Below are 72089 nucleotides of genomic sequence, written 5' to 3'. Positions count from 1 at the left end.
AAGGTGTAATACTTACTATAAGCGTTGATGTAGCAAAAAATCTTAACGGGAATAATATTTCATCTCTCTTCTTCTCTTCATGGTTCAACAACTCTGTGTAAATGTCCATAGCACCAGACAAGATGTATATATATGGACAAAAGCATTCAAACACAAATTTGAAAGCAGTGACGTATTCTGACTTGTAAATCACTTCAAATTTATGTTTTTCAGAAAGATCACCAATAACAAATCTAGAAACAATCTGCTCATCTGTTGTTATTTTTTCATTCATTCCAATTTCCCGGTTCAGATATGGTGATTTCAAGGCCCGTGCTAGTCTTTTTTCTCTTTCTTCTAGCTGTAGTTTATCTATTTTATGATGACTTGCAGCTGGTGTAGGAGATGTAGCAACAAGGGGCAATTTTTTATTTAGATTCAGGAGTTTTAAATTCTGTTGATTGATTGAAAAACGGAGTTTGCATTATCACTGTATCCAAATCTTCACTGTCTTATTCATAATTTTCTTCAATATTAACATCAACTAGCCCTATAATACGACTAAGTTATAATATACTTTTTTTTGTTGTGTGTGTTTTTGTGATTATATATATAAAAGTTTTTAATACCTTGAGTAGAGTTGTTGACACTTTCTTTGTCACCAATTTCCGCATTCAATTCTTCCAATTCTGTAACTACAAACCATTTTTTTGTTAGTATATTTTTTAAATAATATTTTAAAAGAACATGTTTTTTAATTAATTACCTCGAATGGGTTCTTCCGTTTGTCTTTCAGCATTTTCTTGTGTCGTTGTACCTGTATTTTCAAAATCCTCACATCCTTTGTCAGCTACATCAGTCAATGGTTTATTTTCTACAATTGATTTTTTTTTAATTAGAACGTACTGGAAAGTTTGTTAGCATTTTTGAACGTATATTTTTTCTGCAAATGAATTTTTCTTAATAAATATTTTGTTAATATTTTTACAAAAAAATTAAACTGTAGAGTTTTAAACGTATAAGAACGTATAAAGGGGTAAGTATTTTTTACCTTGAATTCCCCCTTGCTCATTGGTTACTTCAACTTGATTATGAACATCTTTTCCTACCTCATTGGCCAACGTTTTTGGGTCCTCATTGTCTTGGATAACATTCTGAACATCTGTGTCATTTAAAACTTATAAGAACGTACATCATCAGAACGTATAAGAACGTATATAGGTATTTTTTACATGAATATAATCAGAACGTATATAGAAGATGGTATTTTTTACCTTGAATCACTCCTTGCCCCTTGGGTACCTCAACTTGATTCTCAACATCATTTTCTATAAAAAAAAATTAAATTGTAGAGGTGTAGTAGAACGTATAAGAACATATAAAGAAAATTTCTTACCATCATCGTTTTCTTTTGTTACATTGCCTTGATTCTGAACATCTTTCTCATCATCATCATCATCATCATCATCTTTGTCAAAACATATAAGGATCAGAACGTATAAGAAAGTATATGTTTAAAAAAGTATAAGAACGTATAAAGGGTATAGTATTTTTACCTTGAATTCCCCCTTGCTCATTGGTTACTTCAACTTCATTCTCAACATCTTTCTCACGGTTAAGACTCATATTTTTGGTGCTCAGATCTTGATTCTGAACATCATTTTCTACCTCATTGTCTTGGCTCACATCTTTTTGATATAATTACATAATAAATAAAAACAATTAAAATGTAAAGGTCTAAAACGTATTAGAATGTATTAGAACGTTGTAGGTTTACCTTCATTGTCTTCCTTGTTAGCATAACATGACTCCAAACCAGCTTTGTTTTGATTTATTGAAAGATCAACTGCTGCAACTAGAATTTTATACAAGGGTGTTGGTTAGGTGTTGTATTATACAATTAAATTAAAAAAAAGGTGTTTACCTAATCCATTTAGATTTCCTCCTTCAGATTGAGATCCAAATGGTGATTCTTTTGAACAACCTTTTTGATAGAATTTAGCTTCCCAAACACAACATCTATCAAATAACCATATGTTTGTTCCGTGTTTTTCTTTACCTCTCTTTACCAACTCATTGATTTCATAGACAATTTTATCAAATTCCTCTAACTTGTTGTCCATTTCTTTATTCCAATTCTGCAATAAATATTTTTGTTAATATTTTTACAAAAATATGTTTTTGTATGTTTAGAACTGTTACCTCTTCCTATTTGGTGAAACGTTCTTTTGGCATATATGCAGACAATCCAGACAACTCAGGTTGGGTGGTGTAGTAGTCTATTATTTCTTGAGTTGCTGTTCCTATAGGCATCTGCAAATAATCTTCATAACTTTTTTCATTTTGTTATTTTTCTTTGGCAGTTTCATTTTCTTCTTTTTCATTATCCTTGCCATCACTAGTGTTCAGCATACCATTATCCTCTTCAGTCACATTTTTCCCACCTTTTTGAACACTGCTTGTCGCACGTTCACTTACTTGATCATTTTTTATTTCTTTTTCATTGCAAGCTCCAGTGATCATCAGAACCTTACCTTTTTCAGTTGGTTCAATATTTGATGGACTATCGTTCACTGTTTTTTGTTTTTTCAATGATAAAATTAATATAGCATCAGTAGTAATATTTTTAACATTATAAAGTTATAGTTACTTACCATGATCAATTTCAACTATTTCATTCGCGTTTGCAGCAGCAGTGTTCATCATAGCATTATCCACTTCAGTCACATTTTTTTGCACTAATTGAGCATGGCTTGTTCTATGTTCACTCACTTTTTCATTGCAAGATCGTGCCCACGGTAAACGCTGGGTAGCCAAGTGCGAAGCGGATAACTGCTGAAAGCATCTAAGTAGTAAGCCCACCCCAAGATGAGTGCTCTCCTATTCCGACTTCCCCAGAGCCTCCGGTAGCACAACCGAGACAGCGACGGGTTGAGCATGGATAGCTACGTGTATAATAATGGTCCATTAACTGATACCGAGGAGGACAACGAAGACTCAAGTAAGTAACTATAGCTTTCTAATTTTAAAAATATGACTACTAATGCTATAATAATTTAATCTTTGAAAATACCTAAACAGTGAATCATTGTCCTTTAAATATTGAACCAACTGAAAAGGGTAAGGTTCTGATGATCAGGTGCGTCCTTCCCGGTCCTCTCGTACTAGGGAAAGGTCCTCTCAAGGCTCTAACGCCCACACCGGATATGGACCGAACTGTCTCACGACGATCTGAACCCAGCTCACGTACCGCTTTAATGGGCGAACAGCCCAACCCTTGGAACATACTACAGCCCCAGGTGGCGAAGAGCCGACATCGAGGTGCCAAACCTTCCCGTCGATGTGAGCTCTTGGGGAAGATCAGCCTGTTATCCCTAAAGTAACTTTTCTCCGTTGAGCGACGGCCCTTCCACTCGGCAGCGTCGAATCACTAAGGCCGACTTTCGTCCCTGCTCGACGGGTGGATCTTGCAGTCAAGCTGGTCTCAATATTGAATGATGAATGTCGTTTTGGGAATATAAAGTTGCGAAATGAATTTTTTTTTACCAAGTTCGTTACTTAATATCGTGTAACGAAATATCATGGTAAGTTAAAATGACTGGCATTGTAAATCGAGAAATCATAAGTAACGATTTTTGATTTTTAAAGTAAAAAAAATTCTATGAAATTTTGCATAGGGATTTCAAGAAACTTACAAGCTATAAGTTTGTAAATTTTTTTGAAAAGTCAAGGCAAAACTACTATATGAATTTCAAAACGAGAAAAATCGTAAGATGCAAATTTTATTCATGAAAATTTATAATAAGTCAAGGATTGCATGGTGATAGTTGTTATGAAAATAAATTTGGGTAGCGAATTTTTTTACCACGTGTATTATATAATGTAGTATAATTAAAAATGTCGAAAAAGGTTTAAATAATTAAAATTTTGAAGTGATCGTTCAAAATAAACGAAATAGTTATAAAAATAAAATTTTATAATTTTTTTTATACAAGGACCTTAAAGACAATTTAAAGTTTATACAATAGGAAATTTACTTGAAAAGTTGATGTGCAATTTATCATAAAAACCTTCTTAATATGATTATATATATATTTAACTTATATCGAAGAGATCATAATGAACGAAATTTGTAATAAAAATCATCGTGAAATCAAAATGAGAAATGGTATAAAACTTTAACATATAAAATCGATATATAAAAGAATTATTAACAATAAGAAAAATATAACATTTATAAATAAAGACTTGTGATAAGAATTTATAACAAAATGAAGGAAAAATGGTTTAAATTCTTGAAATGTAATAATAATGTTTTAAGATTTTAAGTCGGAAAAATCGTGCATGAACCACCATGACTTGATATTCCGACACTAAAAACCTTTATAACAAAAAAAATATCATATTGGGGTCTAAACATGTGCACGTACCACCGCGTTTTTTTTATGTCTTCGACTCAAATAATGATTGTAACAAAAAATAATAAATCAGAATACAACGTCATGTCAAAACACTTGTCCACGAAATCACCGTAGTTCTATTGTTTTAACACCGAAAATTAGGATGGCGGGCGGAACGCTCGCATTCGACTACTTAAAGTGGTCATCTCATATGAGACAATCTTTAAGGATATTTGAAACAACGGGATCCAAGTTAAGCTCGTGATCCATAAAACACCATAAAAAAACTAATGTTTTTGCGTTTTAAGATAAGGATACCTTGGAGTACTATGAAAGTGTGTGTATGTGTATATTTATGATTTGATAAATAAATAAGTATATAAATAAACAAGTGCATTGAACAATCAGTAGGGTAAACACGTATAGGAAACACGTATAAGGACCCTAAAGTAAAGACTATACTAGGTCGTTACGTCTAACCACCTATACTATAGTCTTGTGGCTCTGATACCAACCTGTCACACCCCGACCAAAGGCGGCGGAACATGCCGGGGTACAATGTGATTGGACAAATACACGAGACACTATTTAAAGTGACAATATTTAAATAACTCATTTATATCATAAATCAATAAACAAACACATCTCGTTCATATAAACAAATTTGGAAACAAGTAGTAATCATATTGTTCGTTTTACTAATACCCAAATAGTCTTGGTAACGTTTTTCATCAAGTCCTTGAGTCAACAAAAGTCAAACCTGTAACATGCATAAAATAATATTTTGTCAACACGTATGTTGGTGAGCAATTTCACAGTTTGAGTATATATATATAATATGAGCGAAATCCACAAATGTATATGAGACTATAAGTAAAAGCATCAATCGTGGCATATAAAACATATGTAAATGAGGATCCTTTCTGATCGGTAACAACCGACATACTTGGATAATGAGGCCCTATTCTACTAGCACAAGGCTAAGTAGTTAGGGGAGCGTATTATCATACTTAATGAGGCTCAACAACAACATAAAAATAAACACTCGCGCGCGTAAAGCATATGAGGCATATAACACACAAAAGAGCAAGTATTCCAAGTATCATATACCCTAAAGTTTGTGGTTTGAGAAATGTGTAAAATAAATCATTCTTGTTTTGAATAAGTATGCATGTTACCCTCAAAACATAAAAGGGAAAACGGGGGATGAAATGTACTCACCCCGATTGATGAACTGAGAAATAAATAGATAAATAAATGAAGCTCGAACGGTAAACAAACAGATCCGACTTGAAACGATAAACACCTTAGCTAAAATAAATAATGTAATATATATTAATGAACTTGAAACCATAATGAAACTATATTGGAAATATTGAATGAGAAGGTTCGGTTGTTAGTCGGGTTACCGGTTAATTTGTTAACGACTAGAGACTCGTACTTAATTGATAATTTAAAATAAAATAATATTATTTTATTTGGGCTTTTAAATAACTACACCAATATTAAATAGAAACAAGACGGGTTTTAAATCAAGGGTTCGGTTTTTATAAAAATGAATTGATAATAAAGTTTATGATAATATTATTAATAATAAAGATAGAAATGATAATAATAATTTTATAACATGTTATATATATATATATATATATATATATATATATTTATAAAAGATCAATATGATGATAATACATACTAATACTACAAATTGAGAATTGTAGTTAAAACTAATAGTAATAGTAGTAATAATAAATATAATAATTATTACTTTTGTTGTTGAATGCGTTATTAATAGATTTATAAGTTTTAATTATTATTATTATTATTATTATTAATACTAATATAGCATAATACTAATAATAATAGTTAAAGAATAAAGATCTTAGTATTAATTAAAATGTTGTTGATAAAAATGATAATAATAATAAATAATAATAAATAATATTGATAGTAAATAATGATACCATACATGATGTTGGTTCGATTTCTAACGAGTTCACAAAATAAATATAATAGTATTATTGCTAATAATTAATAATAACAATATGATTTTAATGGATAATAATAATGTGATCTTTAATGATAATAAAAACAACTTCAATATTTATAATAATAATGATAATAATAATAATAATAATTTTAATACTTATAATAATAATGATAATAATAATAATATTAATAATAAATAATTATAATAGTAAGTTATACGTAATAATACTAATAATAATCTTTATATATTGATATTAATACTAATAGTAACAATAAATTTGTTAAGTATAAAAATTATATCAAAACCGGTCTAGGAGGAGACGTGAACCCGATACCTCTAGTTTAATAACTAACGTACCAACAACCGAACAAAGATAACAATTGTTAATTAACCTATTAACTGTACCTATGGTCGTCGGAGATGAAGACCGCCGGGGACGTGGTGGGTCACCACCACCATGTTTCGTAATCTGTCGCCGGAGCCCATTCCAGCCGCCGGAGGCGCGCCGGAAAAACGAAAACAGAAAGAGAAGAGAGGGAGAGGGAGAGAGAGACGGGGAGAGAGAAGAGAGGCGGAAAGAGAGAAGAGAGACGGAGAGAGAAATAGCGACGGAGAGAGGTAGAGTGACGGAGCACCGGCGGCCGGTTTTCCGGTCGCCGGAAAAACGAGCAGGTGAGGGAACAGGGGGCGGCCGACTGGGTTGGGGTTGGTAGGAGTTGTAGATCGACGGCGGAGGTGTTTGGGGTCGTGTTGAGGGAGGTGAGGCGAGGGATGGCCGGAATCGCTTCGCCAGCTCCTCGCCGGAAAATCGAGGGATGAGGGTTTTGGGTGCGGGGGTTACCGGAGGACCGAGAGAGGGATAGGGTGTGGTGGTGGCGGAGAACAGGGGAGACGGCTGAGATGGTGGTGATGTAGTGGAAGGTGGTGGCCGGAGGTAGCGCCGGCATGGGTGGCGGCGGCAGCCGGAAATTTGAGAGAAGAAGATGGGGGTGATGGGTGTTAAGTGGGTTAGGGTTAGGGTTGGGTTGAATATGTATGTACTTTATATTTTCAAAACAAACCCTCATGTTTCAAACAAAGTTTAGAATGAGTTTAAAGGCTTTTACAAAATAAAAATTTATAAAAACTAATACAACTCGAGACCCACATTTGACAAATGTCACATTCAGAGAGCATTAATTACACATGCAAAAGTGATCCACGTGCCGTGTTTCATGAAACACAGGTTGTGCCTTGCGTCCCAGACAATCTATAAATTGAAAGGCTTGGTTCATTTCCTGAAAAGGGGGTGGAGGAGCTTATACGGGATTCTTACACTCAAACACACATTTTACTCTCATATTAAAGATCAATCAAGGTGTTAAAAGGCTTGAAAACAATTGTCTTCATAATAAAAGATAAGGTATATCATCGTTTGTGGTTTGATGGTTATAATTTGATCATGCATCTAGTATCTTCATATTCAATTATATTTGTTATCATGATCATCATGAGCTAACTTCTAATTACCATCTAATCCACGTTGAAACTTAATTTGATTTGATGATTATATTGGATATGTGGTTTTAGTTTTTGTGAAGAAATGGTTATTTTATAATTATCTTTTGATGAGATATGTTTTGTCAACTTAATCAATTAATTCAAGGTTGATGACTGATATCTTTATTAAAAAAAAATTAAACAATCATTCATGTATTATTCATGTTCTTGGAACTCGGAGATGGTAAAAAGAAAACCTTGATATTTTATCCAAAAGATATCTCTTAGTATGAATTTGACGTGGGCCCAAGTGTAGAAGAGTGGGCCATGGTGTTTCTGGAGGCCTAAGATCGCGCTTCAAAAGGGGCTGCACGAAAAATGGGCATAACTTGGGCTACGGGCCTCTGTTTCGGGCTTGCTACCAATCAAAACGACTGTTGGAACATGGGCCACGTTGTAGTCACCATTCGTAGGCAGGTTATCCTGTTTATTTTTCTTAAATAAGGCTTCTAGATACACATTTGGGCCACTTTTATGTTTTTCGTCTAGTTTTCGGGTTTTGTTTTGGGCTGTTGTTGGGCCTTTGGTTGTTTGTGTTGGCCCAAGCCAATTTTGAATGTACAATTAATATGTTATGAATCCTTGTGATTGATCATTGATCAGAATTGAATAAAAAAAACTTTTGCTTTTCAAAATCCTGACTTTTGGGTCGAATTTGGGAGTTTGGGGAAGGATCTTCACGGGTATTCGTTGAATCAATTTGAGTTGCCTTCATACTCTATTAGTAAATAAAAAGAATATTTAAGATACTTCCACCCAAATCTGATGTATTTACAAAACCAGCACCAACTATTGGTTATACGGCTAAGCGGGAAAGAACAATTTTAAAAGTTAACAATAAAAAAGCCCAAAAATTGTTTTGGTTAACTGGTTTGTAACCCGTTTCGGAGCTCAATACTAAAATTGGTTTCTAATATCCGGGTTAAATCGGGTATAAACAAATTTTCTTTGGATCGGGTGCTAACCGGTTAACTTTTCAGGTAGAAACCGGTTAGCCCGTGCACCTCTAATAGGTAGTGATCACATTTAAAACTCTTCTTACTTCTTACTTCTTGGTTAGCGATAACCCCTTCAAAACTTCTCACTAGCCGGTAGGCATGATCAACGGTTCAAAACTGACCCGACCCCCTCTCCTTGATCAGACACCCGTTTGGGTAAAAAGTACATAAATGAAACCCTATTACTCTTTAAGGAACAATTTGGTTCTATTTTGATGATGTTAGACGAGTCCAAGTGCTTATCAGTTCTACAAGACCCGTTTGAGCTGAACATGATAAATTCAATTTTATAGCTAAACAAACTTAGACTATATATCTTCAATGAGCCCTTAAGAGATAAATCCTTGTAGGCCCTTGGATGCCCTTTACATTGGAGGGTGTTGCCCTTAGGAGAAGTGCCCTTACAAGGGCATATGCTCTTATAAAAAGGTGGGCCCAAAGTAAAAAAATGTTTTATATAAATATGGTGTAATGGGTAGGCGATGAGGTGAAAATTAAAGAGTGTAAGGATATTTTAGAGTCAAAAATGAAATTGAGGTTTATAGCGATTTGTAAAGATATTATGTGATAGATGACATGACACTTAATAGCACCTAAATATTAGAATATCAAAATATTCTAGAAGATATTATAGAATTGTTTAAATATATGTTTGATTTATATCCATATATTTTACCCTTTTAGAATATGTATAGGATTATGTTTCTTCCCCTATTTAAAGGGTTTGTTGGTTTAATGCAAAGGCAATGATTACGGTCATATTTACTTTCATGGTATCAGAGCCTAAACCTATTTTTTCCGTCTCCTTCCTGCCTTCGTCTTACACCTAGAATCATTGTATTCTTTTTTTTCTTTATCCAATCATAATTTAGTTTTGTGTGTTACTTTATGATTGAGACTTGAAGCAAAAGAAAAACCTTATTTTAATTGTTTTGCTTTTTGATTTAATTGACACCACAAAATAATTTTTTGTTTTCCTTTTTGCTGCCGCTACACACACATCGCCACACCATGTCAGGCGACAAACCTTCATCGTCGGTTTCGACCGAATCAAAAGCCTCCATCTCGTTTACTCTGTTAGTAACATCCAGAACAAGGTTCGCATACTTGATGGCACCTCCTTCACCTACTCATCATGGGTGAAACTCTTTACTCTTCATGCAAAGGGCTACAAGGTTTTGCAACACATCGACGGGACTCCACCACCAGATAAGACTCACGACACTTACGAGAGTTGGGCCGAAATTGACGCTATCGTTCTCCAATGAATATATGGAACGATCTCCCAACCTTATCTTGCTCGCGTTCTCGACACTAATGCAACAGCTCAAACGGTTTGGAACAAGCTTAAACACATTTTTTATTCTAATAAAAAATCGCGTGCGGCAGCTCTCGAGAAACGATTCACAAACCTAACCTTATCCGCGTGCTCCTCGCTTGATGACTATTGTCAAAAGTTGCAAGATTTGGCCAAATAGTTGAATGACGTTGATCATATTGTTGACGAATCTCGATTGGTAGTTCAGCTAGTTAACGACCTTCCAAAGGAATATGATGCATGTGCTACAGTTATCAATCAAACCGACACAAATTGGGACGACGCGAGAACCGCTATTGATCTCGAGAGGCAAAGACAAGAAGCAAGAGCAGATTCGGCCCAAACCGCGCTCGTTGCACCCAATAATAACAACACTTGTCCTACTCAAGGTAATACTACGACCAACGGGTTTAATGGTTCAAATAATACACTTGGCTCCTCTAATGGTTCGAGTTCAAATGGTTCGGGGTATCATAATTCTGGTTATATGGGCAATAATTACCAACCGGGGTATCGAGGTCGTGGTCGTGGTCGTCGAGGAGGCCGAAGTAAAGGCAGGGGTGGTGGCCGATTTTATCAACAACACTATTTGCCTCAATATTACCCACCAATCCCCTGGACCAACCCACCTCCTTGTCCACATCCCGCCCAAGGTGGGTGGCCTAGTCAATGGCAAAATCCACAAACTAGTTATGGACCATATACTGCCGCGTACGGCCCACCGGTGAATGCTCAGCCCCCTTTTCAGCAAACGCCAGCACACCAAGCCCAAGCCCAGCTTGCATTTGCCCCACCTGGTTTCTCAGCCCAACAGACTTTTAATCCAATGAACCCCACAGAATTGGGTCAGGCTTTGCAAGCAGTGGATTTAAATAATGATCCATGGTTTATGGACTCGAGAGCCTCGTCTCATCTCACTGCCAACCCAGGTAAGATACAAAACCCAACTAATTTATCTTTTAATGGTAATATTTTCGTTGGTAATGGTCAACAATTACCAGTCACCGGTACGGGTCATTCCTCTTACCACCTTCCTAACCACACCTTTCAACTTAATAATATTCTGTTAGCCCCTCAAGTATTTAAAGATTTATTATCTGTACGTAAATTTTCTACTGATAATCAAGTATCCATTGATTTTGATCCCTATGGTTTTTCTTTGAAGGACCTCGCGACGGGAAGGCACATTTCTAGACATGACAGCATCGGGGATCTCTATCCTTTCACAAAGCCCACTTTTCCTTCCGCCGCTTGCCTTGTAGCATCTTCGACTTCTACATGGCATAACCGTCTTGGACATCCCGGAGTTCAAACTTTACATTTATTTTCCCGTCGTTTATTTATTTCATGTAATCAAAACTTTAATTCTGGTTTATGTCATGCATGCCAAGTTTCTAATAGCAAACGATTGCCGTTTTTTGATTCGCAATCTTTTACTCTTGCACCCTTTGATATTATACATTGTGATTTATGGACATCACCGATATTAAGTAACAATGGATACAAATATTACATGGTGTTAATTGATAACTTCACCCAATACGTGTGGGTTTATACCTTAAAATTTAAATCCGAAACTTTTCCTACATTTGTTAAGTTTCATCGACTAATCGAAACCCAATTTCAAACTAAAATTAAATCCTTCCAATGTGATCTTGGTGGTGAATTTGATAACAATGAATTCCATAAGTTTGCAAATGCTCAAGGACTTGTTTTTCGTTTCGCTTTCCCACAAACCTCACCCCAAAATGGTAAAGCCGAGCGTATGATTCGACGCCTTAACGATATCATCCGTCCGCTCCTTATGCAAGCTAATTTACCACCTACCTTTTGGGTGGAAGCCTTACACACCGCCGCTTATTTACACAATATTCTTCCAACCAAAAGTCTCGACCTCTTCACCCCCACCTTTGCCCTATTTCACCGACACCCCACTTATGATCACTTACGCGTTTTTGGATGCGCATGTTATCCTAATCTCTCGGCTACCCAACCTAATAAATTAATTCCTCGATCCACACGTTGTATCTTCTTGGGATACCCTCCTAATTTTCGAGGCTATCGTTGTCTTGATCTTGTCTCATGCCGCGTTCATATATCTCGTCATGTGATCTTTGACGAAAGCACGTTTCCGTTCACTGATCAAATTGACACTACTCAATATCAATTCCTTGACGACGCCCCAAACCCAATAAACTTTAACTTCCCACCAACCCAACCCATATCTACGACCCATGCTTATTCACCATCCACAACCCATCCCCCTCCTTCTATGGATCCACCTGCTCATTTCCCTTCTTCAACCCGAACTAACTCACCTACGGAACCCTTTTCCCAGCCCACTCATACTTCGGACCACCATGCCACTAGCCCAAATCAGCTCCCAAAAACTTCTACATCCTCTCCATCCACATCCCAACCCCAATCCGGTTCCAATTCACCCCTTGGTCCAACCTCTGTTGCACCTAACCGGTCTAACATTCACCCCATGACCACTCGTTCCAAAGTCGGTATACTTAAACCCAATCCCAAATACAACCTTAACACTTCCTCACACCTTCCTATTTCTCCAATTCCCACCTCATACAATCAAGCCTTATCTGACCCAAATTGGAAGCAGGCCATGACCAACGAATTTAAAGCTTTAAAAGATAATGATACTTGGGAGCTTGTACCTTATCTGGCTAATCACCCTGTTATTAGATGTTTATGGTTGTTTTGACACAAATTTCGTGCTGACGGCTCGCTGGAGAGGTATAAGGCCCGTTTAGTGGTGAATGGGAAATCACAAACTGTCGGGGTTGATTGCAATGAAACATTTAGCCCAGTTGTTAACCGGCTACCATACGGACGTTTTATCTATTGGTTTATCTAAAGGATGGCCTATGCATCAGTTGGACATTAAAAATGCTTTTTTGCATGGCGATCTTAATTAAACAGTCTTCATGTATCAGCCAACAGGCTTTGTAGATCCCTCGGCTCCTCATCATGTATGCCGCTTAAAACGGTCTCTTTACGGGCTTAAACATGCCCCTCGGGCATGGTACACACGTTTTTACACTTTTATTACTAATAAGGGATTCAAAAGCAGTGTTTGTGACAGTTCATTATTCATTTATAAAAACGGGAATGACAGTGCTTATCTCTTACTTTACGTGGATGACATTGTGCTTACTGCTTCGTCTACGCGTTTAGTCGATACTATTATCCGGGCATTATCGGTTGAGTTCTCTATGACCGATTTAGGCCCTCTTCATCATTTCTTGGGAATCACAGTGACCCGTGATTCACATGGTTTATTTTTATCACAATCGCAATATGCAACCGACATTCTAGAACGAGCAAATATGTCCAATTGTAAGCCATGTGGAACACCGGTAGAACCTGGGTCTAAACTAAATGCTGATGTTGGTCCATTGTTAGAGAATGGTACTGAATATAGAAGTTTAGTTGGTGCGCTTCAGTACCTTACGTTTACTCGTCCGGATATCACATATGCGGTTCAACAGCTCTGTTTGTTTATGCATGCCCCGCGTGAACCACACATGGCATTCTTGTGTCATCTCCTACGATATGTTAGTGGTACTATCCATCATGGTTTACGCTTAACTGTTTCTCTGGTAACTTCTCTCACCGTGTACTCCGACGCAGACCGGGGTGGGTGCCCAAACTCTCGTCGGTCCACTTCTGGGTACTGTGTGTTCTTGGGAAACAATTTAATATCATGGTCTTCAAAAAGACAAGCTACGATTTCTCGTTCTAGTGTCGAGGCTGAATATCGAGGCATCGCAAATGTTGTGGCAGAAATCTCATGGCTACGTCATTTGTTATTGGAGCTGCACGTACCACTACATCGGGCGTCAGTGGTGTATTGTGACAATGTTTCAGCCGTGTATCTCTCGGGTAATCCAGTTCAACATCAAAGAACTAAACATGTAGAGATTGATATTCATTTTGTTCACGAGCAGGTGCGCTTGGGTAAGATTCGGGTTTTGCATATTCCAGCACCTTATCAATATGCTAACATCTTTACGAAAGGGTTACCTCGTCCGTTGTTTGAAAGTTTCAGATCCAGTTTGAGCGTTTTACCGGCTCGAACTGTGGGGGCGTATTAGAATATCAAAATATTCTAGAAGATATTATAAAATTGTTTAAATATATGTTTGATTTATATCCATATCTTTTACCCTTTTAGAATATGTATAGGATGATGTTTCTTCCCTTATTTAAAGGGTTTCTTGGTTTAATGCAAAGGCAATAATTACGATCATATTTACTTTCACTAAAGACACACATAACATTAAGATATCTCAGCCCCAATATTACCAATTGTTTTGGTTTATTGAAAGTTGACATTGTTGCAACTCAAAACACAAACCAACATGTAAAATTGATTAGAATTCAAAATCACAAAATATTTAAACAAGAACAATAAACATTTCAAATTATAAAAACAAACCAACTTAAATCAACACAATAATAAAAATAAATAAATCTAGAATTCTTCTACTATAGGTTTATAATTCAAACACTTTACTTTTTGTGGTTTAATCAAATGGAGATGATCAAATAAATACCACATTCTAAAGAGGACTTACATAGAAGGCATGTTGATTACATTTTAAGCTCAGTTCTATTGACGGGCCGATAATACAACACGCAACGAACTTTTATTCAATATCAAAATTAAACAAAACGATATCATTGATTATGACCTTATTAGTACACAAACCAGTATGCGACCATCATGACTAGATGGATATGCTATTTGGAACACCTTTCCCAGTCACACCTCTACCAGAATACGGCTTCATAAGTTGGTATGGAACCAACCCTGCACCAGTTCGGTTCTTTAAACTGGGATCACTGTTTCTTAAGTCTATAATGCCTTCCAGCTGATTTAGCCTTCCTTGAAACTCCTCAAACGCTGCCTTTAAAGTAGGCTCTGCCGCCCATGCGGGCTCTATGTTCCCACCAATATACTCCTCATCCGGCGAATGACTTGATAAAACATCTAAAACAGTCATCACTTTTGTAGCTTGAATTTGGGATGGAAAACATTTCAATAACACATCTTCGGGTCGTTTTAGAAATGAGTCCCATTCTTCGTCTGTAGGGTCCTCGTTAGGCATTTTGATTCTTGCGATCGTTGGCCTGTTTGGGAAGTAACCACCAAAGTCATATTGACCAAAGTTGACCGCCGAATGGTGACCCGAAGTCACCCACATGATGGTTGATACAATACCAATTAAATCATCTTGGGTTCTGAGTTGTGGCCACCATGGTTCGTCTTTCTTGTCTCCATGACCAACAGTACGAATTTCATTCCACCATGCTTGAAGCTCTTCATCAGATTCTACAAGATTTGCTTCTGGGTAGTAGTGGTTAACATAAGAAGTAGCCCACCGTTTGATGGCATCATAAATAAGTAGGCCATCATTTGCAAACGGGTAATCCTCGATAGTTAGTTTTATACCGAGTGGCGAAGTTGGATCTTCAACCGCCATACCCCTTAAATACCACATACAAAACTATTAATTTCAACAAGATACTAATTTCCTTCATTATGATTACTGTTTTTATGCATAAATTGGGTACCTGCTAATAAGGTCGGCTGGAAGTGCCTCATGATCAAATCTCCATAACTTATCATATGCGTCTGAACAAAGTTGCATACAATATTTTCCAGGAGAAAATGTTGTCTCTATGATACCACCAGCATTAATGAGAAGCAATCTAGCTAGACCATTGATTTCCATAGTGTAACGGAAATGAGGGAGAAGTAGTCGGTTAATAGGATGCATTTGGCTAAGATGGCGGTTGGTGGCAATTATGTAAGGCTCTGTAACACAATGTGTTCTTAGCCTGAAATAAGATCATCAATTCATCATTCATCACAAAGTTACTAATAGGATAAAACACCATATAAGAAAACGGGAACCGACCAGTGGCTAACAAGTTGGTGATAGCCCGAATCATGGGACAGGACTTGAGCCTTGGCTAGCTTCCAGAGCCAGGCATTAGTTGCATCCCAAGAGGGAGTGTGCACATGCTTCCATTGTGGTTTCCCATCAGATGGTGGGCGAGTCAACTCAATGGCTAGGGGGCGTAATGTTCCCTCATGCGTAAGGAACATGATAGTTCTTGAACCATAAAGAGTTCTTCCTTTAAGATCTCGTGTTTTGTTTACATAAGGTAAGAGCAGATCATGGTAATCCAACATGAACAGTTTCTTTTGTGCTAAAGCCTGCAAGTGCATAATAACACTTCATAACCACAAGTCACAAAACTAAGAGACACGATGTTGCATTACCTCATCAAAGGTCATGAAACCTCCAATCTCTTCCTGTATAATCTCCTTGGTGATTGCTGATTCCGGTGGTCCATAAATTTGAGGGTCCAATTTACTCATCAATGGCCACTCCTAGTTATATAATCACACATCTTGTAAGTGTATACAGAATCAATTTCTTTAGTTATAACTCTATAAGTAAGAACTTTAACACGAGCGCACCGTAACCAACTGTATGCTACATGGATTGAGACCAGCAAGCATTTGTCTGCAAAATTCCTCATCCCGGAACCAAGAGAACGTGTCCCCTATGATTTGAACCATTCATTAATACACACACACACACAAAAAACCTTATACTGACAAACCATAGGATGCAAAAGGATACACTTACTGTCAATGGTTTCAGGTGTCTCAAACTGGATTACTGTTTTTGCAATATCAGCAGCATCTTTTAATTTTACAAGTCCTGGTAAAGCCTCTGCAATGCCACCGTTTTGTGGAGGAACATTAACCCCTTGATTATATAGCAAGTCTATGTGGGTGAATAATGCAAATCCCTTGTCTTTGTCTGTAAAAAACGAGTCCAAAGTCGGCAAAACTCCGTGCAAGGCAGAGTACAAAGTCTTTGCTCCAAACTGTACACTCTTTATCTCTGAAAAATCTTCATCGCTTGGTACATAGAAAGGGAGCAACGTTTTGGTCTCCGTCAACGGATCTGTAATTCAACTTAATTTAATTATTCTCACCATTTTCAGTTAATAAAACAATTTCAGATTATTTCAATGACATATTAACACTAAAATTATCATATAGACTTAAACTATGTATTGAAACTAGTGTGACCTTTGGTGGACATTGGGCGACCAGTACGGCATCGCCTAGGGTAAGGATATTCCTCGCCGCCAAGCACTGGCCGTGCTAAATCAAAGCTCTTATCAGGATCTGCGAGATCATTGTAAACATCATAATCGTAAATTCTGTCGTATGATTCACGCTCTCCTTCGCCATTGCCTCGAAGAGACTCCAGATCTTCCTCTCTTAACGACGTCAGCGCTTTTGGCGTCTGCGACGGAAGGTAAGACTACACAAACAAACTACAAATTAGAACTCAACGTTGGCGGGAATTAGTTTGAAAATAACCGTTTTTTTTCTTTTTATTTCCTTGAGTATTTATAAACTAAACTTTGGTCCTTTATCTATTTGAAATACCATTTAAAGTAAGAAAAATATTATTAAGCGTTAATAAGATTACCTTGTCAGTGAAAAAGATTCTTTTACCGGGTACATCATACTTGGATTGAACCCAAGATTCACATGTGAAAGTAACACCATTATTGAGTTCAATGGTCTTGAAGAACATCTTCTTAGTATAATCATTGTCTACCAAAATAGCGCCTATTTCCCCGAAATCATTAGGGACGTCGAATTTGCATTTATACTTGTACACGGTAATGTCAGTATTCAATGTGGCGTATCTTGCGGTCCCCTTCACCGTCTTTTGATTTCCATTTGCTGTATGAAGTAAATTATAATTATTAACATGATATGTTGTGAAAAATAAAAATGAGTGTACGTACAATCAAGGTCATTAGAAACGAGCTCCAATGAGAAAGTGCGTTTTAGAAGATCAGTGACAACATTAGCAACACCACCACCGCTAATTATAGAAGCAAGTGCGGAGCTGATAATTGGTTGGATGGTGATGACAGCCTGAACCTTGGTGCCCTTGTTAAGATCAGGCAATGTTGCGATGGCTTTAATGTTGCCAGCGGTTGAGGTGGATCGAGCACGTGTGGCATTGGACTTGTTGGTTGACGTTTGTTGGCGGAGGATGGCGGGGGAGTAGGCGGAGGAGGCGGAGTGATTGGTGGTGTGACCATTGATGAAGGGCTTGTGGAGTGGTAGTAGGTTGTGAAGAGAGTGAGATTGGTTGATTTGAGGCTTCAACATGATTTACTTCTTTTACTCACCACTCTAGCTCTTGTTGGTGTGATTTATAACTTGGAATGAGAATCTCTATTTATAGTGGCGGGTTGCAATAATTGAGTTTAGCGAAAGGTGAAGGGATATTATATCACAAATTAAAATCATGAAAGTTCAAAAATTAATTATTGTTGTTTCGATTTCTTTTGAACGGCTAATTTGAATCTAGTCGACTAGTCCGGCTCATCGGATAATCTCTATTCTTTGAGTATTGAGAATACTGAAAACCCCTGATCCATCACCCAACGTCGAACCCCACTTTTTTGTTGATAAACTTAAAAGTAATTTTGTTTTATTAAAAGAAATACAAAAATCTTTATGTTCATACTTCAATACTTTGCGATTTTTTCAGTTTGAATATCGTTAAGAAATATTACAATTTTTCACTTCTCTTTGTGTGTGTATTCAATCAATTAATTACATGTATATATCTAATGATCATACCTCATTCAATTGTGTATAGTTCAATGATATTATATGATTACAATTCTTAGACCAATGAAGTTTTATAGCGTTTGATTCTTTATTCAGATCATCTACATGAGAGAGGCCATTTCCTTTAATCCAGTTGTGGGCAAGGATGGATTTGAACCCCTACACCTTAGTTCGTAAGCACATGCTTTAATATTAGATATCTACAATTCTCGTTGCGTCTTTACTGAATCTGTATTCAGAAGTTCGCTGAAAAGGAGCATTTGCTCTCCGCAGTTATTTCGGGTTAAGAAGACGTTAAACAACTTTATCTTTAGTTTGTATTTTTAATGACACGTTCCAAGTTGTGAAATGAGAGAAAATGAATGGCATAATAAGTGTTTTGTATTAGACACGTACAAGTTGTGCATATACATATTTTTTACAGTAAAGGAACTTGTTAATAATATATTTTCTAGATAAATAGCTCTTTTGTCAAGCCTTGATCAGTGAATCCACATTATCTCTCAGCTTTTTTTCTTATAATATCCGGTTGTTGTGGTATTTCGTCTATCCCGTTTGAAAGCTCGTCAATCATCTTAGAAAAGACCTCTAGCTTTAAACGATTTTATAAGTAATATCAAAAGTGTGAATAAAGACTATAACATAACCTTAAAATTTATCAGAGTAAAGTGTCAAAATTGTCCTAAAGTTAATTATACGAATTTCGTTTAAAAAGTTTTTTTTTTGGCAACTGGAGCCATCGAGGTTTCACACTTATTGTCAGTTATGTCCAAATCGATAACTCCGTTAAATTTTTTAACGTTAAGTCAGGAGTAAAATAGTATTTTTAATTTATTTATTATTTTAATCATTTTAAAAAAGTGTATCTAATACAAATCTAAATAATAAAAGTCCTATAGAAAAGAACCTGAAATTGATTAACCTGTTTTTTTCCGGAGATGTCAAAGTATCAAACCTCTCAAACCCCAAATTTTCAATTCTCCCTTTCCGATCAAAATTTGCAATCCTAATTTGTGATGGGTGCAATCACAACTGGCACAAGGGTAGAGGCGGAGGTTAGGGTTTCTAGTCAGTTTCTGGATTTGAATTGGAATCGATGAAATAGGGTTGGGAATGGCTGTCACAGGTGTTGCTGGAGTTGGTGATCGAGAAAATCGTCGAAAAAACAACGTGGGGGTGGGTGAGTGAGAATGAAGATGAGTTGGGACCTATGTCTCATAATTGACTAAGCCTTAGGGGATGATTTTGACACTTTGCTAAATTTATCATTTACTTTTAACTTACTTTTACTGATGAGCATCATATTAAGTTGACGTTATATCTAACCTTTGTATGTTATGTCGATTTTCACACTAATCAAGGGTGACTTAGAGCATTCAGAATGTCTCTATCCATACCCCAATACCCATATAATTTAACCAAAATACACATTTATTCATAAGATTTGTTCACTTTTTATAAATCTTTCACATCCGATTTTCCATATATGTATATACTCATAATTAAATAATACATCTTCTTACTCACAACCACGTTGAATTATAGATACGAGATGAATAATGAATATCCAAATATAAGGTTTTATTGAAGTTTCCCAAATTATTTGTGGTATAGGTTATGGAGATAGAACACTTCAATGTAAAGATGAAAATTAACAAAATCATATATTTTTCTTGTAATTTAGGTATATAAAAAGAGATAGGGACTCTTCATTACGGGTGCTCTTAAATTGGGGGATCATTTCATACAATTCAATTATACATGAGAACCCACTTTCAATTATATTTTCAAAAACAATTTTGTATTTTTAGTTTAAAGCACTAAAAAGTTAATTTTGTGTCACCACAAGTGTAGTTATATGTCTGTTTTATACCCAATGCTTATCAATTTGTTTTGTTTGTATACTCAATTTTTTTTTTTGGTTTTCCTCTTTTAACTTTTAAAATTTAATGTTTTATACAATTCTAAATATATCGTTGCCGCGTTCTTATATTTATATACGTTTGGATGTATATTACATTCAAAACGAGTTGCGCATTAGAATGTACAAATCACCAAAGCAAGGCGTACAACTACTCTCAAAGATGATACATGGTTTCGATTCTTTCACATATTCCCTGTCTCTTCACCCTACAACTTTAAAACCCGATGTTTAATTAAAAATATCAAATTTGTACATGCTTATTTTATCAGCGTTAATATTTTTCTTGTTTAACAATCTCGTTTTTGCCGTCTTATTTATAATAACAATCGGACATGAACTTTTTTAACGGTTATTATTAGTTTTCTTAATATAGACTTCCGAATATTATCAACAACCTTGCCGCAAGCTCATGTTTGTTGTTTGTAACGGTTGTCTTTTTATAAAGAGTTTCGAATGTTATCAACAACGTAAATGTCTCGCTTTTCTTATACAAAATTACGTATGTTATCAACTCACGGGTTCGAGGCAATGTTTTGACGTTAGTCATTTTTAACGATTTTACGCCCATGCAAGAAGGGTATGGTACGTCCTACTATACTAGCTAGTGTAGCTAGCTAGTTTCGTGATATTTATGGATTGTCATTTACCTTTATTGTCTGATTATGATTTATTAGTATTAGAAGCCAAATCTTCCCCTGCAACACCATCACCTCACCACCGCTGACACAATGTACACATAATTCTGTAAGTTCACACCCCCTAGATTGGCGCACCGTTTGGTTTTTGGATAGATTACATACATATATACATGTAGATGGAGACAATTTTAAGATAACATATGCTGTTCATTTTCCCAAAGTTATATGGATGTTTTTGTTTCCTTACTATTAGCTAGGCTGGCTGGCTGGCTGGCGTCGTGGAGGCCGGTCAGAACATCAACGTGTTTATTGAGGATCAAATTCAGTGAAGTGTAATATATGTACCAGGGACAGAATATTAAATATATGTATTTTTCCTCTACATGTTTTTATAATGGAAAAATTCCAAAAATAGCATATTTTGACCAACATTATCTAGAAATACTCTAGGTTTCCCAAAAAAATCCTCAGAATAGCTTACTTTTTCGTCGGATCCAACAGAAACAAGAACTGATCCGACGAGTTAGTATAGCCTATTAGATATTGACACGTATTCAAATTTTTCGACGGATCCAACGTTTTTTTAAACTATCTGATGGATTTGTGTTTTAGGGGACATAATAATAAACAATCGGATTTGACGGTTCAATTCATGCTTCCATCGGATCCGACTGTTTAATTTGTCCGTCAGATCCTAGATTTTCAATTCGGGGGTTTTGATTTTGAATGCTAGAGTGGAATTGAACATTATGGTAATGTTCTCGAAAAATTAAGCGAATTGCCATATAAATTTGCTTGATTTTGTGGAGAAATAAGAAAGATGAAGACGGAGGTTGGTTATAAAGGTTTAGGGTTTGAGAGTTAGAATATTAACAATTCCGTCGAATCCATTAAAAATTTTGTTGGATCCATTAATACGTTGACACATGGTGCTATTTTAAAGGTCCACAAATTTCGTCGGATCAATTCTTGTTTTTGTCAACGGTATTTTTAGGCCATTTGGGGGATTTTTTTTTATAAAATATGGGCAATTTTTAAAAATTTTGTGTCAAAATAGGCTATTTTGGAGATTTGCTTTTATAATGTGTATAATTTTATAATCAATATTTCGATTTACGATAAATAAATATCATATATGAGTACAAATAGATGTGGCCGTATGAATGAGTTGGGTTGGATTTCGGTGACGGGTTAGAATGGGTATGGGTCATGATAGATATTTAAAATAGAGGGTTAGGATGAGTACGAGTCAAGATGAGTAAAGTTAACCCATCTTGGCCCAAATGAAGGTTAAAATACAAAGGGTTTTAAAACCCCTAAAAAATAAAAAAAATAAAAAAAATAAAAAATAATAACTCAAAATATAAATAAAAAACACAAAATATAAAATAACTAAAATGTTTCCCCCGTCGTTCTCGTTCATTAAGAAAACTGGTTTTGTATCGATTTAGGTTCGATTTTTTTGGTTTTTTTTCGGCTTGGTTTTGCTTTTTTTTTTCATTTTGATCTTCGATTTCGATTTCTTGGTTTCTATTCGGTTTCATGGGTTTCGTTTGAAATAAATCTGAATGGAGTTTGTTTTAATCTATTCTAACCTATAAACAAACTCATTCTAACATATAACCAAAAGTCACTAGCATTTACCCTACCCATTTTAACATTTTTGCAAAATTCTTTTGATTCATCCTCATCTAATTCAATTTTAAAAGTTATCTATATTGACCCACAACAACTCATTTGAGTTTGTTTTGTCACCCTTAATTACAAACATACTTCAGATCTCTTAAAGTATGATTAAAGTTTCAAAATATCGTATATAAAACTCTGGTGATGGATTTAAAATAATTTTAGGGCCATAGGAAACTTTTTTTTGACTGTACATTAAGAAAACTTTTTTAACCTGTTTCGTGGGTACGGGTGCCCGATTACATGTTTCACGCATATCGGGGTCTAGTAACGTGTTTCACGCTTTCCTGTCCCGATTATGCGCCGCACGAACCGACACTTGCTTAATCGTTTCACGTGTACCAATGTCTGGTTACAAGTTTCACGTGTACAGGGTATGTTAATGCGTTTCGAACCCACGCTCGGCAATGTATTTCGCTCATACAGCCACCTGGTTATGCATTACGCGTGTCTCGGGCCTGATTTTGCATTATGCGCTTACCCCTGCCCGGTTACCTGCTTGGCGTATACAGGAGCCTGATTACGTGTTTCGTACCGACGCACGGTAACCCATTTCATGCATACCTTCGACCGGTCATTTAAGTTGGACGTTTAAATTTTTAATTAACTGTAGGCTTTTTTAATCATCTTGGGTTTTAAAACTTTTAAAGGTAAAGTTGTGGCCTTTTAAATTTTTTGGAGGGGTAACGTAATACAATTTCATGGGTAACATAATACATAAACGTAATAATTTTCACTTTGTCGGAAAAGTCGCTAGCCCTGATATAAGTTGGGTCCGCCCCTGCTAAACTTGATGATAACATAACAAGGTAACATCAGTTAGCCCGGTCGCCTAGAGAATGTATATACGACCAAACTCTAGCTCTAATGTAAGAATAAATATATGTACAAATAATAAGAAGTTTAGAATCTCAAATTTACAAATTGGAAAAAATCTTTTTATATACAACATTTGCATAATATATATAACATTTACTAGAATGGTTTTGATCAATTACCTATGGGTAGTTATGATGAATGAGATGAGAGATTAGAGTATTAAAGGGGAAATAATAACTCATTTGTCAATATTGTTTTGACCCATGACTAGAGGTGTTCAAAACTATCCGAATTCGAATCCGTATTCGAGTTATCCGACTATCCGTATCCGAACTGTTTGCCTAATTCGGGTCAGATCAAAAGAAAACAGGGAACCCAATTTGACTTTGAAGTCTATGAAGGTAAATCAAGATCAAGTAAAGAGAGAAGGGAATTAGTTTAATTTAGTTATTCTATTGTTTATGTTTATTGTTGGTTTAGTTTGAGTTATCTAGTTTTGTTTTTGTTTATTTATTTACTAGCTTTAGATCTCGTGTATTACTTGAGATTGAAAAACGATAAAAGTAAATTTCATTTAAGCATTACATATAATAATGATAACCAAAATTATACATTTACTATTCACAATATCAAAAACCTATTTGTATGCAACATTTGTAGTTATATCTATACATTTTCAATCTTTATCCAACATTAATAGTTTTAGGTCGTCTACACTTTTCCTTTACATAATGCAATGTAGAGGTGGGCAAATAAACCGGTTAATCAAACAGACCCAAAAAATGAACCGAAACCGAACTTGTTTAAAATCGATTATGCAGAAACCGGTTTGGAATCGATTGAACCCGTTGGTTTGGAACCGGTTTATAATTTTCTCCCCCCAAACCGGTTCAAACCGGCCAAAACTGGGCAAAAACGGTCAAACCCCGAATTGAGACTGTATGAAACCCGAACCGAACCCATCGTAACTTGGTCAAGAAACCGATTTTAACCCGAGTCGAAACCGATTATAAACAAATTTGACTTTTGTTGACTAAACGGAATCGGTTCAACCCAAACCGGTTTTGAGTTTAAAACCGGTTTGGCACCTCTACTACAACGTACGGTTGCCCACATCTAAAAATTGGATATGTCAAAAACAAACACACCATGCGCTCATCCCGCCAAAACGGTGGAAAATACACCACACAACGTCTGATAGCTAGACTTCTTATTTTGACTGGCCGGTCAAATTGGTCATAAGGTCAATAAATCAAAAAAAAGTCAAGTCTAACTAAAACATCAATCCTTTTCAAAATAGCTGATTTTACGTCCACGAAGCATCCAAAGAACAAGTACCAACCATTTCAGTTGGTCTAAGAACATATCGACTAGAGAATTAGAACCCAAATACAATTCGATAATTTAACCGCCAAAATAGCCACAAGTGAAAACTACCAAACAACTTTCTTATGCCAAATAATATATTGGTAATGCATACATATACAAATATAAAATGAAGAAGAAAGCTAAATCCTAACAAGGCCAAGTATGAATTTACCATGACAAATAATGAACAAGAAAGCTAAATCCTAACAAGGCCAAGTGTGAATTTAGCATGACAAAACAGTCAAGTCAGATATATCATTCTATCTAGAACATTAGTTATAACCATCCGATCGATGAATAAAAATGAAGTGTCGCGGAAGTTTATAATAAAAATAAGCAAAGATAAAATTGCGATCCACTACGTAAACTAGAATAAATAAGATAACTGTACCTTAAGTTTTATAGTGCTTCAAGTGGTTGTTAACAATGTTAATCCCTCTTGATCCAACCAGTCTGTCTAGCTAGGTAATGAAAATATTGCTTGTAGTTTTTACACACTAATTTTAAGGATAAGGGTCTCTAAAGTTTAAACCCCAAAATTGAGTTCTTTAGTCTCCTCGAAACTTTCTATTGATTTATCCTAATCCACAAGAACAGAAGTGTAGTTTATTATAAAGACTTAAAACACAAGAAATGTATATATAAATGAGTTTTTCTTTCTTTTCTTTGGGCCCATAGTCCTATAAGACTTCTTGTTCTTCATCGTATTGTGTATGAAAACCAACCACGTTAAAACCTCTTTCAAAGTTCTCTAGTTCCATAAGAGTTATTTTGTTGAGCTTGATTTTTATTGTCACACTCAAAGAGATCTTGAGTATTCATGTTAACAGACTAGCATATCTTGAATCTTCTCTTGCTTGGCATATATTTTTTACATAGGAAAGCCCTTGGTGAGTTGGTTCCAAGCATCTTCTGATACATCAACCTGTCGATATATTTTAAAACGATAAAAAAATCAGCTCTAAAAGATATGAATTATTTAAATAGTAACTTATCTCGTTCAACTAGTCGGGTAATGAAAACATTGCTAGTAGGGTTGGCACACTAATTTTCAAGAAACTAAACTTTAAACCCCGGAAATTTTTTGAGCTCTTTAGTCTCTCAAAAATCTAGTAAAACAGTACCTGTTTATGTCTGATTCAAACACTTTGCTTCTTGCGGTTTAATCAAATAGAGAGTAAACACCATGGATTTTGACCTTATTACCACACAAATGATTACTCAACTACATGGACTCGAACCCAACCAACCAAACCAACTAGATGGATATGCTATTTGGAACACCTCTCCCAGTCACACCTCTATCAGAATACGGCTTCATAAGTTGGTATGGAACCAACCCTGCACCACATCCGTTCTTTAAACTAGGATCATTGTTTCTTAAGTTTATTATGCTTTCCAGCTGGTTTAGCCTTCCTTGAAACTCCTCAAACGCGGCCTTTATAGTTGGCTCTGCCTTCCATGCAGGCTTGATGGTCCTACCAATATACTCCTCGTCTGGTGAATGACTTGATAAAACGTCTAAAATTGTCATCACTTTGGTTGCTTGGATTTGTGATGGGAAACATTTCAATAGCACAGCTTCGGGCCGTTTAAGAAACAACTCCCATTCTTCGTTTGTAGGGTCCTCGTTAGGCATTTTGATTCTTGCAATCGTCGGCCTGTTCGGGAAGTAACCACCAAAGTCGTATTGACCAAAGTTGACTGCTGAATGGTGAGCAGAAGCCACCCACATGATGGTTGAAACAATTCCAACTAAATCGTCTTGGTTTTTGAGTTGTGGCCACCATGGTTCGTGTTTCTTGTCTCCGTGACCAACTGTACGGATTTCATTCCACCATGCCTGAAGCTCTACATCGGATTCAACAAGATCTGGTTGTGGGTAGTAGTGGTTGACATAAGAAGTAGCCCATCGGTTGATGGCATCATAAACAAGTAGACCAACATTTGCAAATGGGTAATCCTCGATTGTTAATTTTATTCCAAGTGGTGCAGTTGGATCTTTAACTGCCATACCCCTAAGGTGTAAACAATACCATACAATACTATTAACTTCAACATATTTTTTACTCCCCTCATTATGATTAATGTTTTCATGCATACAAAAGGGTACCTGCTTAATAGGTCTGCTGGAAGTGCCTCATGATCAAAACGCCATAGCTGATCATAAGCATCAGAACAAAGTTGCATACAATATTTTCCAAGAGCAAATGCTGACTCGATAATACCACCGGCATTAATAAGACGCAATTGAGCTAGAGAATTGATTTGCATAGTGTAACGAAAATGAGGGTGAAGCAGTCGGTTAATAGGATGCATTTGGCTAAGATTGCGGTTGGTGGCAATTATGTATGGCTCTGTAACGCAATGTGATCTTAGCCTACATAATACATAACCAAATAAAAAACAACAAAATTTACTAGCTTAGATAAATGCTTAAACGTAAAAGAAAAAAAAAGGAACCGACCAGTGGCTAACAAGTTGGTGATAACCCGAATCATGGGATAGGACTTGAGCCTTAGCTAGCTTCCAGAGCCAGGCACTAGTAGCATCCCAAGAGGGAGTGTACACATGCTTCCATTGTGATTTCCCATCAGATGGTGGGCGAGTCAACTCAATGGCTAGGGGGCGTAATGTTCCCTCAGGCGTAAGGAACATGATAGTTCTTGAACCGTAAAGTGTTATCCCTTTAAGGTCTCGAATTTTGTTCACATAAGGTAAAAGCAAATCATGGTAATCCAACATGAACAATTTCTTTTGGGCTAAAGCCTGCAAGTGCAAAATAACACTTCATAACCATAAGTAACAAAACAAAGAGACATAATGTTGCATTACCTCATCAAAGGTCATGAAACCCCCAATCACTTCCTGTAAAGTCTCCTTGGTGATGGCTGATTCGGGCGGTCCGTATATTTCAGGGTCCAATTTACTCGTGAATGGCCATTCCTAGTTATAAAAGTTTACACAATCACTTTCTTTAGTTATGCATTAGAATTTTCACATGAACATACCATAACCAACTGTATGCTACACGGATTGAGGCCAGCAAGCATTTGTCTGCAAAATTCCTCATCTCGTAACCAAGAGAGCGTATCTCCAGTGGTTAGATCCACCCGTTAATGCACAAAAAAACTTAAACTAATAAACCATAGAGGATAACCGCTTACTATCAATAATTTCAGGGGTCTCAAATTGGAATACAGCTTTGGCAGTATCAACAGCACCTTCTATAGGTCCTGGTAAAACGTTATTATGTGGAGGAACATTAACACTTTGATTATATAGCAAGTCTATGTGTGTAAATAATGAAAGCCTTTGTCTTTGTCTGTTAAAAGCGAGTCTAATGTCGGTATAACCACGTGCAAGGTAGAGTACAAAGTCTTTGCTCCAAACTGTGCACTTTTTATCTCTGAAAAATCTTCATCGCATGGTACATAGAAAGAGGGTACATTTCTGGCCTCCGTCAACGGATCTGTAATACAACATATTTTGTTAATTTCACTAGTTGTTCCTGTAATCCAATCGTCTTAAATTAATAGTTTAAATAATTTAAGTTAATTTTTCAAACAAAAATTTCAGTTAATCACCGATTAATATTTAATAGTAAACATATAACTTTAGCAGACATTGGGCGACCAGTATGGCATCGCCTAGGGTAAGGATGGTCCTCGCCACCGAGCACTGGCCGTGCTAAATCTAAGCTTTGATCAGGATCTGCGAGATCGTTGTAAACATCATAATCGTAAATCCTGTCGGATGATTTACGCTCTCCTTCTCCATTTCCTCGAAGAGATTCCATATCTTCCGCTCTTAATGACTTGAGTGCTCCTGGTGTTTGTGACGGAAGGTAAGACTACACAAGCAAACAAACCTTCAAATTAGAACTCAACGTTGGCGGCAATTATTTGAAAATAACTGTTTTTTTTTCATTTTTATTCCCTTCAGTTTTTATTAAGAAACTTTGGTCCTTAAGATATGTGAAATACCATCTAAACCCTTGAAAAGTAAGAAAGTCCAAACCACTTTTATTATTCTAATAATTCAACAAAATTTATATAAAATTAAAAATTCCTATTCCAGCGTTGCAACATGCTTATCTTTATCAATGTTTGGATAAAAGTTTTATAATTAATATATTTTTTTTTCTTTACCTTAGAGAACCGAACATTTTTGTCCGAACAACTTCGGTACGTAGCATTCGTTTTTATAGTTTTAGATATAGAATTAGTTGAAAACGGAGTTGAATTCACAATAGAGTTTCTTTTTATATCGTAAACTATAGCGAGTGTTGGTACCATAGTGGTCCCATGAGGAACCGAATCAATACTGTCTCAACAATAACGAGATCACAGGAATTCTGATTGATCAATCTCGGTATATCGGTACTATCGGACATGTTACTGATATTCGCTTTTATTGTTTTCAATCAATGTAAAACACTATTATTATGACTTTATTTTTCGGGTCTTCCGTAATGAACCCAACAAAAACCGACGGCATTATGTCGGAACGCGCGAGAGAACTCAATTGGCTATACATAAACATTAATATTAATATTAATATTAAGATTACCTTATCGGTGAAAAAGATTCTTTTTTCAGGAACATCTTGATTAGATTGAACCCAAGATTCACATGTAAAAGAAACACCATTACTAAGAACAATGGTTTTGAAGAACATCTTTTTCTTGTACTCATTATCTACCAAGACAGCTCTTATCTCCCCAAAATCCACACGGACGTTAAATTTGCATTTAAACGTGTACACGGTAATGTGAAAATCCAATGCGGAGTATCTTGCCAAGGCCTTCACCGTCTTTCGATTTCCATTAGCTGTATAAAGTAAATTAGAACTTTTGTTCATTTATTTTAACATGATATGTTGTGAAATAAATTAAAAACGGGCATACGTACAATCAAGGTCGTTAGAAACAAGCTCCAACGAGAAAGACCGCTTTAGAAGATCATGGACAGCCTCAACACCACCACCATCATCACTTATACTAGCAAGGGCGGCGCTAATAGTTTGGTTGGATTGTGATAACACACTCAATGGTGGTGCCCTTAGTATGAAAGGGCGTTGTCGTGGCTTTAATTTTACCCACGGTTGAGATGGATCGAGCATGCGTAGCATTGGACTTGTTGGTGGCCGTGTGTTGGCGGAGGATGGCGGGGGAGTAGGAGGAGGAGGAGGAGTGATTGGTGGTGTGGCCATTGATGAAGGGCTTGTGGAGTGGTAGAAGGGTGTGAAGAGAGTGAGATTGGTTGATTTGAGGCTTCAACATTATTTACTATTTTCTTGATGGTGTGATTTAATATTTGGAACAAGAATATGTTTTTATAGGGGGTGTGGTGCGACAGGGGCGGATCGAAACTTTACGAGGAGAATGACGAGGGAAAATTAGTGGATTATAACGTTGGGAGTTGATGAATTCAATATTGAAAATCAAATTTCAAAGTAACACCTTTACTTTAAATAAAGTTATTATTTAGACATTTCAAAGTGTTTTTATTGTTCAACTAGTCAATTGATGTTTAAGTGTACTTTTTTATATCTTTTTTAAAGGTTTATAAGACGTTATTGTTTTCTTATCTATGGTTTATTATTATATGTGTTTCGGGATTCAGACCTTGGTGGCTTATTGTCCTATATATTAAGTGAATAAGTTATGTATAATTTTATACGTACTATCAATAAGTAAAGAAGTACGAAATATATAGTTTCTCTCGGCCCATTTTGACACGACATGTTTTAATCAGCCAGAATATCGTTTAGTTGGCCATCGGCTAATGAGTACTATCGTGTTCAGGTGTTACAGTATTTAAGGCCCACCTTCGATATGATTCTGTTCGAATAATCGATCGTTGCAACTCTTATCAAACGAGCATTGAAGGTTCATTTTATACGACCCACTTTGTTAAATATTTTTTGGTTTTAACTGCCTGTTGAACCGTACCGTGAATACCCGTTCTTACCAGGACAAACCATGTTTTGATGGTTATGTTAATCCAATTCATGCTATTGTGGGAATTCATGCCACAAAGGTGTGAATCCCCTTTTGACGTTGTTGACGATGTCGGATAAGCATTTTGGGGCCTCAAAGCGGATACTAAAGTTGATGCCTGCTTTCGGTCCTAAATTGTGGTTCATTTATTAAGTAGGTGTTGAAAATCATACTTACGTTGACGCATAAGCTAGTTGTAATAATGCGTCTAAACTATTACAACAGGTGGGATTTCTATAACGTGTTCAAGTTATAACAAAAGTGAGTATGCACAAATAATATACTAATTTCACTTCAAGTTAAACATAAACATATGAAAATGCAGCACCAGATACGAGTACATATGATATACTTACTTCACTTCATGCTAAACATGACAATATTGGTGTGGCAAAAAGATACTTAAACAAAGTAACAAGTCAAAGAACCGTAATACATTTTATAGGGCACACTAATTTGAAAAGGATTTAGATATAAGGCATCTTGATAATATTCTAGATTCATTTCTGTAGCCTGGCTGATGAACTTATTCCATATTAAAATAAAACACAACTAAACCGGCCATGGATTATGACCTTATTACCACACAAACCATTACTCAACTATAGGGGCTCGAACCCAACCAAACCAACTAGATGGATATGCTGTTTGGAACACCTCTCCCAGTCACACCTTTATCGGAATACGGCTTCAGGAGTTGGTACGGAACCAACCCTGCACCACTTCGGTTCTTTAAACTGGGATCATTGTTTCTTGAGTCTATAATGCTTTCCAGCTCGTTAAGCCTTCCTTGAAACTCCTCAAACGCTGCCTTTAAAGCGGGCTCTGCCTCCCATGCAGGCTCGATGGTCCCACCAATATACTCCTCGTCCGGTGAGTGACTTGATAAAACGTCTAAAACTATCATCACTTCTACTGCTTGGAATTGGGATGGCAAACACTACAACAACATATCTTCGGGTTGTTTTAGAAACGAGTCCCATTCTTCGTCTGTGGGGTCCTCGTTAGGCATTTTGGTTCTTGCGATTGTCGGCCTGTTAGGGAAGTAACCACCAAAGTCATATTGACCAAAGTTGACTGCAGAATGGTGACCAGAAGTCACCCACATAATGGTAGATACGATACCAACTAAATCGTCTTGAGTTTTGAGTTGTGGCCACCACGGTTCATCTTTCTTGTCTCCATGACCGACTGTACGGATTTCATTCCACCATGCCTGAAGCTCTTCATCAGATTCTACAAGATCTGGTTGCGGGTAGTAGTGGTTGACATAAGAAGTAGCCCATTGTTTGATGGCATCAAAAACAAGCAAACCATCATTTGCAAACGGGTAATCCTCAATCGTTAGTTTTACACCATGTGGTGCAGTTGGATCTTCAACCGCCATACCCCTAAGATGTAAACAATACTATTAATTTCTTTAATATGATAATGTTTTTTTTTCAAAAAAAAATGGGTACCTGCTAATTAGGTCTGCTGGAAGTGCCTCGTGATCAAATCGCCATTGCTGATCATATGCATCAGAACTGAGTTGTATACTATATTTCCCAGGAGAAAATGCTAACTCTATAATACCACCAGCATTAATGAGAATCAATCGAGCTAGTGAATTGATTTGCATAGTGTAACGGAAATGAGGGAGAAGTAGTCGGTTAATAGGGTGCATTTGGCTAAGATGGCGGTTGGTGGCAATTATGTAAGGCTCTGTAACACAATGTGTTCTTAGCCTGCATAATACAAAACAAAACCATAAAAAAATGTTTTAACTCATATAAATGCCTAGACATGTAAATTAGTATTGGAAAAAAAAAAGAACCAACCAATGGCTAACTAATTGGTGATAGGCCGAATCATGGGATAAGACTTGAGCCTTGGCTAGCTTCCAGAGCCAGGAACTAGTAGCGTCCCAAGTGGGAGTGTACACATGCTTCCATTGTGGTTTCCCATCAGATGGTGGGCGAGTCAACTCAATGGCTAAAGGGCGTAATGTTCCAGCAGGCGTAAGGAACATGATAGTTCTTGAACCGTAAAGAGTTGTACCTTTAAGCTCTCGTGTTTTATTCACATAAGGTAGGAGTAGATCATGGTAATCCAACATGAACAATTTCTTTTGTGCTAAAGCCTGCAAGTGCATAATAACACTTCATAACCATAAGTCACCAAACTAAGAGACATGCATCATGTTGCATTACCTCATCAAAGGTCATGAAACCTCCAATCTCTTCCTGTAAAATCTCCTTGGTGATTGCTGATTCCGGTGGTCCATAAATCTCGGGGTCCAATTTACTCTTCAATGGCCATTCCTAGTCATATAAACAGCCAACATCTAACTTAACTTTGCGTCTTTAAAGATAAATAATTACACAAACAATTTTCTTAAGTCATGATATGAAATTTTCACATGAACATACGTACCGTAACCAACTGTATGCTACACGGATTAAGACCAGCAAGCATCTGTCTACAAAATTCCTCATCCCGGAACCAAGAGAACGTGTCCCCTGTTATTAGAGCCATTAATAATTTAATAAACAAAAAAATATTACACTAATGAACCATAAAGGATAAATGCTTACTGTCAATGGTTTCAGGGGTCTCAAACTTGATTACAGTGTTTGTAGTATCAACAGCACCTTTTACGAGTCTTGGTAAGATACTTGCAATGCCATTGTCAGGGGGCGGAACATTAACACCTTGATTATAAAGCAAGTCTATATCTGTGAATAATGAAAACCCCTTGTATTTGTCTTCAAAAACGGACTCTAAAACCGGTAGAACTCCATGCACCGCAGAGTACAAAGTCCTTGCTCCAAACTCTGCACTCTTTATCTCTGAAAAATCCTCATCGCATGGTATATAGAAAGGAAGCAAAGTTCTGGTCTCCGTCAACGGATCTGTAATTTAACATATTTTGTTTATTTACACTTATTCTTCCTGTAAATTCAACATATTTTGTTTACTTTTTGCTATTTCTTCCAGTAATTCAACATATTTTGTTTAGTTCAGCATATTTTGTTTATTTTCTATAAACTCCTCATGTAATCAACAAAAATTTTAATTCAATTCTGACATACATTCATCTCAGATTAATAATCCAAATTGTACCTTTGGAGGACATTTTGCGACCAGTACGACACCGCCTAGGGTAAGGATGTTCCTCGCCACCGAGCACAGGCCGAGCTAAATTTAAGCTCAGGTCAGGAGCTCCGAGATCATTGTAAACATCATAATCGTAAATTCTGTCGTATGATTCACGCTCTCCTTCGCCATTGCCTCTAAGAGACTCCAGATCTTCCTCTCTTAACGACTTCAGCGCTTTTGGCGTTTGCGACGGAAGGTAAGACTACACAAACAAACTACAAATTAGAACTCAACATTGGCGGGAATTAGTTTGAAAATAACCGTTTTTTTTCTTTTTATTTCCTTCAGTTTTTATAAACTAAACTTTGGCCCTTTAACTATTTGAAATACCATTTAAAGTAAGAAAAATATTATTAAGTGTTAATAAAATTACCTTGTCAGTGAAAAAGATTCTTTTACCGGGTACATCATACTTGGATTGAACCCAAGATTCACATGTGAAAGTAACACCATTATTGAGTTCAATGGTCTTGAAGAACATCTTCTTGCTATACTCATTTTCCACCAATATAGCTCCTATTTCCCCGAAATCATCAGGGACGTCGAAGTTACATTTATACGTGTACACATTAATGTGAAAATCCAATGCGTCGTATCTTGCATACGCCTTCACTGTCTTTCGATTCCCCTTTGCTATATCAAGTAAATTAAAAATTTTAGTCTATATAACTTTTAACACGACATGTTACATTACATAAAATTGTGTTCACGTACAATCAAGGTCATTAGAAACGAGCTCCAACAAAAAGGACAGTCCTAGAAGATCCGAAACACCATCAACAACACCACCAATGCTTACACCAGCAAGGGCAGAGCTAATAGTTGGTTGGATGGTTATGACGCCCTTAACGGTGGTGGCCTTGGTAAGAAAGGGTATTGTTACGGCTTTAGTGTTACCAACGCCTGAGGTGGGTCTAGCACGTGCGACATTGGACTTGTTGGTGGACGTGTGTTGGCGGAGGATGGCGGGAGAGTAGGCGGAGGAGGAGGAGGAATGATTGGTGGTGTCACCAGTGATGAAGGGCTTGTGGAGTGGTAGATGGTTGTGAAGAGAGTGAGATTGGTTGATTTGAGGCTTCAACATTATTTTCTTCCTTTACTTACAACTTTGGCTCCTGTTGGTGTGACTTAAAACTTGGAACAATAATCTCTATTTATAGGGGTGGGTGAGGAATAGAGGATGTTATATTTAATTCGGGTAGAGATACTGTACGTTAATGCTTTAACGTACGAGAGGTACGCGAGACGCTCAAAGGCAAAAAACAAAAGCAAAAACCTAAAACGGTCATAAAACACTCACAAAAACTTAGACGCTCAGCCAAAAACCTAAAACGCTCAGAAAACGCTCAAAAAACGGTCTTCGTGAAAAAAGTAAAAAATTGATCGATTAACGATCCAAAACCGTTTTTTTCGGTTAACCAATGATTAATTGGATATGTATTGACGATTCCGAGATATTGAGATGTATTGGTAGATCGATTCGTGAAAAACGAGATTCGCGTACGTTAATGTACATTAAGGATTAATGTATTGGATTTTTCACTATTTAATTTTAACAAGAGGTGAAAACTAAAAATTACAAAAAGTGCTTATTTCATCCCCCAATACGTTAGCATTTTTTTTTATTGTATATCGTTTGATAATATGTTACATTTTTTTTTATTTTGCCCCTTTTTTCGCGCATATATTTTACTATTACTTCATTACATCTAGGGCCGACCACAGGCGAGGGCAAGCCGGATTTCTGACGTGGGAATGTTTTGACACTAAATTTATGTATATATATTTTTTACAATATAAAACCGAAAAACTTAGTAGATTCTATATATACAACGTTCAAACCTAAAACTAAACCAATATAATAATTTTGCTATGTTTATTACTATAATGTTAATTAATAATCGTTGAAAAGAAATAGTTTATATAATCTGTTAGGACCTAACTCGTAAGGGCATGTTTATCAGCTCGTATAGGATGCTTAAATCTTCAAGGTCAACTATGATTGCATCGTTACAGAAGATACTTATAAAAACAATTTTTGATCATCGTATTTTTATTTTTATTTTAATTTATTTTTACATGTATATAATTAATTGATGTTATGTGTGTACAGTTATTAGATAAATGAATTTAAACTCTTTAAAGCCCGTGAATCATCATCATCATCATCATCATCGTACTCAGTATATCCCACCAATAGCAAAGCTATGGTAGGGTCTGAGGAGGGTAAGATGTAGACAGCCTTACCTCTACCCTATAAGGATAGAGAGGCTGCTTTCGGTGAGACCCCCGGCTCGATAGTAGTTTTGCATCAAGCCTTGGACATAAGGCACATAGCACTCAATCATCGGGACACCGGCTGATCGGTGCATGTACCCTTGTCTTTCGGCTATCAACGCCACTACATGATGCCTGATTAACCGTCCGTCACTTTTAACGTTATTTTCACGAGATTAGTAAAATAACGTCAAAATTAGTGCAATTTAAACTCTTTAAAGCCCGTGAATCAATTTAGAAAATATATAAATACTCCCTCGGTCTCTTTGAAAGTGTCTATATTTTCATTTTAGTTTGTCCTATTGTAAATGTTCACTTTTAAAATTTATTAACTAATTTCCATGTTTACCCTTACACAAATACAATCATTGAAACTTTTTAAATTTTGTCTTTTTATATATGCAAGGGGCATTATAGTCATTTGTCAAATAAAAAGTGCAATAATTCAAAGTTTCTTAAAATTTGTGTTTTTCAAACCATAACACTTGTTATGGGACGGAGGGAGTAGTATTTTTTGACTTTCACAACTATAACATGATTTAGAAGTTATCAACGTACAATGTTTAACATGTGATTTATAGACGAGACATCCTAAGACCATGTGTCGTGAGGCGCTTTTCATCTTCCAAAGCGTCGGGAACACCACCCCCGGGGCGTATTGGGTGCTTTAGAGGGAAGAGCGCTTCCAACAAAGTGTCGGAAGGGGGAAGAGGTGGAAGGCGATTGGTGGGCTTTTTATTTATTTATTTATTTTTTTAAATGATAATATAAGAATGAGGTAATGGTTTGAAGGGCTCCATCCACTACACCTTTTTTAGCCAAAAAACCCCTATAGTGACTTGACGTCACACGAAGCAAAACGCCCCTATAGGGGTTTTATCCACTACACATGGTCTAAGGCTAAGGGGTATACACCCTTTTAACATCATTCCTCTTATTCGCCACGTCTGCGTCACGTCAGCTTTCCTCTTATTATTCAACCAATGTTGTCAAAACCGGACCGGACCGGCCGGTCGGACCGGTTCGACCGGGAATCGGTCCACCAACCAGTCCGGTTCTATGCTACTCGCTCGGTATCCAGAAAACCGGACCGGTTGAACCGGTTTTCCTATTAAAAAATATTTTTTTTGAAAAATTTGTTTTTCTATTATTTTTTGAGGCCGAATTCGTTCGGCCGGTCTAACCGGTTCGACCGGTTGAACCGGTGAACCAGTTGCCCGACCGGTTCGCTATCCGGTCCGGTTATGAAAACATTGCATTCAACATCACCCTTAATCAAGGAAATACATCATTCTCCATTATTTTAATAATAAAAAGAATTAAAATGAAAAGAAAAAAATGAAAAAAAAAATAATGATTGGTTAAACCCTTAAATGAGAGGGAATGACCTTACTATCGTGGTTAGTATCATCAACTCATGCATGGCCATTTTGTGGGGTGGGGAGGGGGGGCGGTGTTCTAAAGAGACCCCTCGCGTGAGTGGTGCCATGCATGCAGCCGCATAGAACCAGTGGGCATCTCATCGGTGTATACCAGTCGGCCCAATAGGTTACAATAATGGTAACAGATAATTATTGGTTTCATTGATTTGATTTACATTCAAAGATAAATAGGAGTACAAGCATTATTACAAGAGACAATCACCAAGTTTACATTTGACTTCTACATCAACCTTGGCTAGATATTTGACAACTGAATTTAAATATAATATATTTGACATATATAGCATAATTATAATTATTTACTTGATTTCTTGTGTCTGTGATAGCAATTTCATCATATCTTGAGCCTTCAACTTGAAAGACTAGCATTGATCAATGATCACTTGAATCTTTCCTCTACTCAACGTGTATTATCTACATAGAAAAACCGACAAAATCAAATAAACCCCTCTAAAGATCCCTCTGAAATTTTCGAAAAACCTAACATTATTATTTTATGTATAGCATGAGACAGTTTTAAATCAGATAACTTATCCCGTTCAATTTCCCAAAGTTATATTAAAGTTTGTGTTTCCTCAACGAATGGTCGCTATTAGTTGGTCAGGAGGAGGTTGGAACTTCAACGTGTTATTGTGGATCAAAATAATTGAAGTCTGTATATTTAAGAGGGCCAAAATATCAATACTTTTTATTGTACATGTTATTGATACCTAATCTTCTGATTTTACATATGTTTATATTATCTTCTGAAAATAAAATTAATGTATAACCACCACCGGTCAGAGGCATGAGGCCCAATGCACAGCCCATAACTTCTTAAAGGCTATTTAATGTTTGTACACAACAATGGAAGTATCAAGTATGGAACCAAGTAAATACTTAGAGCATGCCGCATGCGTAGAGGTACAAAAAAAAACTCGAACTCGGAACCGGACGCGAAATAAAAACTCAGGACCGGTATTTTTAATACCCTGGTTTTTAATATCTGAACCTGTACCCGACCATACCCGTAGGATACGGATAGGGTATGATTTGTATACTAAAACCCGAACCCGAACTGGACCTGATTTGTACCCGGTAATACCCAAAAACCAGAACTGGTTCCATACCTGAAACCGGGTTTTTCCAATACATGAAACCAGGTATTTCAAATGCCCAATGTATACCTGAAAAATACCTTAAAAATACCCAAAAAATACCCCTAAAAATTGCAAACTTTTAAAAAATCCAATCTATACACGAAAAATACCTGGAAAAAAGCCCCAAAAAACCTAAAAATAGGGTTTTTTCAATACCCGAAAATAGGGTATTCAAATACCCGGTTCTATACCCGACCCGAACCCGATGCATATGGTATGGTTTTTAGAGACAATATCCGGACCCGAACCCGACCCGATTTCCAATACCCGATCATACCCCAACCCGATTCCATACCCGAACCCGGGTATTTGAAAAACCCGATTTGTGCACCTCTAGCATGCGTGGTTAAAACAAAGTTTCTCCGGGCATTTTTATGTCATGTGGCACCCAGGCGGTATTTTAACATTTTGTAAAAAATGGACGTAGTCAAAACTCTGTAGCAATCATTACACATTTACACTATAATTACGTTTTTTAACTATTTAATATAAATAAATATATAAATTAAAAATAAAAATAAAAAAATGATTGGATAAACCCACCCTTCTCTCCGGAGTTTTCTCCACAATATTCCTCACCAAAATGTCATCTATAATGCCTAGGGGACGGTGTTCCCGGGCATTTTGGACCTAAAACGTCTCCTAAAAAGCCCAATAACAAATGATCTTACAAGACGACTTTAAGTTGATTATTAAATTTGTCGCTCTAACTATTTTTAGATGAAGTACATGCAAGTTAAGTATTTTTAAGGCTAAGTGTGTTTTTTTCAAACTACAACTTTCCATAAAAAAAAAACAAACCGAACACCTCTACTATCATGAAGCTAGCTGGGGCAAGCAACAATCAAAAACAAAACTAATCCGCCGACATTTTTCACTTAACCCAATCTAAATCAACACTTCTGGTCTTATTTTCAATCCACAATAAACTTAAAACTATAATGTCTCCCAAAATCTTCTCAATCTTCACCGGAATCCAAGGCTACGTACGTTATATAAATATATAGCGTATAAAAAAATGAAAAGACGTGTTTTACATCACACGTTGAAAGATTTATTATATTATAATGAATCGAAAGATTTATTATAAACGACAATGTGTGTTAATAGCAGGGTCTAGAGGTGCACAAATCGGGTATTATGAAAAACCGGGTTCAGGTATGACCGGGTATTGAAAAATCGGGTATTAACAATAATCAGGTCGGGTTCGGGTCGGGTATTGGCTTGAAAAACCATACCCTGTGTACCGGGTTCGGGTAGGGTATTGAACTGGGTCTTCAATACCCGGGTATTTGAAGACCCTATTTTCGGGTATTGAAAAAAGCCCGTTTTATGGGTTTTGAATACCCTATTTTCCGGGTATTAAAAAAAAACATTTTCTACAGTTACTTCTATTATCAGGTTTGCTTCATTTTTTTATCCTAACTCCATTTTTTTGCATACAAACTTCAAAGTTCATTCAAACATACATAACAACTAAACAATGATACAAAAAACATATATTTATTGTGTTTTCAATTGTTGTTTGGTATATCAAAAGGTGTTGCTCCAAAAAAGATCCGTTGGAGAACGACTATAGATCTGTGGACAGTCACACAAAAACATGTGCACAAACACTAATACCCTAGCATGCAAAAAATCCGGTTCGGGTATGCAAAAAACCCGGGTTCCGGGTATAACTAGAACCGGGTTTCGGGTATACCTAGAACCGGGTTTCGGGTATTATCGGGTTTAGATCAGGTACGGGTTTCAACATTGAAAGTCATACCCTATCCGTACCCTACGGATAGGGTCGGGTTCGGGTATTAAATACCCGGGTTTTAGAAAAAAAGGTTCCGGGTTTTTTTTTCGGGTCCGGTTCCGGGTTCGGGTTTTTTATGCACCTCTAGCAGGGTCCACCCAACAATTTTAGAAACCCAAAGAGAAAGATTTAGGGTATGTTTGGCATGAAGCTTTTAGGAGCTACAAGTTTCAAACTTTTAAGAAAAAGTTCCTACTCAATTAAAAGTCTTGTTTGGTTCAAGGAGATTGAAGCTTTTAGGTCAGGAGAAAAAGCTTAAAGCTTCTACTTGTAGCGTTTAGAAAGAGCTACAAGCTTTTAGTATATTAATTTACTGAAATAACCTTCCAAAATAAATACATTTACTATTTTTGTTTATAGTTATGCCCATTTTAGTAATTTTATACATTTTATTAAAAGCTCCAGCTACTCTGCCAAACATCTAAATATATCTAAAAAGCTACAGCTACCAGCTTCTAGCCACCAGCTAGCAGCTTCCAGCTACAGCTACCAGCTAGTTTTGCCAAACATACCCTTATTATATTATAACACGACAGTTAAGTGTTGATTCTTAGAGCAATAACTTTTGTATAACACAATATACATAACAAACAACACTTAAACTTACACAGTATACATAACAAAAAACACAATCACACCATATTCATTACTAAAAATCACTTAATTAAACACTCGGTTCTTCTCCACATTTACTTAATAATCTCTTCCTTCATAGCAAGTGACAAGGCCCCAAGATTTCCCCCATTCGCCACGACAACTCCCGGCATAGCCACTGCTCGACTCCCGACAAAACCCGCTTCTTGAACCTTAATCTTTCCAAACTTCACCTTCCCGCCTTCACCATCGTACACGTGTCCAAACAACAAAGCATCACGCCCAACAGACCCATACGGTTCAACCATCACCATCTCGGGGTTCAACACCGCACCCATGCTATCAACATAAGCTCCATTGTTCCAAGCAATGTGTGAGCCCATTAGGTTCATCCATAGCCCGAACAAAACCGAACCACTAGCCATTTCCATAAAGTATTCCCCTACCACGGTCCTAACCGCCTGCCAAACCGTGTCCAAGTACACACCCGTGCTCCATATCATCACGGTTTCACCTTCTTTCTTCTTTCCCACAAGAACCCACTTGGCTAGCCCGCAAACCACCCCGGCTAGAACCCCTGACCCGACCCAGAAACCCGGTATTAGCCAACTCAATTGGCTAAACCGGTTAACATAGTGCGGGTTTAAGTGAAGAACCGTGTTAAGAGGAGTGAATATAACCATCCCCATTAGAAAATAAGGAATGACGACTTGAAGTAACGGTTGACCCGACATCATCCACACGGTTTTATACCACGGTCTCGCCAGTGTCACGCTTTGAGTATCGGGTTTCGCAACTCGGGCTGCCATCGGGCAGCCCGTGAGGTCGACTTTTACATCAGAATGTTCAAGAAAGTCCCGCCAAGACTCCGGTAACGGTTTGTTGTTGCGTAAATGCTGGTAGATCGAGTACACGACCGATCTTCCATGATCCATGGATGCACTCTGGGTGCACGATGTGGCCCGAATAACATCGATTTCATGACATTTTAGAAACGGGTTGAACTCTAAATTATCCGATTCTTCATCGGTGAGTAGCTGGTCGATTATTATCTCGCCCACTTCGACATACGGGTATTCATTTTCATCCCACGGTCTGGTAGAATCGAGTACGGTTTCACATCCCGCTTCATCGTTCGGTACGTGACGAAATTGAAACTGAAGCACGTACCGAACATGTTCACGCGAGCGCACACGGCGTTTAAAATCCTCGTCAAGAAAAAGAAGCGGGCGTTTATCATTCTCGTCTCTCGGGATTGCACCGGTTTCGGGCGGGAGTATACCCGTGGGTTCCACTTTCCCCGAATCCTCACCGATCGTTTCATCAAACGGTCTCAACTTAAACTTAACGTACATTTCATCTCCTTTTTCGAATCTAAATAACCTACAAATATTGGAATAATAATGCAACTCGGTATACGAATCCGTGTTTCTTAACGATCCCCACATCGCGTCACGTATATGAGGCGCGTGCTTCACATGCTCCTCGCGCGCTGCAGCCCCACAAACCAACCATGTAGCAAAGTCACCAAGCGTACGCGCGTGAAACGCGTTACCCGTCTTTAATGTCAAATCAAGAATTGAACTCTCGTTTGAAAGAATTCTTATTGCAGCGCCTCGCGGGTCAAGTCTCGCATCATCATCAGAGCTTAAACAATTACTGTGACGAATGATGATCGGGTAACACTTCCCAGGTGAGAAGATTTTGTGCTCGGGAAAACCAGGAACGGTATCCTAAACCCGTAAAGAACCTTTTCCAGTTGCACCAACTCTACGAAAGTATCTTGATTTGACTTTTAAAGTTGCAGCAGCAAAATTTGCAGCAAGGTTCCCAAGTACTTTCTTATACTTATTATCCATTTCTTCGATCCGATTGTCTAACCAGTGAGTTATATTCTTAACCATGACCGGGTTTTGTGATCCAACAAAAACACCACCGGTTCGAAGGGTTGAGTTCACGGGTGCAACCGAGAGTGCACCCAGAATGACATTGGACTCGACCACTGAGCCAGGTAAGACAACTCCTTGACTCCCGATAACCGAATTTGCTTCCACCTTCACGGGTCCACGAACATACCCATTTGAGTTGTGAAAACCCGTGACAATGCGACTGAAATCGCCTAAATGGACCCCATCACCGATTGAAACTAGCTCTGGATCAGTGATCGGGTTAATGGCTCGAATCGAGCAATGACTGCCAATCTTTGCACCTAACATGCGAAGATACATACAAAGAGCTTCGGTTCCCGAAAGAAACTTTCCGAATTTTAAATGTAGGGAAGTCGTTAACCGATGGCAAAACCACATTACGGTTCGGTTTTCTTGTTTTGAACTTGAGAGGATTCGGTGTAAAACGGAAGTTAGGAAAGTGAGAATAATGCCATGAACGAGGTACCCGACTGCGATGGTGATTGAGAAAGTTAACGGGCTGGCGGGAATATCTTTAAGCATGATGATGTAAGCGATGACATTGAACGGAAGCCAGTGGACCGAGGCGCATAAGCAAAGAAAGCCCAAATGTTGTAAAGTTTGGGGCTTTTGTAGTAGCCATGTGTAGAGAGTGTAACCAATGACTGCAGATAGACAGCTCAGCAAACCGACCGTGTAGATGCCAACAATCTGGTACAATGGCTCGAGCCAGCCATCCGTATTATTTTTTAAAATAGTACCCTGCACTCGAGGTTCAGAAATGTTATTAGTTTTGGACTCGGCCAGATACAAATTGTGCAAAATAGCCCGTTAACAGACGCGACATACCAGCCCATAAATAACCTCCAAATTGTACAAAAAAATATTTAGTTTTGGACTCAAACCAACCAGAATTGTGCAAAATAACCTGTTAATCAACCGGACCATTATACCATAGGGCTGTAGACGAGCCAAGCCGAGCCAGGGTGGGCTCGGGCTCAGCTTTTTTAAAAACTGAGTTGGATAGGCTCAGTCATATTAACAAGCTGAAATGTTGAGATCAAGCTCGGATTGTTAAAAGCTCGAGTCGGCTTGCTTATTTTTAACTTTTAATTTTTTGTGCTTTTGACACATTGATATGTATAAAATAAAAAATAATGTATGTAGCATACACATAATGCAGAATCTATAAACGAGAATTTGCGATATTTTCTGTTTCCAATAAAAAATGTCATATAGTACTAAGTTCGGGCACAACTCGTTTACGGGCAAAGCCGCCTTGGCACGGCTCAGCTCGTTTAAAACCAAACCGATTTAGAGCGCGCCATGAGCTTTTTGAGCAGCCCTACATTATACAACCTCTAAAGACTATAATTTATAAATCAAGGTAACAGATAGTAATACAAACCTGTTCAACTTTAGGTATCTTGGACATCCTAAACTCACGTTGGCCATCTTTACAAGTCTGCAAGGCCGGAACCTCAGCTCCATCATCCACAAAGCTCCCTTTTTGAAGCACGGCATACGGGCCCACACACGAGTTTTCCCCAATTCTGATTGGCTGCAAACTTAAAACACCATTTTTGACCTCATGGCTTTGAATCAATACACCTTCTTCAACCACTGCACCATCTCCAATCATGACCAAATACGGGTCGGTAATATCAACAGTATCAAGACCCACAGATGACCCGATCTTCGCTCCTAACATCTCGAACCACAGCCGAGCAAAGACCGTGCCTTTTAAATGCACAACGTTAACCCGAGAACAAACCTCCTGGGCTTTGTATAATGTCCACCATTTCACAAAGTCAACCGACCAAATGGATATATCCGGGGTTAAACCATAGTTAGGCTGAAGAAATGAGTTCCCAAATATACCAACAGTTATGCAAGTAGACATCATATAAAACATCCAAACTAAAGGAGCACACACTAGTGCTATTAAGTTACCACCTTTTGAGATTATATTTGTGAAAGCAGAAACCGAGAGATAAACGGGTATCATCAGCAAGAATGAGATGTAAACGAGCCCGAAAATATGACACACCCAGATACCGAATTTACGGATTGAAGAAACATTAAGTGGAAATTTAACAGAAACTGTTTTTTTATGAGGAATGTCTGGTGAAGAACGTGTGCTATCCGGGAAAGATTTTCTTAAAAGATCTTCAGCGAAATCTGCCAGGTCATCTATACAAGTGGCGGTGAAAATGTCGATTGCTCCCACTGGAGTCCCGAGAAAACCCGAAAGCTTTTGAGCTGCTCGGACTACACCAATCGAATCGACCCCATAATTTACAAGACTCTCGGTAACCGAGATGCTTGCGATGGAAATTCCAGTTTGATCAGATAAAAGTTTTTTCAAAAAGTTAATAATATCTTCTTTAGATATAATACCCGAATCAGTACGTTTTGTGTCACAGTTTGTAGATTGAATTGTTGCAGATTGAATTGGTTCGATTACTTGCAGCTTACTATCTGTAAACTGTTTTAGACACTCGAACCGCTTAATCTTGCCAGATGTCGTCTTGCAAATGGTTCTTTCTTTGATTAGTACAACTGAAGCAATTGTTATACCGTGTTCTTCTGCAACAACGGTTTGAATCCGGTCAACGATGTCATTTGGTGGAGGCTTGTTTCCTTTGACCTCTGCAATAACAACTAATCCAGTTTGATCCGGGTTTTCAGGTACTATTACCCCTTTATTCAATAATATATCTTCGGGAACACCTACAACCGCACAACACCCGGGTCGAATAACCTCAGACGAGGACTCAACCGTCTTTTCAACATCCGATGCGTATATATTCCTCCCACCAACAATAATCAAATCTTTTATCCTCCCAGTAATGAACAACTTCCCATTAACAATCCGGCCCAAATCCCCACTTCGAATGTACATTTTCCCAAAATGCCCTCGAAGCTCGTTTCGAAAAGTCTTTTGGGTCAACTCGTCCAACCCCCAATAGCCAACACCCGCACTCGGGCTAGAAAACCAAACCTCCCCTTCTTTACCATATTCCACATGTTCTTCACCCGTCTCGGGATCAACAATTCTAACATCCACATCAGCATCATCCGGGCCCACATACCCACAACATATTCTTCCTTCCCAATCTTGATAAATCGATTCTCCTAACCCGTATGCACAACTTATGTACACCGAATTCTCAGCCATACCGTAACCAGGAGCCATCACTTCTTGAGAAAGCCCGAAATCCCGAGTCAACTCGATAAACCTTTTTAAAGTTTTCGGTCTCACGGGTTCAGCAGCAACCATTAAAAAAACCATGGAAGAAAGATCAAGTTTCATAATCTTCTCCTTTTTGGAAACTAATCTTCTTATTAACAATTCAAGAGCAAAATTCGGGGCTGCACTATGAGTGGCCCGGTACTTGCTCATGGTTTGCAGCCATAATAACGGGTTCTTAATAAACGTTATTGGCGAAAACAGTATAGCAGTCCCGCCACTAACCAAAGTGGTAAGAAGCCCGCCAATGAGGCCCATATCATGGTACTGAGGTAACCAGCTTACAGCAACTGTATCTGATGTGCTTCTGTATACCGTACGCATTAACTTAACATTATGAATAAGCCCGGTATGAGTCAGCATGACACCTTTAGCATCACCCGTTGAGCCCGATGTAAACTGAAGAAAGCACAAATCTTTTGGCAAAACCCGAGATTCTTTAACCAATATGCTAACATCATCAAAGCTGACATGACACCCTTTCGAGTTCTTGATCCAAGAGTCCGTATGCAGCCATGGGAGATTCGGCCAAGACCCGGAATTTTTTCGTTTACCCGTTAGCATAATCTTGTTCTTGGCGGTATTCTCTTTCACGTAAACATGATACCCGAAAGTGGATAATATTGCAACAGCTTTTGTTCTTTTTGCAATGTTTTCAATGTGAAGAAGTGGTTGCCCGCCCATTTGTGACGGGTCAGGCGGTATGGCAGGTACAGGTATGATTTTAGCTCTTAGACACCCGAAAAAGGCATCCATAAATTCAAGGCCTGGTATGTAGACCAGAAGAACTCTATCACCGGGTTCGATTACGGGCTTTTTGTTAGTTAAGAGCTTGTGAGCTATATAAGAAGCATTATTATCTAACTCTTTATATGTTCTGCTACTTATTGTTTCTCCTTTATCATTGATCCAAGTGTACAATGTTTTATTTGCAATGACTTCATGATTTCCCCAGTATCTTAAATAACCGTCGATAGATGAGATATTTGGAAAGTCAACCCCGGGTGCTTCGTTTAGTTGTTTCGAAAGCCAGGAAGAATTGTCGGGTTTCATAGTGAACAGTCTCTGCAAAACCAAAGGTTCTATATTAGGTAACAGTTTTAATTGAGGTGATAGAATGAGCGGGTTGGGCAACGCGTCAAATCTGGTGAGTTTCTGTGTGACTCAAACGGGCCGGGCACTATTTGGTCCACATTTTTTGAAACTTTGTAATTAATTAGCGTGTCAAATAGGGGGTGTAAACGAGCCAAGCCTCAAGATCAGCTCGAATGAAGCGGAGCTTACATGAGCATGAGATTAAAAATAAGCTTGTTTAATAAACGAGCCTGAGCCCGATCTTCACTTATTGAGCTCGGGCTAGCTCGCGAGTCTAATCAAGCCTGTTAAATATATGATTTTTATCTAATATATTAAATATATATTTTGATAATAATAAAAACAATTACTATACATAAGACTATGATAAATATAGCTACATAATATACATTATGTTATATCTAAAAATCATATTATACCTAAAACATAGATAAAAAATAACTATAGATGTATATAGATTAATTAAAAAATAATAAACGACCCAAGCTAAAAACCACTCATGAGCCTAGCTCGAGCTTAGACGAGCTCGGGGTCGGCTCGTATACATAGCTTGTCAAATATGGTTATGAAAGGCATATTATTTCAGTTATAACTTTTAGAAAAATGGTTTTAAAAGGTTTTATGTATTAAAAATACACTTTAGACGACTTGTCAACTGTATCTAGCCCGTTGTATGAAAACAAAAAATGCAGTTTTCCCAAACACCCATAAGTCAAAACATTACCAGAACTGATCAGTGGGTCAAAATTGCAAGTTCTAGCTAGTATCTAAAGTTTTGTACCTTAATATAAGGAAAACTCGGTTTCTGGTTATCACTTGCAAAGTGCTTCAAAACCAAGGAAAACGCATACGCTGCATTCCTTTCGGTTAGCTCAAACGCCATTAATCCTCCAACATAGTAAGTATTATTCTGTCCTTGAAGCCGGTTTTCCACCTTCTCATAAAACCCATCCTTCATTTCTACATTTCATTTCAACAATTATCAGTTCAATAATTTATCACTGCATAACTTTTGTAAAGATGAAACCTTAAAATAGTCTCTAACCCTTTAACAGTTTAACCATACCTTGACTGTTGACATGTGGGAAGTACTTAAACCGCCGTTGTAAAATTACTTTATTAACCTTTCCTCCCAAACGCGTGACTGCATCAACCGCAAGCTTCATGACTGTTTCGCCCACAATATCTGCTGCATTGCCATATGACCAAAACAAGAATATGTTTGTATCTGAGTAAAATCGTTGCATTGCTACCGGGTTGCCAATTGTGTTTGGATCATCCATAAACTCCTCAAAATAATAAAACCCGACTCGAATATGATCCAACCCGTCTATCTTCAACACGGTTGTATAATAATCAATAATCTCAACTTTACTAAATAATTCCTTCTCAAGATCACTCAAATCCATATCCTTGTTAACAAATTCTTCTGCAATAAACATCAAAAACAATAATAAAATAAGCTATATTCCGTTGTTACACATATTTACAGTGTTGTAAAATCATGATTTGGTGCCAGTTAATCGGTGATTAATCGCTAATCGGTACTTTACCAATGCGATTTTCGGTCAAAGGTGTCAAAATCAAACCTTGGTTTTAACCCGTTAACCCGAGTTTCTGACCTGAACTATGAACTAATCAAGGCGGGCTTTGAAGGAGGGCTGGGTGGTCGACGGCACCCCGGCCCGGTCACCCCGGTAGGCCCAAAAATTTTTAATTTTCTTGTATATTTATATTTTTTAAAAATATATGTATTCTTAAATTATAAGCCCGATTACTCAACTTATTTAAGTCTATTTCTATATAAAAAAAGAAAATTGTTTGTACAATCCAAATCATAACATTCGGCCCAAAAATTTTTATCGATTTTCGGGGACGGCCATGGAACTATTATGTTTGAATTATTTCTCAGTGATTTGTTATGCTTGTGATTAATTGTTTATGTTTGAACTATACGCCTAAACCATGTTAACTTTAAAGTATTGATCCGATTAATCCCAATTAACTATTAATCGCTAGTCAGTATCCCACCGCCAACACTGCATATTTAACTACTCTAATTACCCTAACGATGTAGTTTTGTAACTAGAAAATAATCAAACCTGTGGTTTCCAAAGGCGATCTATACGTCTTCCCACCGTCTACCGGAAACGAACCCGATATTATTAACTTATCAAACTCCATATCCAACTTCTCACCAATCTCAACCTCCACATTAATATTATCATCATTTCTTCCAACTCTTACTACTCTCGCATTACAATAAACCTTCACCGGAAGCTGCTTACTAATCTTATCCCAAACACTCGTATACCCGCCTCTAAACCTCCTAATTTTTCCCGACATTGACGTCCTAGTAAACTCATGCACGTAAGCATACGGCATGTCTTGAACAAACCCGTAACCTGAAGCCGTGAACCCGTAGGCAACGGACTTTGGAATATTGAGTCCATGGGATTTGAGGAATGAAGGAGTTGGGTCTGAAGCAATGTTGCTTATTGCGTGTATGCCGATTCTGGACGTGGAAGTGGCTTCGTCTTGGAGTTTTAAGGTTAAGGATATGATGGAGATGTAGTCGTCGATGAGTTTGGTGTCGGTGTAGTGTCCGGTTGAGGTGTTGATTTGGTTTGTCAGGTGGAAGATGGTTGGTGCACTGTTGGCTGCTAGGACTTGACCTCCCAAATCATAGATCCTTCCTGGTAAAAAGTTAAATCATCTCTATGGTGTTGGTAAAAAGTTAAATCATCTCTATGGTGTTAGAACTATACGACTCATATAGGTGTGTATGAGTTGTATAGGTCACGTATGTGTGACTAATATGTATACGAAGGAAACAAGGAGACAGCTTTTTGCCTTCTATACGAATCATATAGGCCTTATACTACTCATATAGCTCTTTGTGGATGAACTATATGCCTCTTATAGGCTATAACATCTCACTCCTATTCAAATTTTATAGAATATTTCACCTTCACTCGTATACACGCTATACAACGTACTCTTGTAGGTTTTTATCAACGTCATTTAACACCATCATCAATCGACTTGTTTATAACCATCCACTCCATCATCAAACAACTATATTTTTTAAGGACAATGGCATATTCCCCCCTCCAAACCTCTTTTTAAATGTATATTTACCCAACCCAAAAACTTGCAATTTTACCTATTTAGATTTTTTTTATTATAAATATAATTATTATTATAACGACTATTTTACATTTTTACCCTTATGTTTACTAAAACATTAAAAATTACATATTTACCCCATCTATAGCTAGTACTTTTGATATGTTTGTACTCGTTTTTACGTTTTTATTTACTAAGATAAAACAGAATTGGTATCAAAATAAATGGTGAACATATGATATTACAAAATCAGAACAAATTAGAAAGCAGGTATCAATAGAACTGCAATCAGAAATATAAATGATAATGCCATATTAATGAGTTGTTAAAAAAAATTGATAAAAATTAATTAATAGATTTGGTGAAATCGGAACGGGTTGTGTGACACCCGGTAAATTCCCAATCCCTTAAACCAAGTAATCAACCTAAATATTAGGTAATTATGTTATATGCGCCTTGCGCGAGTGCGCCATGTTAGTCAGCGCGTGCATTTGTTATGTGCGTCCTGCGCGAGCGCGCCATGTTAGTCAGCGCGTGCATTTGTTATGTGCGCCCTGCGCGAGCGCGCCATGTTAGTCAGCGCGTGCATTTGTTATGTGCGCCCTGCGCGAGCGCGCCATGTTAAGAACCTGCGTGGGCATATGTTATATGCGCCATGCGCGAGTGTATTGGTTTTATGTACCTTAACGTTATGTTGTCTAATGGGCTGACCATCCCGCATGATGCTAAGGCGGGTGCATCCTAAATCGTTTATGCGCGTGCGGAAGGGAACTAACCTCCCCGCATGGCGGGAACATTGAGAGCTAGTTTGTCTGAAGCTCCAAGATGGAATTGACTTCAACATAACTGATCACTATGTTGAAATACCAAGACCACCTGGAGAATCTACAAATGAAACTCAATGTCCCTAACTGCGAGAAGGTTACGCACCTACCCGCAGCAAAGAAATGTCCTTCACGCAGAAAGCTATGCGCACAAAGTAATACGCACAGAACACTTAGTCTATTCTCCAGACGTAAGGAAATTACTCCCGCCCAAAAGGAAACAATAGCGTGTTTCAGAGATTTTCCACTTTTTACTGTACACTAACAAAAGTACCTGAAAAAGCACACTGTAACATGAAAAGTCAACTGTCAGCCACCCTATTCTCACCAACCCCAGACCTGCATGTCCTGACCAAATCAAATCAAAATCTTTTATCCACTACTCCACTCTTAAATAAATAATAATAATTTCCATACTTTATCATCATTACCCCTAGATATGAAAAGATTACAATCCCCTAAAGCAAGGGATTGTGTTCCCTTGAGTTTGCCTATAAATATGTAACCTAAATTATCACCCAAAACACACTTCAAAGAACTGCAAACTTGCACTAATCCTCTCCCAAGCATCCGTTGTTTTCATTTCCGATCCTGTTACTAGGTAAGCCGAGAATATAACCTTGAGATCTACTTTCCAACCCTTATATTCTCCTATTTCTTGATCTTAATATATATACTTCTTGTTATTTAATCGTATTCTAGACCTTCAATTCCGAGGCCAACACCAAGAAAACCCGAATCTCGATTTAATCCCTTAACAAGAACCACAGGTGAGTCTCACAGCCCCTATTTTCACTGTTTTCACTATTTTTAAACTGCTTTCGGGGCGAGGGACACGTACTTAAATAATATTTTATCGTGGTATACTTACAAGCTATGCAAGCGATTATGTGTTTGAATTATATTTCATGATGAGCAATGCGAACGGTTATCTAAGGTTTTCGATGTATGTGCGCTAGAACTCGAGTAAGTGATCACTTTACCATTGGAACTCTAAGGGTAGGGACTGCTGGTTTGATCCACCCGCTCGTAGGGGTCGCACCTCTTTGCATGGACGAGTGCCTAGTATGGTCATGGGGCAGTACTATGGGTTTGAGCCCGCTCGTAGGGGTCGCACCTCTTTGCATGGACGAGCGCCTTGTTTTCCGGCACAACGTCCGCGCGTAACCCGCGGGACGGAATTATTGATTAGCTCGTAGTGGCAGCGCCACTTTGCATGGACGAGCACATTTTCCTGAAATGTCCGCGCGTAACCCGCGGGACGGAATTATTGATTAGCTCGTAGTGGCAGCGCCACTTTGCATGGACGAGCACATTTTTCCTGAAACGTTCGCGCGTAATCCGCGGGACGGTATTACTTATTTTAGCTCGTAGTGGCAGCGCCCCTTTGCACAGACGAGCACAGTTCCCAGAAATGTTCGCGCGTAAACCGCGGAACGATTTTATCAGAATATGTTGATAGAACTATGTTTTACCAAGCATGTGTTTTAATGATGATATCAGAATTATGTTTCAGAATGATTTGTTTCAAGATTATGATGCAATACGATTTATCAAGTTACTAAAACTTGTGAACTCACTCAGTTTATACTGATTCGAATGTTTTTACGTGTCTTTCAGGAGATAACTAGGTAGCGCATGGAGTCACACTTAGAGCACCTCACGCTGAACATCTAAAACTAGCTTTTTGGAAGATTTTAGTTCTATCCCTTCGATGCGCGTGGTTGTTCCCGCCGCGCAAGGGGATATGGCGTGGAAATCTTCAACAGTTTTTATACTTGGATGTTTTTATGTAATTTTTAATCAATGTAATGTATTTGTATTAAACTTTTCATGCGCAATGAAAATCTTTGAAACTTTGCAATGGCCCGTGCTTAATTATCAATCCCCACTCGAGCGCGCCCGGCTGTTTCCGCCGCTCAGGGCCGGGTGTGACAGATTGGTATCAGAGCACTGGTTATAGCGAACTAGGAAAAGAAGTTTTAACCTAGACTATAACCGTTGGGGGAAATCGCATGAAATATTTTTCAAAGAAAATATTTTCAAAAGAAACTATACACACACTTAGGAACACGGGTCACACAGTGTCTAGTAAATAATGATAACATTATGTGCTCAGAGTACATGCGCTAAGTCTGATATATTTTCATTCTCTTTTAAAGCGAGAATGCCTCCAACTAAAGCCAAAGGAATTACCATGACACCCGAGGAACTCGCGGAAATAATCGCGCAAGCAATCGCAACACATGAGGCCAGCAAGGCCGAATCAAGTCAGGGTCGTCAGAATGAGACCCCAGAACCCGAATCAGGAGCCTTGGACAAAGGATGCTCCTACAAGACATTCATGGCCTGTAAGCCTTGGCCATTCAAGGGTACCGAAGGGGCCATTGGGCTCTACAACTGGATTGACAAGATGGAGACAGTTCTCTCCATTAGCGGATGTAGTGAGAACCAGAAGGTCCTTTACGCGACCTGCATGTTCCAAGAAGCAGCTTCGTCTTGGTGGAAGCTTCAAACGAAAACATTGGGGCGAGAAGTTGCTCTCCACAAGACCTGGGAGGAACTGAAGGAAATGATGATGAGAAAGTTCTGCTCTCGCGCAGAAATCCAGAGTCTACAACAGGAATTCTGGAACCACACCATGGTAGGAACGGATATCGACGCCTACAACAACCGGTTCAACGAGCTTTGCCAGTTGGTGCCAGACATGGCAAACACGGAGGAAAAGAAGATTGAGAGGTATATTTTTGGGTTACCTCCTGTTGTTAGGGTCCCGCTCAACGCCGCAGCGCCTCCAACTTTTGATGAGGCGGGTAGCGCGGGCCATCACCCTTACAAGGGATACGGTCCGTGCGGGTATGTTAACTACGCGCGGAATCGAGCAGCGAACCTCTGATCCCAAGAGGAAATGGAACTCTCACCACCGAGGGTCCGACTCCAAGCAGCCACCGTTCAAGAAGCAGGAGAGCGCAAGGACTTACGCGATTCAGGCCGCGGAGCCACCACGAAAAGGATACAGCGGGCCTCGCCCATGGTGCAACAAATGCAAGTATCACCACGAGGGTGAATGCGCCAGAATCGAATGCGCCAAATGTGGCAGACCAGGGCACAAGACGATGAATTGCCGTGTCAGAGAAGCTGGAGCAAGCGACAACTGCTACGCATGCGGGAAGCCAGGGCATTTTAGTCGGGATTGCCCGCAAAAGGGGAACCAAGCTCGCGGGAGAGCTTTTGTGATCGGCGCAGGCGAAGCTAAAGAAGAGCCGAATGTGGTAACCGGTACGTTTTTGCTTAACGGACATTTTGCATCTGTCTTATTTGATACCGGCGCTGACCTGAGTTTTATATCCGCTGAGTTTAAAGACTCCCTAGGCCTAGCAACCAGTAGGCTAGACACGCCTTATACTATAGAACTAGCCAATGGTAGGCAGTTATGCGCGAACGAAAGAACTGAACAATGTGTAATAGTCATGGGAGGTCACGGGTTCAATATTAATTTGTTGCCAATAGACTTGGGAAGTTTTGACATTGTGGTAGGTATGGATTGGTTAGTCGAGAACCACGCGGAAGTTATTTGCCATGAGAAGCAGGTTCGGATCCCACTGTTGAACGGAGAAACCTTGGTAATTCAAGGGGAAAGAAGGGGAGTTGCGACGAAACTGATTTCGTGCCTAAAGGCGCGAAAGTGCCTAAGGAAAGGGTGCTACGCCTTCCTGGCGCATGTCGTAGAGAAGAAAGGAGATGAGCGAAGAATTGAAGACTTACCAGTAGTGCGCGAATTTCCAGAAGTTTTTCCTGAAGATTTGCCCGGATTACCGCCGCCGCGACAAGTCGAGTTTCGTATTGATTTGGTCCCAGGAGCTGCGCCAGTAGCTCGAGCGCCTTATCGATTAGCCCCATCTGAGATGCAAGAGCTATCCAATCAGTTACAGGAACTATTGGATAAGGGTTTCATACGCCCAAGCTTTTCACCTTGGGGAGCTCCAGTACTGTTTGTTAAGAAGAAGGATGGTTCGTTCAGAATGTGTATTGACTACAGGGAACTGAACAAGCTGACAGTCAAAAATCGGTACCCCTTACCGAGGATTGACGACTTATTTGACCAGTTGCAGGGATCCAGTTATTATTCGAATATAGATCTACGGTCAGGATACCACCAACTTAAGGTCCATGAGGAAGATGTGCCGAAAACAGCCTTCCGAACTAGATACGGCCATTATGAGTTCTTAGTGATGCCCTTCGGGCTAACTAATGCGCCGGCTGTATTCATGGATCTGATGAACCGCGTGTGCAGATCATACTTGGACAAGTTTGTGATTGTGTTTATAGATGATATTCTGATTTACTCACGGACCAAGGCCGAGCATGAGCAACACCTGAGATTGATTTTGGAATTGTTGCGGAAAGAAAAGTTGTATGCGAAGTTTTCCAAATGTGAGTTTTGGCTTAGAGAAGTTCACTTTCTCGGTCACGTTGTAAACGAGAAAGGAATACACGTTGATCCTTCCAAAGTCAAGGCCATCGAAAACTGGGAAGCGCCAAAAACCCCAACTGAGGTGAGGCAATTCCTAGGACTAGCTGGCTACTATCGACGCTTCATTGAGAACTTCTCCAAGATAGCTCTACCACTGACCGCGCTAACTCAGAAAGACAAGAAGTTTGTTTGGGGCGAAAATCAGGAAACAGCATTTCAAATGTTGAAACAGAAGTTATGTAGTGCGCCAATTTTGTCTCTGCCCGAAGGGACGGACGACATCGTCGTTTACTGCGACGCTTCACATCAGGGACTCGGATGTGTCCTTATGCAGCGAGACAAAGTCATAGCGTATGCCTCGCGCCAACTCAAGACCAATGAAAAGAACTACACAACGCATGATCTGGAACTTGGAGCGGTTGTCTTCGCGCTAAAGATTTGGCGCCATTACCTCTATGGTACAAAGTGTATAATCTTTACGGATCACAAGAGCCTTCAACATATATTTGATCAAAAGGATTTAAACATGAGGCAACGAAGATGGGTGGAGTTGTTGAATGATTATGATTGTGAAATTAAGTACCACCCTGGAAAGGCGAATGTGGTAGCAGACGCGCTAAGTAGGAAGGAGCGAATAAAAACGCTACGAGTCAAGGCTCTAAGGTTGACCATTCACGCAGATCTCTCTACCCGCATCCGAGACGCTCAGCAAGAAGCCTTGAAACCAGAGTTTGTTAAAAACGAATGCCTTGGGGGTATGGTTAAGAGTTTGGAACTTAAAGAGAACGGCAATCTATATTTCGCTAACCGCATATGGGTCCCTCTCAAGGGAGGATTGCGCGAGCAAGTTTTAAACGAAGCTCACAAGACGCGGTATTCCGTACATCCTGGCGCAGACAAGATGTACCAAGATGTTAAAGCGCTGTATTGGTGGCCCAATCTTAAAGGCGCCATCGCGACGTATGTCAGTAAATGCCTGACGTGTTCGAAGGTAAAGGCTGAATACCAGAAACCATCAGGGTTGCTTCAACAGCCAGAAATTCCCATGTGGAAGTAGGAACAAATCTCTATGGACTTCATCACCAAACTGCCAAGGACACCTGGGGGTTATGACACAATATGGGTTATTGTGGATCGGCTAACTAAGTCAGCGCACTTCCTGCCGATCAAGGAAACCGATAAGATGGAAAAGTTATCCCGACTGTATATTCGAGAAGTAGTTTCAAAACATGGAGTCCCAGTGTCCATCATTTCTGATAGAGATAGTCGGTTCACATCAAGGTTTTGGAGATCGTTACAAGGGGCTTTAGGTACTCGTCTTGACATGAGTACGGCATATCATCCTCAAACGGATGGGCAAAGCGAGCGGACAATCCAGACATTGGAAGATATGCTACGCGCGTGCGCAATCGATTTCGGAGGTAGCTGGGATACTCATCTCCCATTGGTTGAATTTTCTTACAACAACAGCTATCACACAAGCATCAAGGCTGCGCCATTCGAAGCTTTGTATGGGCGCAAGTGTAGATCCCCACTGTGCTGGGCTGAAGTGGGTGACAAGCAAATGACTGGTCCAGAATTGATCCAAGAGACAACAGACAAGATTTTTCAGATAAGGGATCGCCTTAAGACAGCGCGCGATAGACAGAAGAGCTACGCAGATGTGCGAAGGAAACCATTGGAGTTTCAGGTAGGGGATAGAGTACTTTTGAAAGTCTCTCCATGGAAAGGAGTCCCCCGTTTCGGCAAGCGAGGAAAGTTGAATCCGCGCTACATTGGACCATTTGAGATCCTGGAAAGGATCGGTCCGGTTGCTTATAAACTCCGTTTACCCGCCGAACTCAGTGGAGTTCATGATACGTTTCATGTGTCCAACCTCAAAAAGTGTTTATCTGACGAGACGATGATTTTGCCGTTGGAAGAGATTCACATCGACAAACAGCTGCACTTCGTAGAAGAACCTATAGCAGTAACCGATTGGAAAGAACAAAAGTTACGCAGAAGCAGAATCAAGTTAGTAAAGGTTCAATGGAACTCGAGGCGTGGGCCTGAATTCACTTGGGAAAGAGAAGACCAGATGCGCCAGAAATACCCACACCTCTTTCAGAACATGGCTTCTGCCAGCAACGTCTCCTAAATTTCGGGACGAAATTCGCTTAACAGGGGGAGAATGTGACACCCGGTAAATTCCCAATCCCTTAAACCAAGTAATCAACCTAAATATTAGGTAATTATGTTATATGCGCCTTGCGCGAGTGCGCCATGTTAGTCAGCGCGTGCATTTGTTATGTGCGTCCTGCGCGAGCGCGCCATGTTAGTCAGCGCGTGCATTTGTTATGTGCGCCCTGCGCGAGCGCGCCATGTTAGTCAGCGCGTGCATTTGTTATGTGCGCCCTGCGCGAGCGCGCCATGTTAAGAACCTGCGTGGGCATATGTTATATGCGCCATGCGCGAGTGTATTGGTTTTATGTACCTTAACGTTATGTTGTCTAATGGGCTGACCATCCCGCATGATGCTAAGGCGGGTGCATCCTAAATCGTTTATGCGCGTGCGGAAGGGAACTAACCTCCCCGCATGGCGGGAACATTGAGAGCTAGTTTGTCTGAAGCTCCAAGATGGAATTGACTTCAACATAACTGATCACTATGTTGAAATACCAAGACCACCTGGAGAATCTACAAATGAAACTCAATGTCCCTAACTGCGAGAAGGTTACGCACCTACCCGCAGCAAAGAAATGTCCTTCACGCAGAAAGCTATGCGCACAAAGTAATACGCACAGAACACTTAGTCTATTCTCCAGACGTAAGGAAATTACTCCCGCCCAAAAGGAAACAATAGCGTGTTTCAGAGATTTTCCACTTTTTACTGTACACTAACAAAAGTACCTGAAAAAGCACACTGTAACATGAAAAGTCAACTGTCAGCCACCCTATTCTCACCAACCCCAGACCTGCATGTCCTGACCAAATCAAATCAAAATCTTTTATCCACTACTCCACTCTTAAATAAATAATAATAATTTCCATACTTTATCATCATTACCCCTAGATATGAAAAGATTACAATCCCCTAAAGCAAGGGATTGTGTTCCCTTGAGTTTGCCTATAAATATGTAACCTAAATTATCACCCAAAACACACTTCAAAGAACTGCAAACTTGCACTAATCCTCTCCCAAGCATCCGTTGTTTTCATTTCCGATCCTGTTACTAGGTAAGCCGAGAATATAACCTTGAGATCTACTTTCCAACCCTTATATTCTCCTATTTCTTGATCTTAATATATATACTTCTTGTTATTTAATCGTATTCTAGACCTTCAATTCCGAGGCCAACACCAAGAAAACCCGAATCTCGATTTAATCCCTTAACAAGAACCACAGGTGAGTCTCACAGCCCCTATTTTCACTGTTTTCACTATTTTTAAACTGCTTTCGGGGCGAGGGACACGTACTTAAATAATATTTTATCGTGGTATACTTACAAGCTATGCAAGCGATTATGTGTTTGAATTATATTTCATGATGAGCAATGCGAACGGTTATCTAAGGTTTTCGATGTATGTGCGCTAGAACTCGAGTAAGTGATCACTTTACCATTGGAACTCTAAGGGTAGGGACTGCTGGTTTGATCCACCCGCTCGTAGGGGTCGCACCTCTTTGCATGGACGAGTGCCTAGTATGGTCATGGGGCAGTACTATGGGTTTGAGCCCGCTCGTAGGGGTCGCACCTCTTTGCATGGACGAGCGCTTTGTTTTCCGGCACAACGTCCGCGCGTAACCCGCGGGACGGAATTATTGATTAGCTCGTAGTGGCAGCGCCACTTTGCATGGACGAGCACATTTTCCTGAAATGTCCGCGCGTAACCCGCGGGACGGAATTATTGATTAGCTCGTAGTGGCAGCGCCACTTTGCATGGACGAGCACATTTTTCCTGAAACGTTCGCGCGTAATCCGCGGGACGGTATTACTTATTTTAGCTCGTAGTGGCAGCGCCCCTTTGCACAGACGAGCACAGTTCCCAGAAATGTTCGCGCGTAAACCGCGGAACGATTTTATCAGAATATGTTGATAGAACTATGTTTTACCAAGCATGTGTTTTAATGATGATATCAGAATTATGTTTCAGAATGATTTGTTTCAAGATTATGATGCAATACGATTTATCAAGTTACTAAAACTTGTGAACTCACTCAGTTTATACTGATTCGAATGTTTTTACGTGTCTTTCAGGAGATAACAAGGTAGCGCATGGAGTCACACTTAGAGCACCTCACGCTGAACATCTAAAACTAGCTTTTTGGAAGATTTTAGTTCTATCCCTTCGATGCGCGTGGTTGTTCCCGCCGCGCAAGGGGATATGGCGTGGAAATCTTCAACAGTTTTTATACTTGGATGTTTTTATGTAATTTTTAATCAATGTAATGTATTTGTATTAAACTTTTCATGCGCAATGAAAATCTTTGAAACTTTGCAATGGCCCGTGCTTAATTATCAATCCCCACTCGAGCGCGCCCGGCTGTTTCCGCCGCTCAGGGCCGGGTGTGACAGGTTGTGTCGAAGCATGAAATGAATCTGACCTGATCCATGACGATGTTTCCACGGATTTTCGAGATGAACGAGCCACGTCTTGATCTTCTTCTCCGGTTGCTTGAGACCTGCAATGGTTTTTCGGGGGTGTGGAGGTGACTGCTAAGAGATCTAAAAGATCTCTTGTTTACAGACACAAAAAAGTGGTGGTAGCTCTTATTGAGCATGACCCCTTAATAAGGAGGTGGAGACCTCCTTATATAGAGAGTCTCATGGCCACCATCATGGTACCCTAATAGGCCTAGCCTAGTTAGGGTTTCCTCCACAAAACCCCCTCAGCCCAATAACATTGTATTAGTCCATATAATAAAATAAGCCAAACATAATAAATTTAGGGTCGTAAAACCGGGTTTAGTACCATACCCCTACAAGCCCCCCAAGTCCAGCGTTTCTCCTGGGCGCGCAAGCGTCAAGGTGGAGCGCTGGACTTTATGAGGTGTGTTAGGTCATGGGGCGGTTTTTTCCCTTTTCTTTGGCCTTGTCTTTATTGTCTTTGAGTTTTGGGAGGTTTTCCTCATGATGGTGACATGTTGCGGTCCTTATGATAATGATGGTGCCCTGTCATAAATAAGATATAGCACGCATCATAGTGGCGCGAGGCCTGATAAAAGATGGAGCGCGCATCTCGATAATAATGTAACATAACTTGCGCGCGAGGCAGCTTACGAGTTATGAGAATAATAAAGCCTGCGCGCGAGGCGACTTACGAGCTATAAGAATAATAAAGCTTGCGCGCGAGGCGACTTATGAGCTGTAATAATAATGAAGCTGGCGCGAGTTGCGGCTTACGAGCTATAATAATAATGAAGCTTGCGCGCGAGGCGACTTATGAGTTGTAAGAAACACAAAGCTTGCGCGTGAGGCGACTTACGAGCTATAAGAATAATGAAGCTTGCGCGTGAGGCGACTTACGAGCTATAATAATAATGGAGCTTGCGCGAGTTGCGGCTTACGAGCTATGATAATAATGAAGCTTGCGCGTGAGGCGACTTACGAGCTATAATAATAATTGAGCTTGCGCGAGTTGCGGCTTACGAGCTATAAGAATAATAAAGCTTGCGCGTAAGGCGACTTACGAGCTATAAGAATAATAAAAACTGCGCGCGAGGCGACTTACGAGTTATAAGAATAATAAAGCTTGCGCGCGAGGCGACTAATGAGCTGTAATAATAATGAAGCTGGCGCGAGTTGCGGCTTACGAGCTATAATAATAATAAAGCTTGCGCGCGAGGCGACTTATGAGCTGTAAGAAACATAAAGCTTGCGCGTGAGGCGACTTACGAGCTATAAGAATAATGAAGCTTGCGCGTGAGGCGACTTACGAGCTATAATAATAATGGAGCTTGCGCGAGTTGCGGCTTACGAGCTATGATAATAATGAAGCTTGCGCGTGAGGCGACTTACGAGCTATAATAATAAGTGAGCTTGCGCGAGTTGCGGCTTACGAGCTATAAGAATAATAAAGCTTGCGCGCGAGGCGACTTATGAGCTGTAATAATAATGAAGCTGGCGCGAGTTGCGGCTTACGAGCTATAATAATAATGAAGCTTGCGCGCGAGGTGACTTACGAGCTATAATAATAATTGAGCTTGCGCGAGTTGCGGCTTACGAGCTATAAGAATAATAAAGCTTGCGCGTGAGGCGACTTACGAGCTACTTTATGTCCCGCGCCACGCGCAGATGTTGCATGCGCGTGCGCGTAGACTTTGATATGTGAGAGCATGTGATGCGTAAGCATATGTAATATGCGTGAGCATATGTGATGCGTGAGCATATGTGGTGCATGAGCATGTGATATGCGACTGCGCTCAAGCATCATGGTGGTGTGCATGTTGAACGGAGCGGAGCCGCGTTCGGTCTTGTATTCGGCGAGAAGCCGTATGGGTTTATGAGGATTCCCAACCTTTAAGTTTGGCGCTTGGCCTGATGGGTTTACGAGGATTCCCAACCTTTAAGCATGGCGCGTAGCCATATGGGATATTATGAGGATTCCCAACCTTTAAGCATGGCGCGTAGCCAAATGGGATATTATGAGGATTCCCAACCTTTAAGCATGGCGCGTAGCCATATGGGATATTATGAGGATTCCCAACCTTTAAGCATGGCGCGTAGCCATATGGGATATTATGAGGATTCCCAACCTTTAAGCATGGCGTGTAGCCATATGGGATATTATGAGGATTCCCAACCTTTAAGTATGGCGCGTAGCCATATGGGATATTATGAGGATTCCCAACCTTTAAGTATGGCGCGTAGCCATATGGGATATTATGAGGATTCCCAACCTTTAAGTTTGGCGCGTAGCCATATGGGATATTATGAGGATTCCCAACCTTTAAGTTTGGCGCGTAGCCATATGGGATATTATGAGGATTCCCAACCTTTAAGTTTGGCGCGTAGCCTGATGGGATATTATGAGGATTCCCAACCTTTAAATTTGGCGCGTAGCCATATGGGATATTATGAGGATTTCCAACCTTTAAGTTTGGCGCGTAGCCTGATGCGCGCATGCACGGCGATGGAGTGGTGACTCGCGAGTGCGCGTGCATGGCGGAGGTCTCTTGCGCAAAACCCACATGGTGGTTTCCGCGGTGGCACATGCATGGCTGCGGAGTGAGAATCCGCGGGCGCGCGTACATGGCGGCGGAAATCTGATACTTTCTGGATCTGCAATTTAAGAGTTAGATCTGCAATTTTAAACCTAAAATCCAGGTCTGTAATCTAGATCTAGATCTGTAAATCAGATCTAGATAGATCTGAAGCTCGAAGCAGATTTAAAACCATCACAGATCCGGAGACTTGACCATTCGAGTCCGGCAGTTTCTTTTCGCACAGATCTGGAAGCCTCTTTTAGATCTATGGATCTTTTTGAGCTTTAATAGAACAAGCCTTGAAGCCTTTTTCTGTAAACTTCCAGATCTGGGTTTTTCCTGGGAGAGATCTGACAGCCGAGATGAAGATCAAAGGGTAGTTCGTTGCCGTCCCACGGATGGCGCCAATGTCGAAGCATGAAATGAATCTGACCTGATCCATGACGATGTTTCCACGGATTTTCGAGATGAACGAGCCACGTCTTGATCTTCTTCTCCGGTTGCTTGAGACCTGCAATGGTTTTTCGGGGGTGTGGAGGTGACTGCTAAGAGATCTAAAAGATCTCTTGTTTACAGACACAAAAAAGTGGTGGTGGCCCTTATTGAGCATGACCCCTTAATAAGGAGGTGGAGACCTCCTTATATAGAGAGTCTCATGGCCACCATCATGGTACCCTAATGGGCCTAGCCCAGTTAGGGTTACCTCCACAAAACCCCCTCAGCCCAATAACATTGTATTAGTCCATATAATAAAATAAGCCAAACATAATAAATTTAGGGTCGTAAAACCGGGTTTAGTACCATACCTCTACAGGTTGTATGGGATTGAGCCTATGTATACAAATCATATCAATATTAAATCAAAATCGAACACTTAATAGATAATGGTTTGGAACATATACAAATTAAATTAGCGTGCTAATTATGAGAATCAAATAGTGTAATTATATATACAAACAGTAGTGTAATTATTATGTAATTACATCGTAAATGTAATTACACTACTTGATTCTCCGACTTAGCACTAAGGTCTAAGTGTACGTTAACTTTTCCCCTAATAGACAATTAACAGAATCTGCATATGAAATAATCAATGGGGAAATTGGAACCGTGGATTGAATCGCCGATTTTCTGAGTAGAATCGAACCTGCTGCTGACTGAGTTCCTTATTTCACTTGATAAAAATTGAATATATTTTCTCCCTTGAGCAAGGTTTGACTAGCCTTCAGAGTTTTATGGTGGGGCTTCTAAATTATAACCATTTCGGATTCGGATGTTATCTATTAGTTGTGTTTTTTTTATTTACAACTTTTAATTAATTATAAAAACGTGTTTCTACTGCGCGTATAGACCTATACGGCTCGTGTAAGCTTATACAGCCCGTATAGAACTATACAAGGCACCAGGAACAAAAACTGACACCTTACGATTCAAACGGATGGCCTAGGGCCAATACGACTCGTATATGCCTATACGAGTCGTATAGATGAAAACTGGTGTTTAAAGATCCAACGTGGTGTATGAAAATCGCATGCCAATTATTATTACGAATATATTTTCCAGTAAGAATTCGCCACATAAGCATAGCCGACTAATCTTGGTCGTCACTTTTTAGACGTTGAAATTTATACAAAAGTTATGGGACTCATCTTCTAACCAACCATTACTCGACACGTGTCTCAAGCAGACTAATTAAGTCTGCAACCCCAATTTTTTAATCGCCTACAAATAGGGTAAAAGAATGATCTTGGCTTGGCTCATTTTTGTCTACTTGCAGACGGCTAAAAAAAACTATAATTGCATGTTAAATTTCGTTTGTTCGGGGCATGTATCAAGTCATTGTTGACCATAAGGTGGTCGATCCCCTAACTTTTTTATAAGTTCCTGTGTTCAAAATGTGCTGACTAAGATTAGTCTGTTTATCTCTCATAGTCTTATGGTGTAATCTGAAGATGTGTAAAGAGTTGCAGGCTAAAAATCAAAGTCTATTTAAAATGTATATTTTGATAATACTATGTTATTATTAATATGTAGCTATGCATTGTGGTCCTCACGGCTTTGTGGTGTATATGGAAGATGCCGAACATGGTTCTCTTTGATAACAAACGGGTCTCGGTTAATCATATAAAGGAGGAAATGAAGAGAAATAGCTTCCTATGGGTCAAAAGTAGAGGGAAACTAACGGATGTAAGTTGGGCTGATTGGTGTTCTTTTTCATTTTATATATAATTTTATTAGGCGTGTATCTGTTTTGGGTGTGTTGTTCTAGTCCATCTCCTTGCTAGACTAGTTGATTTTTTTCTAATAAAATTTGTCGTTCAAAAAATGCTAGGCATTTTTAAATAATAAAGAAAACAAATACATGAAAAAACATATAAAAAATAATTGTCGGACAAACTTTTGTTATAAACAAGAAAAAATTAAACAAACTAGCCAATTTTCAAGATATTTATGATGATACGCACACATAAAGTAGATACGTCAAAAAAATTCGTACTTCATGACAACATTAAAACTTGTCTAATATAGAACCCAAGATTTATAAATATATATACATTAGTTTTTATTTCCTGTATTACGGGGGTTGTTTTATATTGTTCTAATATTTATTTATTTTTTTAATTTATATATTTTCTATTATATAAAAGTTAATAATATACTTATGGTTTGATGATAAATTGTTTCACAAATAAATGAGATGTTATAACCCGGTTTAAAAGCTATATGGTTTTGATGAAACCCAAAACCCGTTTATTTTTTTACTATGAAATTGGTTTTTTAATTATAAATAATATTTACGAAAGTTAATAATATACTTATGGTTTGATGAGACCCAAGACCTGTTTATTTTTTACTATCAAGTTGGTTTTTTTAATTTAAATAATATATATATCTTTTTTAAAATAAATAAGATATTATTTTTTATTATATCCTATTTTATAGGATTTTTACATAAATAATTTGGTGAGAATAATTTTTAATTTAATGAGATGTTATAACCCGTTTAAGAAATATCTGGGTTTGGTAAGACCCATACCCATGAACTCGGGTCAAATGCATGAGAAGCCTCCATTTAAAAATTAAGCAAATCTGGTGACTCTAAAAAAAGGAGGAGCGACCACATCACGACACGTAGGATTTTTATGTTTTCATTTATATATATTATAGATAGATAGATTATAGATAGATAGATAGATAGATAGATAATAGTTATCACAAAACAAAACGTACCTTCAATATCTACAGATTCACACATTCCACCTACAGAATGATGTTTCTCTAGAACAGTGACATTAGAGTAACCGAGTTTGCATAGTGCATAAGCTGTCGATAACCCACTCGGACCACCCCCAATAATCCCGATCTTTGTGTCGGTTTGAAAACAAGGATGCTTCTTCGAGAACTTATCTTCTATTGCTTCTCCCGTCTCCATATCCTCTAGTAATTCCGATGATGTCAGAATGTCATGATCAAATGAGAAACTAAAGTTCATGCATGAAAATATAAGTAATGCAAACTAAACACGATCGTACCTTAAAGAAGCAAGCGAATTACGAAGAAAATACCTGCAAATTTAGTAATAACTATTTTTTAGTTGTATGATTAAATGTATTTTACATTATAATTTTCATCAAATATTATATGACACGAACAAAAATATTTACGGTCAAGGTTGTAAAAGAAAGACTTGAAAAGTCAAACCATAACACCTATAATGGGACGAGGGAGTACTTAATTTTATCAAACCATGCCTTTATATATAGTGAAGCATAGACAAAGAAGAAACATATATATACCGACCTTGTGAGACAATTAAGGAGAATCTGAGTGATGGAACATTTTGGAATGAACAATGAAACTCACGGAGACATCAAATTTATAGACAAAGAAGAAACACGTGGCACAACAAGTCATGCACATGCAGACACAAAGCAAGGCTAGAATATCCTTACAACCCTGCATGCATTACGTCCTTGTACCTTATGCTTTCATGAACGTACAGGTTTGAAGGAGTTTGGTGAATTTAATATATATACTTGTATTGTATATCTGATCATATTCAGTGACATTTTGAGTATAGAAAAATATGCAGAATATGTGGGGAGTATATGCTGCAGGCCCAACAAATATTAATCATTTCCTCAAAAATTCACACACGGTGAGACACCAAAGAAAGACACACAGAAACACACCCATTAGGGTTTGATTTCTTGATGTTGATCTTGATTCAATCTTTATAATTAATTCAACTATATATAAGTTTTGGTATTAAAGATTCTTTTATTTGTTTCTTGAAAAGATTAATTTGTAAATAGGATATGATTCTTGGTTACAAATGTAATATTGCTAATAAAATAATTAATTAAATGAAATATTATAGCTTTGTTTGGGTATTTTATGTTTGTTTTATGGTATTGATGAAAATAGCAAGACAAACCGTGTGACCACAGGAACATTGGAACCCTAAGTTCAGTTATTTAGATGATTCTTGTCTTTACATTTGCACACTTTAATAAATAAGGCTATGGTGGGTTAAATGTGGTGTGGCTTGGAAGAGACATTTTGTTCGTGTAGGCGTGTCATCTTAGTAAAGGGGGCATGCATTCACATTTTAATTAATCAACTAGAGCGTACGTGTTATCATGATGAGGTGAACTGCGGTAGAGTGAGTGAACTTTGTCAAATAATTATTTAAAGATTGAAATGATAAAGCGGCTAAACCTAATTGTCTTGAAGAACAATAAAATTGGGCAGCGTCTATGAAGGAACTGGCGTGAAGGAATTGGCGATAGAAGGGAAAACGTGCCATCATTTGGCTAAAGGTGTTATGATGGTGGGGGCAAGGCAAGTGATATGGCTCGTTTCACGCCCCAAATAAGAAAGGATCATAACATACACTCTAGTAAACATCTTAAAGTTACATTTGTTTAGCATTTAAACCAAAACTAATTTTCAATCGGATGTTAAATAGAATTCTTTTATATTAGCTTTAAGTATTTTAGCGGCTGCAACAAAGCTAGAGTCGATCAAACTACAAGTAATAATGGTAAATACCTTTAAACCAAAAGCCTATTTTGGTGATGTGAAGATGGCATGCCCACATGCTCCATTATGGATAATGCACTTTGCCATACCGCACGCATTTTAAAATAAATGTAGAAGAATTTATTTGAAAATATAAGTATTGTTAAGTATATTTAACAATACTTAACATTTATGAAAATATGTTTTTGACGCATTTATGAAAATATGATAATGCAACTTTGTAGACGAGTTTGTAAGTATATTTAACACTTGGCGTTGGTGATGGTCTTATTTGTGATTAGGTTAAACCATCTATGACCGTTGTTGTGTATGTCGGGTCCATTGATCATAGAATCCTATTTTTCCCAACACGAAAAAAAAAATTGTCTATTGAAAGTCTATATTTTTCAAGACTCATTAATTAGGTCATGATATTGTTGTTTTTTAACATATTGTCCAACTTATTTTTATATGTGCTCCATATATCCGTTAGTCCGTTGTATTTCTATTAGTTTTGTTTGCAATCATCCAAACTAACAAAATTAAGACGCCATCAAAGTTGATAATGTAATAAAGCAAAAGAGGTATGGTTCTTTTATGGAAAAGATTTTTATTCATTGATTTCATTGATGATGTAATGAAGTAAATGCATACGAGTTTGTTTGGATTCTGGCTTTTCATCTAGGTGTGATATAACTCTTCATGATCATTTAAACATAACTTGATTCAACCATTTAAAATAATTTTAAATACTTTAGTTAGGGTGAAGGGCACCTTTGGGTAGCGGTATCATGTACTTCCTCCGTCCCATTATAAGTGTCCTAGTTTGATTTTTTAAGTCTTTTTTGTTTAACTTTGACCGACAATATTTTTGTCCGTGTCATATAATACTTGATGAAAATTATATCAATGTAAAATACATTTAAAACTCAATCCATTCATACATTTTACATCAAGTATTATATAACACAAACAAAAATATTGTCGGTCAAATTTAAACAAGAAAGACTTGAAAAATCAAACTATGACACTTATAATGGGACGGAGGGAGTAATTCAGGTAGTTTGGGAAGCCCCTTGCTCCCCGGGTAGTGATCGGGTTCGTGAACCCAAAGAGGAAGCCCGTGAGAAACGGTTATATAGCCGTTAACTTTTTGACTGTTGAACATAGAAGATTTTAAAAACTAAAAAATATAATCCTATTAATACCCCAAAATTTTAACCTATTTTCTTCTGATTTTACCATTTTTTCTACTCTGAAACTCATATTTATTCTACTCGAGTACTCAATGGTCTACACCATGAAACATAATATTGTCGGATGAGTGTTTGTCTTTGATTCTTGTGGGCTTGAATTTCTTGAACAAGTCCCAACCGCATATAAAGTTGAAGACGCGGCATGGTTAAAAAAGGTATGTGTCACAAGACCGTGAAAAGGCTCATTATGTTCTAATGGAAGATTACTTCAACGATAACCCAAAATATGACGAACGACTGTTTCGCTTGTCAAGGAATTACTTTTAAAAATTGTTGTAGATATAAATACCAATTTTAAATGGTTTCAAGAAGGGATATATAGGGGTATGAGAAAGAGTTTCACATCGTCACAGAATTGTACTTCGAAAGTTAAACAACTCGCAACCAGTAATCTCCTTGACGAATACGATGAATATTTAGCTATGTGTGTTAGAACCTCAAGATTGTTATATTTAGCTATGTCTGTTAGAACATCAAGTGTTTACGTGTACGACGTGCATGGAGATAGACATGGTCATCCTGGGATGCCCGACATCATCAACTATAAACATTGGGTTTGGAGATTGCGTCCAACGAGTTTGCAATGGCAATATCTAAGATATTGAGATGTGATCACCAATACGCAACAATCATGTGAAGCTGTGGTGTCACATGATTTTTGAACTGCCATGCGTTATTATTTATTTTTTTGGTATGAAAATTATGTTTTTTTTATGTATTTGTTTCATGTTTTTAACTATATGTTTTAGTTTAATGAAATTATGTTTTTTCTATTTTAAACACATAATTTAACTAATATAAAAAGTTGAATTTAGGTACTTTGGACAGGTTCGGAATGCGCCTTGCAGTTTGAGTACATTGGGTTCAACTAAGATAGAAACGAGATGACATAAAAAAACAAATCATGACTCATATTATTAAAAACACTCTTAATTATTAATGTAATAACGTGTGATTGTTAATTACATCCAACCTCTATCCAAAAAGTTAAACTTTGACGTATCAAATACTCGGAATATTCATCCATGTAATTGACATGGACATTTGTTTTTTTTGATTTGCAAATCCTATCATGATCCATGGAACCCGTCCTTTCACCAGTCATTTATTTAACGGTTAAGGTGATATAGCATGTCGGTATAAACATTTCATATTGCTTATGAGTTACTCGAGATCCACTCGCTAACTTTCTAATCAAGCCAAGATTAAACTTAAATTGGAGCTTGCTTGAAACTGATAGATAGGGTTTGAAGGTATTCAAATCAGGTTTCTCCTTAACTTAAACTAGTAAACAAACCTGCCGCGTTGCGGCGAGGGGACATGAATTCGGTCAGAATCAGTTATCAAGACAATTTTGTATAAAAAGAAAACAATATCATTACACACACAACTTATGATCAAAGCTACACAATTCCGGTCGGTATTAGTTAAGTTTGTACCAATACTGACACAACCCAAAAAATAGATTAGTGCTCATGATAGTAGTGACACTCATATATCTACTATTATAATAAACAAAAACAATAGTTGTGTCACATGACACCTAATTGTCCAATTTTTTGACAAGTGGCATCATTATTGTTTAACTTTGAAAGTCATAATTGTCTAATTAATACAATTAATAAATATTTTGTACATTCCATATTAATGATTTATCTATAATTTCATAATAGTAAATAAAGTAAACAAAATAGAATTAAAAGAACATATGTAGAACTTTTGAAACTCATTTTAGTGTGTGTAAATTTGTGTTGTATGTTTTTAGTTTATTAGTGACCAATTCAAGAGATATCACGATTCATCTTTACTCTAAGCAATACGAAAATGGTTCATCTTATTTGATTATTTTTTACTATTAATTCTATATAATAAACCTTTTTATATGTATTGATAATTTTTGCTAAAATGACATTGTTCAACACTCAATGAGAATAGCTAATTGATGATGATGCACACGGTACTTTTTCTTTCAGATCTAATAATTATGTGCATTTATTTTGTCACATGCTAACTGATAGTGAAATTCATTGTGCTTATTCATTGGCAAAAACTTGCATCATCTAGAGTTTCGGGCCAAGCTGATATAAAAAATGAGTTATTTTGTTCCCTAATATACAGTGGTGTCATGGTAAGTTTTGTTTCCTTTATGATATCCATTTATATTCATGAAGCA

At 38.1% G+C, this 72089-nt stretch overlaps 4 protein-coding genes and 2 pseudogenes across 5 annotated transcripts; all 6 read right to left on the bottom strand.

Moving 5' to 3' along the window:
• Nucleotides 1–14771: 14771 nt before the first annotated feature.
• Nucleotides 14772–30820, bottom strand: LOC143620305 (lipoxygenase 2, chloroplastic-like; annotated as a pseudogene). The gene is made up of 10 exons (XR_013151319.1): nucleotides 30286–30820; nucleotides 29945–30204; nucleotides 28982–29225; nucleotides 28540–28844; nucleotides 28384–28469; nucleotides 28208–28318; nucleotides 27840–28141; nucleotides 27486–27752; nucleotides 26619–27390; nucleotides 14772–14988 (listed from the first exon to the last, which is right to left on the bottom strand). The product of XR_013151319.1 is annotated as a lipoxygenase 2, chloroplastic-like (transcript).
• LOC143620302 (lipoxygenase 2, chloroplastic-like) lies at nucleotides 14976–18548 on the bottom strand. Its single transcript, XM_077092004.1, has 9 exons — nucleotides 18097–18548; nucleotides 17772–18031; nucleotides 17363–17600; nucleotides 16911–17234; nucleotides 16739–16824; nucleotides 16538–16648; nucleotides 16170–16471; nucleotides 15823–16089; nucleotides 14976–15735 (listed from the first exon to the last, which is right to left on the bottom strand). Exons 1-9 carry the CDS (start codon nucleotides 18467–18469, stop codon nucleotides 14976–14978), a joined length of 2721 nt encoding a protein of 906 aa, XP_076948119.1. The 5' UTR covers nucleotides 18470–18548.
• A 1123-nt stretch (nucleotides 30821–31943) lies between the features above and the next one.
• On the bottom strand, nucleotides 31944–35633 carry LOC143620304 (lipoxygenase 2, chloroplastic-like). Its single transcript, XM_077092005.1, has 9 exons — nucleotides 35232–35633; nucleotides 34891–35150; nucleotides 34482–34719; nucleotides 33953–34270; nucleotides 33792–33877; nucleotides 33569–33679; nucleotides 33197–33498; nucleotides 32837–33103; nucleotides 31944–32767 (listed from the first exon to the last, which is right to left on the bottom strand). The coding sequence occupies exons 1-9, from the start codon at nucleotides 35599–35601 to the stop codon at nucleotides 32317–32319; spliced, it is 2403 nt and encodes an 800-aa protein (XP_076948120.1). The 5' UTR covers nucleotides 35602–35633; the 3' UTR covers nucleotides 31944–32316.
• A 6114-nt stretch (nucleotides 35634–41747) lies between these two features.
• Nucleotides 41748–44418, bottom strand: LOC143620301 (uncharacterized; annotated as a pseudogene).
• A 490-nt stretch (nucleotides 44419–44908) lies between these two features.
• LOC143620230 (uncharacterized) lies at nucleotides 44909–47983 on the bottom strand. The gene is made up of 2 exons (XM_077091963.1): nucleotides 45086–47983; nucleotides 44909–45022 (listed from the first exon to the last, which is right to left on the bottom strand). Exons 1-2 carry the CDS (start codon nucleotides 47981–47983, stop codon nucleotides 44909–44911), a joined length of 3012 nt encoding a protein of 1003 aa, XP_076948078.1.
• Nucleotides 47984–48783: 800 nt separating this feature from the next.
• Nucleotides 48784–67068, bottom strand: LOC143620229 (uncharacterized). Its single transcript, XM_077091962.1, has 4 exons — nucleotides 66867–67068; nucleotides 50128–50721; nucleotides 49092–49454; nucleotides 48784–48985 (listed from the first exon to the last, which is right to left on the bottom strand). Exons 1-4 carry the CDS (start codon nucleotides 67066–67068, stop codon nucleotides 48786–48788), a joined length of 1359 nt encoding a protein of 452 aa, XP_076948077.1. The 3' UTR covers nucleotides 48784–48785.
• Between the last annotated feature and the right edge of the window lie 5021 nt (nucleotides 67069–72089).

This window comes from Bidens hawaiensis, unplaced genomic scaffold (assembly GCF_021521415.1).
Source record: "Bidens hawaiensis isolate Kalapana, Puna unplaced genomic scaffold, B.hawaiensis_p1.1 tig00002553_1, whole genome shotgun sequence".
NCBI classification, from domain to species: Eukaryota; Viridiplantae; Streptophyta; class Magnoliopsida; order Asterales; family Asteraceae; genus Bidens; species Bidens hawaiensis.
Note: the sequence above shows the minus strand (reverse complement) of the source record. Positions and strands in the feature narration are given on the sequence as shown.

Coding starts and splice junctions, on each gene's coding strand:
- LOC143620302 (XM_077092004.1), bottom strand. CDS start 18,469: ATGTTGAAGCCTCAAATCAACCAATCTCACTCTCTTCACAACCTACTA. Junction 17,235..17,362: donor TCGCCCAATGTCCACCAAAG/GTCACACTAGTT, acceptor GTTGAATTACAG/ATCCGTTGACGGAGACCAAA. Junction 16,472..16,537: donor GTTTCATGACCTTTGATGAG/GTAATGCAACAT, acceptor ATGCACTTGCAG/GCTTTAGCACAAAAGAAACT.
- LOC143620229 (XM_077091962.1), bottom strand. CDS start 67,068: ATGGAGACGGGAGAAGCAATAGAAGATAAGTTCTCGAAGAAGCATCCT. Junction 50,722..66,866: donor TGAATCTGTAGATATTGAAG/GTACGTTTTGTT, acceptor ACTTTTTACCAG/GAAGGATCTATGATTTGGGA. Junction 48,986..49,091: donor CCCACATGTCAACAGTCAAG/GTATGGTTAAAC, acceptor AATGAAATGTAG/AAATGAAGGATGGGTTTTAT.
- LOC143620230 (XM_077091963.1), bottom strand. CDS start 47,983: ATGAAACCCGACAATTCTTCCTGGCTTTCGAAACAACTAAACGAAGCA. Junction 45,023..45,085: donor AGATACCTAAAGTTGAACAG/GTTTGTATTACT, acceptor TGTATAATGTAG/GGCTGCTCAAAAAGCTCATG.
- LOC143620304 (XM_077092005.1), bottom strand. CDS start 35,601: ATGTTGAAGCCTCAAATCAACCAATCTCACTCTCTTCACAACCATCTA. Junction 33,680..33,791: donor GTAGCATACAGTTGGTTACG/GTACGTATGTTC, acceptor TTATATGACTAG/GAATGGCCATTGAAGAGTAA. Junction 33,499..33,568: donor GTTTCATGACCTTTGATGAG/GTAATGCAACAT, acceptor ATGCACTTGCAG/GCTTTAGCACAAAAGAAATT.